General features: G+C 43.0%; 5 protein-coding genes across 8 annotated transcripts; 2 read left to right on the top strand and 3 right to left on the bottom strand.

Moving 5' to 3' along the window:
- Positions 1-1687: 1687 nt before the first annotated feature.
- On the bottom strand, positions 1688-8074 carry LOC127756629 (mediator of RNA polymerase II transcription subunit 15a-like). Of its 4 annotated transcripts, XM_052281980.1 has the most exons (3): positions 7285-8074; positions 4373-6169; positions 1688-3016 (listed from the first exon to the last, which is right to left on the bottom strand). In XM_052281980.1, the coding sequence occupies exons 2-3, from the start codon at positions 4861-4863 to the stop codon at positions 1903-1905; spliced, it is 1605 nt and encodes a 534-aa protein (XP_052137940.1). In that variant the 5' UTR covers positions 4864-6169; positions 7285-8074; the 3' UTR covers positions 1688-1902. The 4 variants fall into 4 exon arrangements, with proteins under 4 accessions (XP_052137940.1, XP_052137939.1, XP_052137942.1 ...); XM_052281979.1 differs by having other exon boundaries at positions 4373-8074; XM_052281982.1 differs by lacking the exons at positions 4373-6169; positions 7285-8074 and adding an exon at positions 3477-3980.
- Positions 8075-28908: 20834 nt separating this feature from the next.
- Positions 28909-32904, top strand: LOC127758137 (uncharacterized). Its single transcript, XM_052283761.1, has 5 exons — positions 28909-29031; positions 29222-29347; positions 30192-30241; positions 32123-32259; positions 32342-32904. Exons 2-5 carry the CDS (start codon positions 29245-29247, stop codon positions 32556-32558), a joined length of 507 nt encoding a protein of 168 aa, XP_052139721.1. The 5' UTR covers positions 28909-29031; positions 29222-29244; the 3' UTR covers positions 32559-32904.
- An 89-nt stretch (positions 32905-32993) lies between these two features.
- On the bottom strand, positions 32994-36039 carry LOC127758136 (lysine histidine transporter 2-like). Its single transcript, XM_052283760.1, has 5 exons — positions 35791-36039; positions 34801-35705; positions 33795-33886; positions 33600-33668; positions 32994-33470 (listed from the first exon to the last, which is right to left on the bottom strand). The coding sequence occupies exons 1-5, from the start codon at positions 35964-35966 to the stop codon at positions 33372-33374; spliced, it is 1341 nt and encodes a 446-aa protein (XP_052139720.1). The 5' UTR covers positions 35967-36039; the 3' UTR covers positions 32994-33371.
- Positions 36040-38688: 2649 nt separating this feature from the next.
- Positions 38689-40496, top strand: LOC127758138 (54S ribosomal protein L37, mitochondrial-like). Its single transcript, XM_052283762.1, has 2 exons — positions 38689-38826; positions 39905-40496. The coding sequence occupies exon 2, from the start codon at positions 39925-39927 to the stop codon at positions 40315-40317; it is 393 nt and encodes a 130-aa protein (XP_052139722.1). The 5' UTR covers positions 38689-38826; positions 39905-39924; the 3' UTR covers positions 40318-40496.
- A 1052-nt stretch (positions 40497-41548) lies between these two features.
- On the bottom strand, positions 41549-47368 carry LOC127758135 (stromal 70 kDa heat shock-related protein, chloroplastic-like). Its single transcript, XM_052283759.1, has 8 exons — positions 46745-47368; positions 45636-45888; positions 44858-44937; positions 43897-44039; positions 43709-43807; positions 43414-43603; positions 42771-43169; positions 41549-42314 (listed from the first exon to the last, which is right to left on the bottom strand). Exons 1-8 carry the CDS (start codon positions 47273-47275, stop codon positions 41913-41915), a joined length of 2097 nt encoding a protein of 698 aa, XP_052139719.1. The 5' UTR covers positions 47276-47368; the 3' UTR covers positions 41549-41912.
- Between the last annotated feature and the right edge of the window lie 24079 nt (positions 47369-71447).

The following is a 71447-nucleotide window of genomic DNA, read 5'->3' as shown; positions in this document are numbered from 1 at the left end:
GCCTCGGCTTCCTCAATGACAACGTGTCACAACATCAGCGACCACTTGTTTACAACGGCAACACGACGAGCTTGAACTTGGCATCCACGATGATCCATGCTTTCATCAAGTGTGGCGCCGCATGGTTGTAGCAAACTAGTGTCGATTCTGGCGTCGGTCTGTTATTGGAGAGGAGAAATAAGTAGTTCAGACTTTTTTTTTATGCTTCAGCCAATATGTTTTCGATGTTCCTTGGTATTGGATCAGAATCTTGCAGCGAGTTTTTTTTTTCATATTCTATGTCTTTGAAGAGTGAGATTCGTGGATGCAGGGGCGGATGCAACGTGGGTGCAGAGGGGACTCGAGTCCCCCCACACCCACAAGATCTATGGATACCCCCGGAGCACTCTCTTCAATTTTTTCACCATGAATAATAAACTAAAGGTTCATATATAGCTGGAGGTTGAAGAAACCGTGTAATTGACCCCCCTCCCCCCCCCCCCCCCCCCACATTTTTTGTTCTAGATCCGTCCCTGCGTGGATGTTTCAACAATTGAAACTTGACGTTTCAAACGCTACACCAAAATGTTTTACCATATGATTCAATTATGTTTCACCAAAATACACAATGATTATAGCACTTTGCCTTTGCTTAAGCATTGTATTTATGTACTCCATGTGGCTGCAAGGTCAGTAATCACAGTAATTAAATCCTAATCTACTGCTGCATGGACGGTGGAGCCCGGGCAACTGCCATGGTGGCCAGGTCCTGGCTCCACCAACATAACACAAGCTTCTTTTTTTTTTTCGATCGATCACACATGAAAATTAAAATGAAACACTTTACCTCTTGGAAATAGAAGAATTATGCATTTTTCATATTAGTTTTGTTAACGTAAATCTATGCAAGTTGATCCCTGTTGCCAGTTATTTCTGAAAGGATTCCATGGTTAAGGACAGTACTTCCGCATTTTTCTTTCTTGCAGGTTCATGGAGAAATCAGACTGAAACTTCTGCTTAAAAACTATATACTGAGAATACGCCGTACAGCCTGTTAACAAAAAATAATGTTGTCCGGAGGGACTAAAAATTATAGGTAAAAACTTTTATATACTCTATGTTTATAACGACTTAAAAGGTAATTCTAAAAATTTCAATGAAAAAGCTTCAAAATTAAGTTTTAAAAATTAAACTTTGGCAGTAGTAGTTGATTCTATATAGGGCAAACGATGAGGCCCACAAAATTTGTTTGAGATATGTGCGCTTCTAAATAGGCATAAGTTCACTTTTCAGTTTGCTAAACTTTGTCAGACGCAGCCGAAGAACATCTGTATGAGGAACTCCTTGTGTCAAGCAGAATGTGGCAAATAAAATGTCAGACCCGGATGCATTGCAGACTTCCATCTTGTTGCATCGAACTAAAACAGTTCAATTCCTGTGAAAAATTTTCAGACGAACATATATATACTACTTGCATAAGCCCGTTGCAACATTTCAGTTCATACTACTTGCCCGGAGTATGAAGTATGAAATGAACTATTGCACAATAATTGCATAAGCCTGCACGTGCAAGATTAACGACCAAAGTATTTGCCAATAAAAACTCTAAGTGGTTGTTTGGATCTTAAAAGATACGAATCAGTTTTCAGAAAACATGTTTTACTAGCAAATTCGCTCATTCCAATTACACAGTCCAAACAGATAAATATCACAATTCACAACCGTAGTAAGAAATATTTTTTAAGCAAAACCGGTTTAATCAAAAACAGATGATCCACACAGCCTCTTAATGCATAACAAAAATATAAATATTCTCTCACAACACTCACACTGGATTCTGCATCTGCCCTACAGCAAAACAGCAGATCAGCATTATTCTTCATATCACTTGTTCCTGCAAAACTTCATGGGTCTATCCATGGACTATGGACTTGCAAACTCATCGGTGCAACTCTCCCACTGGCCATACCCGGAGCTGAACGTTCCTCCACCATTGGTGACCGTTCGCACGGAGATGCCCCACTGCCGGGCCATGTCCCTGATCGACATTGGCACCGGGAGTTTACGCAGGGCACGCTGGAACACCTTGTCAACCATGCCTGAAATCACGCTGTACATTCCCTGGTGCTGTTCATCACCATCTTCGTACACCGGGGAGCTTCGAGGATAATCAGCTGGGACAAATAGCTTCGCCGGCTTGAGAGGAGACGTTCCGTATGCTGCAAATGGTAGCTCCATGTCTCGTGCAAGAGACACTGCATTGTAGCTGAATTTGATCACTGTCCCACCATGTTTGTGACCGGTGATACTGATCACGGTATCGAAAAGCTCTTCGTTGATGAGGTTGATCTCATACAACAGAGTGATGTGAACACTCTGTTCTTTCTGCCTCTTTGTCTCATCATCTTCATGATTAACCAAGTTGTCAATATGGCTTAGCTGATAAGCTGATGTTCTATCAGTAATGTTTTTCCATGGATGGAAAATGGTCATTTCTGCAGGTTGCTCTTGCCGATTATTCTGAATCCGTATGCCACCAGTGGATGGGTTTGGCTCACCAGTAGGCTTGAGGATTCGGGGTGACTCACGACTTGCATTTGTCTCTCTAATTTTACCATTCATCTCTCTAATGTTCCTCCTCGAATCAACTCCTCCAATACCTCCATCTTCTGAAACATTTCGATCGGCCAATCGTTCGGGAATCCCCGATGACCAACCTGCACCCCTGCAACGTTGATGTCCATGTACATTTGGTTCAACAGTTGGCTGTCCTTGGGTTCTTACTGAATTCACCAAATGCTGAAGAAGCTGATTGCAACACCAATGAAATGCTAGTGGAGGGATTGCTCCAGGCTGAGTGTTAAGAATCTGGTGGATCATAACCTTGATCAGGACTTGCAGCTCGACAGGTAGCCTTGTGGGAACAGCTATATTTGACGCAGTTATATCAATGCTGCTGGTATCTTTCAATACTCTGTCCACAAATTCCTTCCAATAGGCACGCTCTGCCACACGAAGTCCAGCCAATGCCGCATCTCTGGTTGAACACAAACGAAAAAAATGGTGGTTTAGAAATTCAGATCGAAGTAAAAGCTAAATACCTTAAAAAAAATGTTAAAGCTTCACAATGACATCAAGGTGTCATCTTATATATTTCCAGAATCTATCCACTTATCCCCTAAATGAGAGATTAATTAAAAGCTAAATCACAATGACATCCAGGTGCCATCTTATATATTTTCAGAATCTATCCTCTTATCCCCTAAATGAGAGATTAATTGAATCCTCAGAAAGCTAAATCACAATGGCATATACACCACCCTCATGAACAAGTAATTAATTGAATCCTCATGATTTTGTGACACACAACGCAAACCGCTCATGATCAATGCAATTTTCCAATTTAGAATACGGACAGGAGCAATTCAGAGAATAACAAGAAAGGAACAAAAGGACTAAGATCACACATCAAAGCAGAGAAAAAGCATAGTACGTACTTTCAGTTCTTTTAACCAGACAAAAAGCATGTTGACGCAACTGGTTGTTGAAATTTTGACTTGCGTAGATTTGATTTGAATCGCATAATACCGTTCTTTAAAATGAGGAAATAGTTAAAAAGAAACTATTCGGTTCTTTCCAAAAACAAAAGAACAAAACCGATCCCGTTCGAATAAATTTGATCAACCCGAATCTCATTATTCAGTACTACTTAATTTCATAACTGAATCCAACCAATATTACAGCACTCAAGCCGTCTTCCGAGCTCGACAAGGCACCGCCCGCATGGCGGACCGTACCAATTACCAAAGATATTTTTGGCCCGTGAAGAGAAGGTTGGAGAAGAGGGGGAAGACGAGAGGGAAGAAGAAGACGTCCTGTAGCCAGGCCGCCTCCTCGCTGCGTTCCCGGATGACGAGGGAAGAAGAAGAAGAAGAAGAATCCGGACACCGCCGCAGCGATGGCGGCGGCGGCGGTTGCAACTAGGGCATCTGGGCATCACAACGTGGGCAGATGGGCTTAATGGGCCTCACGATGACCTGGGCCAAAATGAGCAACCTTAGTCATTGTTGGAGTGGGGCCCACATGTCAGTGCGGGCTCAACGGCCGCTCGCATCGAATCAAATTCATAGTATAGCAGCATTCACATAGACCCTCTATCATCAAGAAAAAAGGAAGCAATGTAATTATCCCCAAGATCGCAGTCGACCTAAAATAGTAGAGCGATTACTCGGAAACCGGAAACCGATGTACCTCGGAAATCCCATCAATCACAAGAGCAAAACCAAACCTGGAAGAAGAAGAAGAAGAAGAAGAAGAAGAAGAAGAAAACTAACTCCAACACAGAAAATTCTGTAATCAGGGAATGTAGTAGTAGAAAAAAATATATACGCACGTCTCGTCCACCACCCAGCCGCCGATGATATCGCGGATGATATCCGTCTTCCCTGCCATCAATCCGCCGCCGCGACACCAAGCGTGTGCTCTATGCTGCGGTATGAACGTCGAGCGGCTAGGGCATTGTCGGGTATTTATGTGTTGAGGGAAAGAAACCTCAGTTGTTTTTTTTTTAATTTCTTTTTGGCTCACCCTAATGCGCAAGCGCAAGGCCAAGGATGGGGGAATTGTGTGGTTTTGCCTGGTTGGTGGCCAAACCCACCTACCATCCTCAGACACTACAGGATGTACAGCATTTGGAGGCATTTTGTCGACGGCCGACCGTCGCCCGCTGCGGCATTGCCCATCGATGCGCCGTAGCGCCGCCCGGTGACCTAGCTCGTGGGAGAGACTCGCCGCCGTCGAGCGCCCTGCGCCCCGCCCGCCTTCTGCCCATCGCGGTGCCACCATCGACATCTGCACTGAACACTGTGACGTCTGCAGGTTCATTCCTCTCCATTTACATCGTTTAAATTTACTTCAGTTTTTTGCGCACTTAAGGTGTTTGCAGTATTGCCTAAGCGAATTTCTGCATTTGTTCGTATATTTTGGCACTGGTTTGGGTGCAGATTATTTGTATATGAGCTACAGACAACCTACCATGTTAGTTTAGAATTATATGAACTCCCCAAATGCCACAGTTACGAAAGGTGATTCCCACTAAAATCCTGCTCCCTTCACTCTACTGGATCTGCATCTGCTGTTACTGTGCGTCAATTTGCTACTCAGCCCTGCCCCTTTCATGCAAATCCAATAGGTGAGCACATGAACTAAAAGTTGTGGCTGGAATTAATTTGTGATGTGTAGTGTGACTTTTCATGAGATGGTCAATATGGTTTGAGTTATGAGCTGTAGATTACAAAATGTTTTATTATTTGCGTCAAAAAAAAACAAAATGTTTTATTGGAGAATGTCCATGTATATGACTAAGTATACCATATTGAAGCAAGCATTATTGTTTGCAGGGATTGCAGATTTTTTTACCCTTAAGGTTAATCTTTAAAGATACTATTAATTTTTAGTCTAAGTTTGCTTTAGAGTGTGAATCACCATTCGATCTCTTTAAATTGAATTGAACTTGCTAGTTGTTCTGTTATGAATGATGAAGCTGCGTAGGAACTATATTGAGTTCCGGTGGTTGTAGGGAAAAAATGTAGTTTGCGAAGTGATGTGAAAATCATTTTGTTTCTTATACGATTGTACCTTTCAGCAATTTGCAATTTTTAAGTCAGCTTGTGGTATGGCTGCAAAACAGTGATTCATGCACGAATCAAAACATTTATTTAAAAAAATCGAGTACTATGTGAATGCACTGATATACTTAAAAAATTAGCGCGCCAAGAGGCGCTCATTATAGCCCATGTCTACTTTCTAATTGGTTTTCAAAATTCAGGTCTACAAAAGGTTGGCAAATGAAATATTCGATGGTGTTATTAACCGATGCAACAAGTTTAGCTAAATTAGCTCCTATGGCACTCCTGCTAAAAATAGTAACTAGTACCCTTCAAGAACAACCATCAAAAACTAACTGGATAGAACCATAACTAAATATTTTTACATGAATTCATTAAGATAAAAAAGCCTAAAAATACCATAGTTGTTTCCAGACTAGCTTCTCGCTATGGCACAGAGAAGAAACACAACAAAGAAAAAAAAAATCAGAACCAGTCTTTCACACACTTAAATGCCAGAGGTGATGATTTCTTGCACCTTGTAGGCGGCAGCAATTTCCATCGATCTTCGATATCTTGCATCCCTAGAAATGTCAGGAGACGAACAGAAATTAGCTGCACCTAGAGTGACTGATAGAAGGAGATCAAGAGCAAGAGACACAAGCATTGTAAGTCAGATCATCATGATGGGCTAGTCGCACAGCAGCAAAAGCTATAAGAGACATGGCAGTAAAACTATGACTATTTTTGGATTGAAACAACAGTCCCCAGTTCTGAAGGAAAACTGTTGTTTGCCAATTGTTAGTTCTTATTATAGGTGCATTCAAATGATAATGGAACAACCTTTTGATAGGCCCATCCATCCACCCCACAGAACAAAAAGGATGGGGGAGAGGGATACAGAGATACAAATGTCTTCAGAAAACATTACATTGTTTATATATTGTCAGATAATCGCAAAAAAGCATGGTCAGAGAACACTATTTTTTTTATACATATAGAGAAGTGGAAAGAAATATAACAAACTCATGATGTATTAACTTAAGAATGTGGTCACTATGAACAGTTGCAATCGATGGCAACTTCAGAGTTTCTTAAGTTAATACTCAGGACAGTCCCTTGAGTAGAACACTTGCCATTAGGGCACTAACCAATTATGATGCAAATGTCAATAAATTGTGCCAGTTTTATATATCATTTTCTTTTGTCAGGAGGAAAACTCTGTAAAGAAACTATTGTGCAGGATTGAGACCAAAGAAAAAAAGTATGGACCAGTGCAGGATCATTTTCATGATTATAACCATGGAATCCTTTCAGAAATAGCTGGCAACAGGGATCAAATTGCATAGATTTACGTTAACAAAACTAATATGAAAAATGCGTAATTCTGCCTTTTCAATTTTCATGTGTGATCGATCGCGAAAAAAGAAAAAAAAAAGCTTGTATTATGTTGGCAGAGCCAGGACCTAGCCACCACGGGCAGTTGCCCGGGCTCCACCGTCCATGCAGCAGTAGATTAGCACTACTAGAAAAAAGATTTTTCCAGGCGGCCCAAAACCATTTTCGCGGGCGGAGGAGAGGACCGCCGCTACCATCTCGACTGTGAAAACATACCATTTTCGCAGGCGGGCCATGGCCCGGCTGCGAAAATCATCTCAGGAAAATAAAAAAAACCATGGGGCGCCGCCGCTGGCCTCACCACGGGCGCCGACGGCAGCGGACGGAGGGGAGGAGAGGAAGCGGCCGGCGGAGGCGGCGAGGAGGGAAGCCGGCGGCGCGCGGATCTGGAGCCGTCGTCGTCGCTCGTCGTGGCCGGCGGCGGAGGGATGCGGCGGCGCGCGGACGTCGTCGTGGAGGGAGCCGGCGACGCGGACGTGGGAGAGGAGGGAGCCGGTGGCGCGTGGATCTGGAGCGGAGGGAGCCGTCGGCAGCGTCGCGGTCGTCGTTGTCGTCGAGAAGGGAGGCCGCCAGCGGCAAGGAGGGATGCGGCGGCGCGCGGACGTCGTCATGGAGGGCACCGGCGGCGCGGACGTGGGAGAGGAGGAAGCCGGCGGCGCGTGGATCTGGAGTGGAGGGAGCCGTCGGCGGCATCGCAGTCATCGTCGTCGTTGAGGAGGGAGGCCGCCGGCGGTGAGGAGGGATGCGGCGGCGCGCGGACGTCGTCCTGGAGGGAGCCAGCGGCGCGGACGTGGGAGAGGAGGGAGCCGGCAGCACGCGGATCTAGAGTGGAGGGAGCCGTCGGCGGCGTAGCGGGCGTCGTCGTCTTCGAGGAGGGAGGCGGCGGCGCGCGGACGTGGGAGAGGAGGGAGCCGGGCGATTCTTCTAAGTGTGGGGGAGAGAGAGAGAAGGGGAAGGGAAACGAGTGGTGGAGAGGAGAGGATAAGGATGGTGGAGGAGAGGATAAGGACGAGGATGACTAGATTTTTTTGGTAGGTACTATTTTTGCAGGCAGACCACATAAGGTGTGCCTGCAAAAATAGAGGTGCCGCTTAAGTGGTTCACTTGCGAAAATAGATTTTCGCAGGCGGACAGCGAACTTCATGCAGCACGCGGATCTAGAGTGGAGGGAGCCGTCGGCAGCGTAGCGGGCGTCGTCGTCTTCGAGGAGGGAGGCGGCGGCGCGCGGACGTGGGAGAGGAGGGAGCCGGGCGATTCTTCTAAGTGTGGGGGAGAGAGAGAGAAGGGGAAGGGAAACGAGTGGTGGAGAGGAGAGGATAAGGATGGTGGAGGAGAGGATAAGGACGAGGATGACTAGATTTTTTTGGTAGGTACTATTTTTGCAGGCAGACCACATAAGGTGTGCCTGCAAAAATAGAGGTGCCGCTTAAGTGGTTCACTTGCGAAAATAGATTTTCGCAGGCGGACAGCGAACTTCATGCCGATTTATATTTTTTTTAGACGGTCATTTGGCTCTAAGAGTCATGTCCGACTGCGAAAATAAGATCCCCACGTCGGGAAAAATGCATTTTCTAGTAGCGTAGGTTACTGTGATTACTGACCTTGCAGCCACATGCAATGGTAGGGAGTACATAAATACTCCAATGCTTAAGCAAAGGCAAAGTGCTATAATCATTGTGTATTTTGGTGAAACATAATTGAACCATATGGTAAAACATTTTAGTGTAGCGTTTGAAACATCCACGAATCTCACTCTTCAAGGACAGAATATGAAACAATACAAAAAACCTCACTGCAAGATTTTGATCCAATACAAAGGAACATCAAAAACATATTGGCTGAAACATAAAAAATCAGTCTAAAGTACTTATTTCTCCTCTCCAATGACTGACTGTCGCCGAACTCGACACTAGTTTGCTGCAATTATGCAGCGCCACACTTGATGAAAGCATGGATCATCGTGGAAGCCAAGTTCAAGCTCATCGCGTAGCTGTTGGGAACAAGTGACCGCTGATGTTATGCCACGTTGTCGTTGAGGAAGCCGAGGCTGACCGAGCTGCCCTTGAGTAAGCTAAGGAGATAGCCGTCGAGGACAAGAGCCCCGTCGCTCCTCGTGATGAGGTAGTGTTGTAGTGGAGAGAGATAAGGGAGAGATGGGATAAGATTGGAGTGTGTGGTGGAGAAATATATGGGTTGATGGTGTTTGGTGAGTAGATAAAGATTCGGTGAGACCCACCTAGTTAAAGCGTTTGGGATTTGGGCTTCTTGTCGAACGGACGATAGGAAGTTTAGGAACCATTTTTGTCAATTTTAGCACTCCCAGCTTGAATTCGACATAGTTTTTGGAAATTTGTTTTTTCACATATTTTTTATGTTTCTATTTAAGTATTTTAATTCCTTGTCAACCTGTACACTTAGCTCTTATATGGATTACTAATTAAAGTCTAGGGCTCCAAGGTTCAAATATCGATCCTTTTTTTTTTCCTTTTACTTCTATTCCTTCATTGTTGTTGTCCTGACGTTTCATGGTCTTATATTTTGGGAAGATTTGCCTGTGGCTCTAAATGACTGCCCTGTTGGAATGAGCTAACTGGGGCAGATTATCAATACATCATTATTGGTGCCATGCTTCAAAGTACAATGCTCCAGAAAAATAATTATTCATTAGCCTTGCTTGGTAACTTTTTGAAGCTATTTGTTAACTCTATAATGTAATATTTAATTCATTGTTATAAGTAAGTTATCTTATATTATCAGAATATGCTGCGTCATCTAAAAAGAATAGGCCCTAGCTTAGCTAGGGCATTGGAAAAATACTGCTCCTTGCATCATAAAATAGTTTAAACCTTATCCCAAATAAAGCAACCCAGTATTATAAAATGTGACTTTTACCACTAAATTAACCATATTATCCCTTTGTTATAGCCCCAATTTGTCCAGGCCTATACGGCTATACTCCATTCATCCCAAGGAGAGGCAACCATGCATTATTCTTTTACCTCTCTCCTTAATAGCCACTTATTATATTTTGGGACGGAGAGATTATAACCTTACATTATTTTTGAACATTTGTTTACTAACTAATTAATCCCAAAGTCCATACAAACAATATATGTGTGGACCCCCGTTTTTATAACAGGAATCATTCGTGTAAACAGTACCATTTCCCTGGATCAAGTAGTCTGGTACACACGAGTTCATAGCTGAAATACCCAAAAGCACATACACGAGAGTCCAGTGCTAATTATTACATCATAAGCCCGCAGGCATTCTCTTAAATCATCGAACCGAGCGGTCCGGAATACATCCAAAAACAGAAATAGATGAGGCAGCGGAATTCAGGCAGCGGCATGCCATTGCCACAGGCAACGACCGTAACTAAGACCTACTGAGCGCCATCGTCTTCTTCTCCCTCCTGGTAGTAGGCATAGGGATCCTCCGAAGCTTCATCTCCCGCTTCTGATTAATTTTATATTTGCAAGGGTGAGTACCAACCGTACTCAGCAAGTCACCATAGCAAGAAATGCACATGATAGGGGTATTCAAAGGATAGCTATGGTTCCTTTGCGCAAAGCCAGTTTTGTAATTCTTTTCGCAAGCCTAAGACCTAGCACAGACTAATCAAATTTTAGTACCAGTGTTCATATTAAACAATGACGGTTCTGTCCACCATCCATTGTGATCCCAAGGATAGCTTCCCGCCATTGAGTCGTCATGGTTTTCTGAGGACGTCCACCTTCCTTCCTCTTAGGAAGTGGCTCCATCAGCATAAAAATCATCATGCAATATCCCATCCCACACAGGTTAAGAATTTAGAGTCTAGCCAAGTGTAATACATGTCCCGGTGCTCAATAACCGCGAGCACGGCTATTCGAATAGATTTGGTTTACTCACACTGCAGTGGATGTACACTTTACCCGCACTCCGCAACTGCCCAACACATGAGCCTCGTCCCAACACATGAGACGCGTCACGGCAAAGCTTTTCGATAACCTCGCATTGGCAGTACCCGCTCCATGAACTTAAATCCTCATGCACTCTAGGTGTCCATGTTTCTAGCAGTGAGAGGAGTTCTGGCGCTCCCGGGAAAGAGAAGTCTCACACACATATTAAATTATAGTTCAAGTTAAGTTCTCTCTCTCACACACTCATGGCAGTCCTACCAATGGCGACACCGATGTAGGGCACGCCTCTCGGCCCTACCTCAACGGCTGTCCCATCGTAGCGCACCTGCCTCACTCAGGGGTGAACCATCTATGCAGGGATACTGCCTCCGCTCGGCTATCTAATCCGCTAGGTCTATACCCATTCGAGAAGTACGGTTGTACGGGGGTCGTTTCATGCTTAACTTCATGGCTCGGTCCTTGATTGACCGGGGACGGTACTAGCCTTTTCCAGATACCACCCAAATCCTCCGTCCGCCCCAGTCGAAAACAGTTGTTTAGTTTTATTTCTCCTTTCACAAATCATGTCATCAATATCATGGCAATGTGGCGCTCATGTCTCCACATGCCGCATCTCAATTACCTTCCCAAAGGTAATTGCCCAAGCATATAGCATTTGATAAATATGAGTATGCATAATTCTAGAATAGCATTCCTAAGCAATTGTCATAATTGACTAGGGACTCATATGTAAACATGGTTACGAAGGAATGAGGGGTAAACAATAATCAAGGCATGGCATAATCACAAGTAGGATGTTCATCATTGCATGCAATTTTATTTGTAAACAAAATAATTTCGCAATTGGGATCAACATGTTCAAAGAATAGTGATGACTTGCCTTGCTCAAGGTCTTGCGGGTCTTGGTCCTCGCTTGGATCCGCAACTCTCTCGGGCTCTACAAGTACGTGCGAAGAATCGATTTTGAATTCGGTTAGAATTCAAGTAAAATCCAAATAAATCCAAGTGGGAGTCGAGCGCGTAAGTCAATTCTTTTATATTAACTTTACTATTCGCGAACTAAGGCAAACCCAATTTCGATTCAAACTATTTTGCGGGTATAAATATTTTGTTGTCATAAGTTTTTAATTTAATCTAACCGAGCATTATATCCATATAATAGGTTAGAAATTTCTATCGCGAGCTAAATATCGGACGGAATCCTAGAAATATTGTACGATTTAATTTAGTCTATGACTAAATGATTAAATATAATACACGGGTAAAATCCCTAGTAGTTAAAACCAAATTTCTACCGTGAATCGATTACTTATAGGGATTACCCAAAAATAATCTATAATAATCTATAAGAATTCATCTATTTGTTTAGTTATTATCTACATTTAAACTACTACCGCGAATTGATTTCTTGTAGAAATTACCAAGAATAATCCATAATTTATATTAAATTTCGCAATTCTACGACTATAACTAATCTATAACTAAATTCTAATTATTTTAAATTTTCTAAACTTCCCTAATCTCCCTCTAATTTCCTATCTATTTCCCTTTTCTTTTTCCTTCCTTTCTTTTTCTTTTCTTTTTTTTCTTTCTCTCTCTCTTTTCTTTTCTTTTTCCTTCTCTCTCTTTTCTTTTCTTTTTCCTTCTCTCTCTCTTTTCTTTTCTTTTTCCTTCTCTCTCTCTTTTCTTTTCTTTTTCTCTGCCGGCCTCTCTTTTCCTCTCCCTCTCTCTCTCTCGGCTCTCTCCCACCCGAGCGGCGGCGGCGGTGGACGCGAGGGGGAAGGAGGGCGGCTCACCGGCGGCGGCAGCGGCGACGGTGGCGCACGGCGGCGCGGGAGCGGCGGCACGGCGGCACGGGAACGGCGGCGGGCCGGCACGGGAACGGCGGCGCGGCGGCACGGGAACGGCGGCGCGGCGACACGAGAGCGGCGGCGCAGTGGAGAGGGAAGAGGGGAGGAAGGGTGAGATGGGGTGGGGAAAATGGGGAGAGGGTGGAGTTTTATAGGGGAGAGGAGGGGAAAGAAAGAGAAGGGAAGGGGCGACGCGACGGCGGCGCGGCGGCGCGGGGCGCGAGGCGGCGACGGGACGCACGGCGACGGGACGTCGACGGCGGCGGCGACAGCGGCGGCGCGCGGCTCGGGGCGGGACGCGACGGGCGGTGACGCGACGGTAGCGCGGCGCGGCGGCGACGGGGCGAGACGACGGGCGAGCGGCGATGGGACGGGCGGGCGGCTCGGGGCGCGAGGCAGCACGGTACGGGGTGACGCGACGGCTGCGGCGACTCGCGATGTGACAGCGGTGGCGGCGGCGCGCGGCGACGGGACGGCGCGCGGCGCGGCGCGGGGCGCGGAGCAGCGACGGCGACGGCTCGGCAGCGACGACGTGACGGCGGGCGGCAGCAGCGGCGATGGGACGGCGCGACGGGATGGCGGCGAGCGACGCGGACGACGGGACGCACGCGCGGCGCGAGGCGGGACGCGACGGCGACGGCGCGGCAACGGCGATGGGATGGCGACGGCGATATGCGGTGATGGCGACGGCGCGCGGCGGCAGGCGACGATGGCGACGGCGAGCAGGGCGCGGGCAAGCAGGGCGCGGGCGAGCAGGGCGCGGGCAAGCGGGGCGCGGGCGAGTGGCGCGCGGGCGGGCGGCGTGTGCGGCAGGGGAAGGGGCGGGGCTAGGGGAACCATGTCGAGCACCTAGAGGCTAATGAACAGTGTAGTTTCCTATTTTCCCGATTTTAGCCCATTTTCTATTTAAATTTGATTCCATAATTCCTAATTTTTGTATATAGGAAGTTTAATCAATATTTGTGTTATTTTAACTAATGAATCCACCCTAGATTAATATTACTCATATTTTATTTTTATATAATTTATTTGAGTTTTAGTTAGGGTTAATTCTTATCCCATCGTATTTAAATTTAATTGATCCAAATATGGTCGCGATAATATTTTATTTATTTCTATCCACACCTAATCTTTATTTTAATTTATATTTATTTTACCAACTTGTTTTTATGGTTTATTCCTAACTAACTATTCTTTACTCACGGTTAATAAACTTCGAGATCAAATCCAAATAAAATAGGCGAATAGGATCGGCATGATGCAATTAATTTAAAAAGTTTTTGAAAATCCGTATTTTTAGAGTTTAGATTTTTGTCGGTCGAATTTTCAGGGTGTTACAATATGTTTCTAATAGGCTTTAATAATCCTTAATTTGTGAGAACAGTGGTGGACTAGATGACGACAAGATAGGTGGCTCGTAATAAAGAGTAAGAAAAAAAAGTAACTATTTCATCATAGCACTTAACCACCTAAACTTTTTTTTCTCATTTTACACCTCGAACCCCCCTAGCAGTATTTTTTATTAGTCAATTTTGCTCTGGAAATTTGGTAGAACATAGATGCGTTCACAATTTAGGTTTCAACAATTTTTGTAAAAAAAGAATTCTCACTGTTTACTTAGGTTGAAAGTGATTCAAACATCAAAATTAAGTTCAAGCAAACATCGATGAAAAAAATTTGAAAATACTTTTGAACTTCGTTAATGGTGCCATCTATGGCTCCTAACAAATTTTATCTTAAAATACCGCTGGTACATTTTAGCTTAAAATACAACTTGTATGACGGGTAAGAAAATGTACATGTTATTAAGGAGCAAAGTGAAACATTTTTAACGGTTTAGGGGTAAGATAAGGCAAAAAAAAAAACTTTAGTGGGCTAAGTGAACCATTAAATTAGTTCAGGTACCTTTCTCTAAGAAGAATAATAAATTAGGATAATTGTTTATTTGACTCTATTCTGAAACATAACTACCAATCTAACCTCACATTTTCATGTTTGCATTTGACCCTATTTTTCAAAATTGAAGTTATCATTCGACCGTGTTTCCATTACACGTTAAGGTTTTCTATATAAAAAAACAAAAAAAAAGCATGTATTTATTAGCCAAAAGTACCAAAATGCCCATGAGTATACAACAATCCTATCTCCAACTTTCTTCTCATCCCCTTTCATATCGGGAGGCTGGTGTAGCGGACGGGCGGGGAACGAGGGAGCGACGTCACCTGCATGTGGAGGGAGAAGGGGGCGGCGGCACACGTGGAGAGAGTAGGAGCGACAACGATGTGTGTGAAGGGAGAAGTAGCAATGAACAGGTCAGAAGGAGGGAGCGGTGCCGTCGGCGCACGGAGCGAGAAGGGGTGGCGGTGAGCGGAGAGAGTGGTGTGGAGGCAGTGTGTGTGCGGAGGTAGCAGGGGTGGCGGCACGCAGAGGGAGCAGCGAAAGCGACGACGCATACGGAGGGAGCAAGGATGGAGGCACGTTGAGGGAGAAGCAGCAACTGACATGTCGAGAGATAAAGGAAGCGACGGTGTGGAGGTAGAAGGGGCGGCGCTCGTGCGAAGGGAGCAGCGGTGGTGACACTGCGCACAGAGGGAGCAAATTAAGGTGGTGGCGTGCGGAGGAAGCAGATGCACATATCATACGTGTATATGTGTGTGTGAGTGTATTTTATGTATACGCATACTTTTGATGTATAAAAAATGTAAAGACATATGCAAAGTTTGTATACTTATAAATTCAAAGTTTATATCCATATGTATACAAAATTTAGACAGATGGGCTGAACTGATCGCGCGAGCTGGGCTGAAATAAGAAAACCCAAGACGGAAAGTGGAGGCGCACGGTCCGGCGTCACCTGGGCCGAAATGGAAAACGCGGGGTGGTCGCGCGGCGGCCCACACGCGCGGCTAGCTGCAAATTAGTCATCTATCTCGCCCACCACGACCACCAGCTCTGCAACCACAGCTATCGTCTGCCCTAGAGAGAGTTGAGACCACACTACCTACCTAGTAGGTTGACTCCGCCGCCTCGACTATTGCCGCGTGCCAGCAACGCTGCGGCCATTTGCACGCTAGCTCGACCTCTTGCTCTGTCGTCGTTCTCGCTTCCGATGGCGGCGGCGGCGGATCGTTTGCTGGATCATATCAGGCGAGGCACGCCGTGCGCAGCTGGGTACTCAACAATATGTGAGTAGTATTCTCTAATAATTCCTCAACCAATTATATGAATTACTTTTGCTGCTTCTGCAGCTTTTTTTTTTTGCTCTTCTTGTGATGGATTTTGTTGTTAATTACATAATTGGTTAGTTTCCGGTTTCTTGATTAATTTCTTCGAATTGTTCCATGCTAGCTCCACGCCCTATACTAGAAGATTCTCCTACTACTTAGAGCGGAGTATCTGTTTTTGCGTTGCCTACAAATCGATCGATTTGCCTTGATTTTGGGTTAATTTTCGTTACTTTTTCTTGATTGAGGATTTACATCTACTACTTTTGAAAGGATTTTATCACTAAACGGCTAAGATTAGATATATTTTGCTCGCCAAGAGGCCAAGAGGGTAAGAGCTATAGCCAACAAGCTTGTGCTCGTTGATTTAGAGCTGCCAGTCAGCAAGAGCTAATTGAGAGCCACGATATATCAAAAGCTCAAGATCGAGCGAAGCTTTTGAAACTTGGAACACAAGATGAAGATCACATACGTCAGCTGGTAACGTCACCCAAAATGATTAACGCGTCGTCAGCCTCATTGCCGCAAACAAACTAGCAGAAATTAATCAAGCTTGATTGTGCTCGTGGACGGCCAGATCGCAGTGAAGCATGCAGGAAACACTTCGATCGGACGGTGCATGTTGCGGCATAGCAAACTCGCGCGATCGATCGGTGGGATGAGAAGAACGCGTAGTAGGTTACCAAACACTACGGTTTTCTAGTTTTATACACAATGATTCTCTATCGGCTGCATCGTCTAAATTAGTACTAGCTATTTTCTTCTTCCTCTCCTTCCTATGCATAATTAAAAAAAAAACTGTTATGCCTATGAATATTACTGGCATGTGATCAGTAGTTGGGCTTTTCATAAAAGTTTAGCAAGTTCAGAGATTTATTATTACTAATGCGAGTCTCCGACTATTTAAGTAGTACTATACTACTATGTATGTTAGATAAAATTTGTGATGCTATGTGTAGAACGCACGCTAAAAGAATATAAAAGCAGAACTAGATTATGTGGTTTGACTTGGAAAAAGAGCCAGAATCGGTTTTTGGCTTGGCTCTTGGAGAAAGCCAGATCATGTTAGATAGATCTCCCTCCTCTTGAGCCCAACGGCACAAGGGGACCTTGACCCGCGTCCTGATCGGGGGCGCCCAACCCATTGGCTGGTGGGCCCCCGTCACCCTGCGCCATATAAATAGAGGGTGGAGGCCGGGACGGCACATGATACGAGGTTCGCTGCCGCCGCCAACTCCACCCACAAAACCCTAACCAATCGAGGGGGCGCAGCCAGTGACGGGAAGCATCACCGCCACGCCACGCCTCGTCGTCGCGCCTACGACCGCCGCTGCCACAACCGCCATCACTGTCAAGCCCACTGTTGCCGCCGTCCACGACAAGCGAGCGATGACAACGACGATGGCCGGCACTTCCTCCTCCTCCATCTCTACCCGTCAGTCTCTAAACCCTCTCTTTCCATCTCTATATTTGTTCAAACACCCAAGAGGACTACCCGACTAGATCAAAAGCTCGATGATCCTAAAGTGAACTCTAACGCTGGTATCAGAGCCAAACCCTAGCGATTAGATCGGTTCGGGGAAAGAAATCCAAAGAAAAAGAAATAAAAGAAACCAAAAAACCTAACCCTAAATCCTTACCTCGTCGCTGGCCGTCGTTGACGCCGGCAAAGGGTCGCTGGTGCGCGCACGGCCGTCGAGGGGCTCCCATCTCGTTCGGCCGTCTCTCTCTCTCACTTCACTCGGTGGAGGGGTGGAGGACTAGAGATAGTGAGGGGGGAAGAGAAAAGATGGCGGCGGGGCGAGGCGCTGCCCGGACGCCGGCGGTGCAAGGCGCGGCGACACGAAGGTCGCCGAAGGCGGCGACCTTCGCGTCGCGCGGTCGTGCGTGCGAGAGAGAGAAGAGAGGGCCGGCGGTTGGGGGTCGGGTTTATTTTACCGCCCGATCTCTCCGCCCGGCCATCCGATCGAAACCCTAGCGATTGGACGGCCGGCGTCAGCCAGGCCGAATTGAGCCCAAGAGGGAGGCGCGCGGCGGCGGCTTTCCAGGCCCAGGCCCAGGTTGCGGCCTGGGGGGAGGGGGGCGCCCGCGCGCGCCCGGCGATGGGCCGACTTCTTTGATGGGCCAAAATGAAGAAAAGGAACGGTAGCGGATTTCTTTTTATTTTGTCTATTTTCATGCAAATTTCAATAGATTTTTTAATCGATTTTGCATGCCTTACCTCTGTTTATATTTTAAACCAAAGCTGTAATTTTTACGGAGTGTAAATAACATAATTTGCTAATGTTCATATGAATTTTATATAGATCTTCCGCTGCAAATAGATGAAATTGATAAAAATTAGTGTTTCTAAATTTAAATTTCGAACCAACGGGAGAATTTAATTTTAGGAACATTAATTCTGTACTATGATGTTGTAATTTTCTGACCAACGTTGTTAATTGCAATGTTATAGTTATGGCCTTATGTGTTATCTCTATTTTTGCCCAACGGTGATGTAGATTTAATGCATAACATTTTAATGTTAATTTTGTTCTCACCATACATGATTATTTCAGGTGGCTACTCCTATGGGTTGCATTAAAGATATTCCGACCTTGAAGGGAGATTACTACGCAGAATGGAAAAAAAAACTCGACCTTGCTTTTATCTTGGGAAAGGTGGACTGGGTGTTGACCACCCCATATCCGATAGAACCTGCTGCACTTGTCAGAGGTGAAAAAGAGTCAGATGCTGACTGGCAAAAGAGAGAGAGGGACAATGCTCCCCTCATAATGTCGTATGACATTGAGCATGCGAAATGGTCCTTAGCCAACAAGAAATGTTTGGCTGCGGTAAAGAACACGATTGAGCCAACTATATTGGGCTTAATCCCAAAGTGTGACACCGTCTCTGAGTACCTCAAAATAATAAAGAGCCAGTTTACTGGTTCTTCAAAGATTTATGCTACACAGCTGATAAAGCAGCTTGTGACAGAGAGGTGCCATGGAGGTGGTGTAAGAGACCACATTCTTAGGATGAGCAACATGGCTTCCAAGTTGAAGCCAATGGATTTGGGCATCTCAGATTACTTTCTGATCTATCTGGTTATGGCCTCATTGCCAAAGCACTTTGACAACTTTGTTGTCAACTACAAAATAAGTCCAGAGAAATGGAATTTTGAAAAGCTCATCGCTAATTGTGTGCAAGAGGAGGAAAGAATCAAAAGAGTCCAATGGTGGCTCTATTAACTTTGTTAAAGATAACAAGGAAAAGAACTACAAGACACCCTCCTCAAAAGCATAACAACCTCAGCATCTGCCTCAGCAACAACAGTTCACAGTTGAAAAGGATCAGTGTCTCCACTGCAAGAAAAGGAACTACAATAAAGATTGTCCTGACTTCCTGAAAATGATCATGGCAAAGAAAGGTGAGAATATTATTACATTTGTAAATGAATCTCATTATGTTGGTTATTCTAGATCAAAGGGTTATCGTTTCTACTGTCTAAACAGTTATACAAAGTTTGTAGAAACGATACACGCCGTCTTCTTGGAAGACAAAATGATTAGGGGGAGCTCAGTAGTTCGAGAAATTGATCTTGAGAAGAGGCGGGTGTCTGTACCCGCTTCGTCGACTTAGGAGCCTTTCTTCTCTCTACCTGCTGATGTTGTGCCTGCAATGCATGACGTTGCGGTACCAGCACCTGTTGTTACCCCTCCTGTGGCAACAATGAATGAAAATGAGGAACCTGTTCTACAGGACTCAACAGAAATTATTGCCACACTAGAGGAGGAGCTGCAATAGCCTCAAACAGATAATGTGCCAGAACGGGAGGCTCAACAAGAGTCTCAGGTACAGAATGTGCCAAATGAGGAGGCCCCTAGAAGGTCTGAAAGAGACAGAAGATCGGCTATCCGTGATAACTATGAAGTTTATAATATAGAAGAGTCACATATTGAGGATGATCCTACCTCATATGAAGAGGCCATGAGAAGCGCACGCTCATCTGAATGGTTGGAAGACATGAAAGATGAAATGAAATCAATGAAACTAAACGATGTCTGGGATTTAGAAGAGATTCCTAAAGGAGCCAAAACATTAGGCTGTAAATGGGTCTACAAAACCAAATATGACTCCAGAGGGAATATTGAAAAGTTTAAAGCGCGACTTGTGGCAAAAGGCTTCACGCAAAGAGAAGGGATTGATTACAATGAGACATTTTCTCCAGTCTCTTGTAAAGATTCCTTCAGGATAATAATGGCACTGGTGGCACATTATGATTTGGAATTACATTAGATGGATGTAAAAACGGTATTTCTAAATGGAGATTTGGAGGAAAAAGTATACATGGCACAACTGAAAGGTTTTGTCGTGAAAGGAAACGATAATATGGGGTGTCGTCTAAAGAGATCCATTTATGGATTAAAGTAAGCTTCGAGACAGTGGTACTTGAAGTTTGATGGGACAAAAAAGAAATTTGGGTTTCAAGAGAATATTGAGGACAATTGTATTTATACAAAGTTTAAGAATGGGAAATTCATTTTCCTAATTCTGTATGTAGATGACATTCTACTGGCTAGTAGTGATGTCATTCTACTGGCTAGTAGTGATGTCAGTCTACTGCAGGAAACAAAGAAATTCTTGTCCTCAAACTTTGACATGAAAGACCTCGGTGAGGCTTCATATGTTTTGGGCATAGAGATTCACCAAGATAGAACAAAGTATGCATTGGGACTTTTCAAAAGGCATATATAGAAAAGGTGTTGAAGAAATTCAACATGTACAGATGCAGTGCTACACCTACTCCTATAGTCAAAGGCGAAAAGTATGGGGCATGACAATGTCCCAGTAATTAGTATGAGTTCAACTAAATGAAAACAAAGCCATATGCGTCAGCCGTGGGAAGCCTACAGTATGCGCAAGTGTGCACACGCTCTGACTTGGCATTTGTCACTGGGTTACTTGGCAGATTTCAGAGTAATCTAGGCCCAGAGCACTGGAAATTAGTAAAGAAAGTCTTGCGTTATTTGCAAGGTACAAAAGGCCTCATGTTGTCCTACAGATCAGAATCGCTCCAGATAGTGGGGTATTCAAATTCTGATTTTGCAAAAGATAATGCAAAGTCAACATCGGGATACGTGTTCACCCTTGCAGGAGGAGCTATTTCATGGAAAAGCTCAAAACAGACTATCACTGCAGGGTCTACTATGTATGCCGAGTTTATAGCATGCTATGAGGCCACGGGGCAGGTGAACTGGCTAAAAAAGTTCATACCCAGTTTAAAGGTGGTTGACAGTATTGAGAAACCACTAAAGTTATACTGCGATAATGAACCCGCAGTAATGTACGCTCACAACAATCAGTCAAGTGGTGCTGCCAAACACATTGACATAAAGTACTATGTTGTGAAGGACAAAGTCCGGGATCAAACAATCAGTCTCGAGCTCATTAGAACAGAAAGGATGCTCGCGGATCCGCTCACGAAAGGCCTACCACCCAACGTGCTCAAGGAACATGTAGCCGGCATGGGTTTAAGGGAAGCCTTATGAATCCTGGACTACAGGGCCCAAAAGTTAAAGTATATGTTTCTGAATAGAGATGTGTATAGTAGCTGTCAAATCCAATGGCGATTAACCGTGACGATGAAACATGCTCTATGTGCAAATCTGTGATGGAATAGAAAAAAGCTAAAAGAAATAGTGAGATGAAGGGGGAGAATATTAGATAGATCTCCCTCCCCTTGAGCCCAACGACACAAGGGGACCTTGACCCGCGCCCTAATCGGGGGCGCCCAGCCCATTGACTGGTGGGCCCCCGTCACCTTGTGCCATATAAATAGAGGGTAGAGGCCGGGGCGGCATATGATATGAGGTTCGGTTCCGCCGCAAACTCCACCCACAAAACCCTAACCGATCGAGGGGGCGTAGCCAGTGATGGGAAGCATCACCGCTGCACCATGCCTCGTCATCGCCGCCTACGACCGCCGCTGCCACGACCGCCATCGCCGTCAAGCCCACCGTCGCCACCGTCCACGACAAGCACGCGACGACAACGACGATGGCCGGCACTTCCTCCTCCTCCACCTCTACTGGTCGGTCTCTAAACCCTCTCTTTCCATCTCTATATTTGTTCAAACACCCAAGAGGACTACCCGACTAGATCTAAAGCTAGATGATCCTAAAGTGAACTCTAACAGATCAAACATTCATGCAGAATTGAACTGCTCTTTTTTTGCGGGGAAATTGAACTGCTCTTGACTGAACTGTTGAAGTCGTGTGATTTCATGCGGTACAAAGTGCGAGTGAGGTATGATTCTCATTAATTGTAGCGTTCAATTTATACAAGGGGATACGGTCAGAACCACAGGAGCACGAACCATCGCGCCAGTTGTCAAGAAGTGCCGAAGGAGAGAAGGGGCATGGCCACCTTGTTCCCTTCTCTGCCGGTTGTGGTAATGGGAGGCATGGCAACCGCAATGCCTATTCCATCGGATGGATGAGATCATATATATATTTCTTAACAATTTCGTTGTCAAGTACTTTATAAACAAAAATAATGCTTTCCTCGGGGTGTCTAATGTGGACACAGAAATCGAATTGCTGTCACCCATTCATGCATTTCCCCATTCAGTATTTCATACGCAAGTAAAATTTTCAACATGGATTCACGTGCCTTCTTTCCGTTTCATCTTTTGGTGAATTTCTGTTTTTCAGACTTCGGATTTCTCAGTGGGTCAGTATACATAGCCGCAGTTTAAGATAGATGGTGATGGTGAAGTTGTATGTGCATGTCTTTACCCATCAGAGTTCAAATCTAATGTCTACGAATATTACGCACATGCAAGTCGACTTTCAGCATGGTTATAATAAGATCAGAGATATGCTGATGATTTCTGTTTATGTCTTTTTAAGCATGTGTTAGGGGCACATTCGCCTAAGTATGTGACTATGTGTAGTGATGTAGTTTGCGTGTGCATTTGTTGTGTAATAAGAAAATAAAATAAAATTGAAATGAGCAGTTTAGAATAAGAGGTAGTTTATTGAAAAATCATATATCTATACTAAAAGTCCATTAAACTTTCTACAAACGCTCGTAAGTCATCACGTGGCATCCTATAAACGCTTCTAAGCCATCACATTGCACTTTAAAAAATAACTGTCGATTTTCATTCAATTCGGTGGACCCATTATTTACAACTATTATAATTTTATTAAAAAAAAATCATCTCCTAAACCCGGCCCCACCGAGCATTATGTACTTACTCCCTCCCTTCCTTCGATTCCCTGTTTCTATTTTCCATTAATTCTTTATCCTATTTTCATACTTTATTTGTTAAAAAATCAAGTAACTACGACATCTAAATCTTATAATTGTTTTTTTATCCATGGATGTCTTTAGATTGTTTATGACCAAATTCACGGTTGAAGACCAAATTTCACTATAATTAAAAGTTGAAAAGAAATACGTTAGTTTGGGCTATATTTTCTGACTTTTGCATGCATTTCAAACCATTACAAGAATATGAAAATAATAATAATAATAATAATAATAATAATAATAATAATAATAATATAGATTTTATCATCCAACGTAACTTCATGATAATTAAATTAGATCTACAGTTCTAAAAGTAAAATGAACCGCCTATGTTCCTTCCATGGGGTTGGGAGCTAATCTCCCTAGCACGCAAAATGAAACAACTCATTAGCACATGATTAATTTAATATTATCTTTTTTTAAAAAAATAGATTAATATATTTTCTAAAGCAACTTTTGTATATATATATTTTTTTTTTAAAAACCATACCGTTTAACAGTTTGAAAAGCGCGCAGCTGGAAGAAAGAAGGGATGACTTCGCAACTGTTGATGTGAAAAACACACACTGGCCTGGAAGATCTGCTTAACTTCAGTGCAGGTCTAAAATCTTGCTTTTAGGTTCGTGAGCGTGCCAGTTGATTTGATCCTGTAATCAACAAGAAAGAAAGACAAGAAAACCACGGTTAAATCCATATACGATAGCCGATCGACTAGTTGCCGATGGCATATCATTTATCTTCGAGCCGATGTCATATTGGAATCGATCGCAGTTGTATATAAATAAAGTAAAACTAAATCTACTCGATTGGCTATAGATATTAACGACATATAATCAATCATTCGATGTATATTTAAACTAAGTGATTAGGATAGATCAGTCGCCATGCCAAGACAGTATAAATCACTTAAGTCGAAATATACATTAAAGTACTGATTATATAGACATTTATAGCATAGCCGATCAGATAGATCTAGTATGTATCGGCTAATACTCCGATACCACTCTATATTAAGATATTAAAACAAGCAGAATATATCGAACAAAAAGCCTAATATACCTTAATGCTATAAGATCTTAGCATAAAGGGCAGATCTAGCATGTCAATCAAGCATATGAGATACAAAGTAGCTAAATCAGATAAGATCGACTGAAACCCCGATGCTATCTCTCTCGATGATCATAAAACAAGCCAGATATTACAATTATAGGTATTACTTAATAGATCGAACTCAACCGATGCAGCATTAAGCATAAAGATAAGTATAAGATCTAGGCAAGATGATGAAAACATCTAAGAGATGGTAGATACACGATATAATCTAACTTAATAACGAAACATAACCCTATCGGTCACTTCCTAACAATGAGAAACAACCGATAACAAGTTATATAACGCAACTAATAGAGATTGCAACGTGCATATGATAACTCGACGAATTACATAAACAGGATTAGAGTGTCATAAAGATGGAAGCACTAATCCCGAGAACGCAATCCACCATGACAAGTGACAAGTTTACCTCTAGTTGAAGATCGAATCGATGCAGCTCAACCCGAAAGCAAGAACTCATCGAAATAGAACGAAAGTAAAAAGGGTGGCGATGCGCCGAGATTGTATTGAACTGTTGTTGTTTGATTACATGGGTCCGGGTCATATTTATACCTGAGATACAAAATATGTCCTTGCCGGACACGACTCTTATCTCTAACAAACTCTAAGATACCATAAGTTTTTACGGTAGACTTTTGCCCAAACATATCTCTAAGGAATTTACGTAAGATATCCTAATTAATAGATACAATTGCCTTTCTAAGAGCTTTATCTCCATCGTGGCAATCCTTGTTAAGCACGTTGATTGATTCTAGAAACATCCTTGAAGCCATCACCGTCGGAATCGGTTGCACCACCTCTATCGGCTGTTTTCTGTCCGATCCATCTCAGCCGATGCAAACTCCAGCCGATGCCTTCGCAGCCGATGCATACTCTGTTCTTCGAATCCATCTCTTTGCCGAATCTGCTTCGATTTCAATGTCGAACCTGGTTTATATCTTACCTATGCACGCACTACATTCTTTATATTATTTTACTTTTAAGGGCCCACATTCACTATAATTCAACTACGAATAAAATATGTAACTTTTGGTTATATTTTCTGACCTTTGTGTCCAATTCAAAAAATAATAAAATTATGGGAAAAAAGAGTGATATAGATTTTATCACCGTATATAACTTAACAGTAATTAAACTATATATATGATGAAAAAACTAAATGAACCTAATTCTGGGTACTGTTCCCAAAAAATACTCCTCTCAATCCGACATTATAATAAGTCAAAATAATATTATTAAATTTGTAGTGTATACATATAAATATATTTATGAAAAGAAAAAAAAAGATACATCTTAATCAATCAATAAAGCATTTAATCTATTTTCATACAATAAAGCGATAGTAATTAAAACACATTAAACTTGTAAAATAAATATTCTTATTATACTCTCTCCTCCTCTCCCCTCTCATTCAATTCTTTCTTCTTCTAAATTTTAACTAATTAAAAAATTAATACATAAACAAACAACAATTAGAAAACTAAATGACTATCTCTTAAGTTATATCTGGTTTTCAAGTTCGTTTGAACTATTGTTTTATTTATAAATAAATAAATAATTCAAGATCCATATTACCCATATTTCTCTGTAAATAGTACATCATTTGTAGACACCTACGTGTGTCAACCAAACAAAAAAATAGAAAAATAAAAAATTGATAATAATTACTATATCATCTTAAATCTCGTACATTATCTATAGAGCACTAACAGTATCACATATGTCACATATTACATCTTAAATTTAAAAATAAAATATTAGAAATTATTGGAAAAAAAACAGTTGACCACATGTTTCGAGTTAAATATGTTGATCCATTATTTTCAACCATTACATCTACTTTTAATGAAAATCTTAAGCCGCTAGGTGTTACATCTTAATAATTAGAAAAAAATTATTTGAAAATTTTAGGAACAAAACAATAGATCATCAGTTTTCACTTAAATCATTTATAAAAAAAGAACCACCCCCCCCCCCCCCCCCCCCCCCCCCAAACACACACAGAGAAAACTTCGCCCTCCTCCTCACATGCGCACAAACACAACACTACTAGTCCCCTTCGGCTCGCACTTTCCCCTCTACCCTTCCTCGATATTTTTATAGCTCTCAAACTAAAAGGAGAAATAATCAATAATATTAAAACATACACAATTTTTTATCCACACATCTGGTTTCTAATCTAATTGCTCTATTCATAATTAAACCAACAATTTAAAGATCCATAACGCCTATATTTTGAACTTAAAATAAGAGTTGTATAAAATTAAACAAGAAATATAAAAGGAACATTGCTTCCTACTTTTCACTAAAATTGGAACAACTATTGCATGTTACATGGCCATAACATCTTTTAAGTGCTTAGATATTACAGGCTTTCATGACATTATGAGTTCCTCCGCATATTATTGCATATATAAGCCACACAAAGTTAGCTTTACAGTTGGTTAAGAAGTTATTTTTTAATTATTAAACTAGAATGTTCTAACTCATATTGACTAGGTATTTTCTTTTTTAAAATAAACGATACTATAGATCACGCATATATCAGGGAAGGGTGGTCTACTTAGAAATTTATATGTAAATATATATAACAAATTGTGTCAATTGAACCAACTAGGAGGACTAGCTTGGTGGTACAAATAAAACATATTCATTAACAATAATGTTATTTAGGATTTGCTAAAAAAAAAGAAAGCCCCTAAACATTTTATTAAACAAGACAGAACACTACATGTTTCTATACAAATTAAATCTAACTCTTTTCTACATATTGTTAGATAATTGTTTATAGGAATGTATTAAATATTATATATTTTAAAAGCTAACAAATAGATTGGACAAATTATAAAAGCAACATTGATGAGGATAAGTTATTGATAAACAGTATTTTTGAAATGGCAAGTGTCATCTGGTTAATATTCTATCATTTTAAGTTTTTTTCAAACATAATATCTAATACATGCCCGCGCATCGCGTGGGCTACCTTCCTAGTTATATACTAAAAGTCCATTAAACTTCCTACAAACGTTCTCAAGCCTCCACGTGGCACATCTACAAACGCTCCTAGACCACCACGTGGCAATGCCTAATCTCACCGTCAATTTTCACTCAAATCGGTGGACCCGATAATTTAGACCATTAGATTAGATTAGATGTATTTTATTTAAAAAGTTGTGAGAAAAAACATATCAACCATTGGTTTTCATTTGTTTTCAACCATCCGATACATTTTAGATCATATCCCTACTTTCAGCTAATGGACAACTCATCTTTAATTGTGCTAGAGAAAAAAAGTACTCTCTCTGTCCCATAAAAAAAACCAACCTAGTACTGGATATGACATATCCAAGTAAAACGAATCTATACATGCCTATGTCCAGATTTGCTATACTATACTATGTCATATCTAGTTCTAGATTCTTTTTTACAGAGGGAGTAAATTACAGTCCATACTATATATTCTTAAATATTCTTAAAAGTTTTCATATTATGTCATCATTTAACCATTCTTTTCTTTTACACAATAACTAACTTTACATTTCAATTTGGACCACCCTATTATATCCATCTCCAAGTCCGATGACTCAGCAATCACTCCGCACACTATCTCTCCGCACACTATCTCTCTCTCTCTCCATTTTCTTTTTCGCTCCGTTTGATAACTGCTAGGTATAGCAAGAAGGAGCACGGATATAGCGTCTTCGCTTTTTGTTAGGTCAACTCCTGCCTCCCAGTCCCTTCACGCCCAACATCCCCGACCTCAATGCAACCATAACAATAATGTGCATAACGATAGTGGAGGAGAAAAAGAAATGTCGGTGATGACGGTAAAGGCAAAGAGGAGGAACGATGGTGGCTCAGGAGAAAGAGCGGTGATGACGGTGCATGGAGTATCAGTTAGTGGTTGCTAGTGGTCTGAGAAATTTGTTGTCTACACAATCGCTAACTGTGTTTGTTAATTTTTGATGATATGTGGGTCACCAGTCATCATAAAGAAATACTATTAACTAGTTTTAAAATAGTAAAAATATTAAGCTAAAGTTGGAGTAGACTATAGATGGCCATAAGGCCGAGGCCCGACAGCCCGACCATTTGGCCTGGTCCAAGCATGGAACGACACGATTGTTGTCGGGCTCGTGCCAGCCCGGCCCAATAATTGGGCCGTGCTTGGGCCAATGCCTTGGCATGGTGGGGCTGCCTAGCACGGCATGGTCAAAGAAAAATAGTCGGGGGACCCTAAATCGACTTAATTCTGCCTTATAAGGCACTGCCCAAAGAGAAGGACATAAATAGACTTATTCCAATCATATATGACACAATCTAAAGAGATGAGAGACGGAAAAAGACTTATTTTATGGAAAAGCACGATGGACTATCGTGCCTTTGGATCGGCTGGCATAGCCCGAGTATTATTGTGCCTAGACTGGGCCGTGGGTGCAGCCCGTGGGCAAGCACGGCACAGCCGGCCCGACTGACCTCGGGTCGTGCCTGGGCCCTGGCGTCTCGTGTCGCGTAAAAGAAAAGAGAAATCTGCCGTCTCTCTCTCTCTCTCGTTGTCTCCTCCTCCGCTCCTTTGCGCCGCCGCCAACACACAGGGCAGGGCGCGCCGATCTCCATCTGGCGAGCAGAGAAGGGGAGGGGAGGGGAGGGGATCCTGGTGAGCCCTCTTTCCGATTCATCTCTCACCGGGACCTGGAATTTGCTTGCGTTCGTTAACCCTACTAGCTTCTCTTCTAGATCTGGAAGAAGCTCTTCTCCTCCTCCTTATTAATTTGAGAGCCTTAAACCTCTCTTAATACAACTAGCTAGTAACATTTTGTTTGTTTGTTTGTTTGTTCACCGAATAGTTTGGGGGTTCAACTGAACCACCATGTCCCAAGTTGGATCCGCCCCTGCTTTCAGGACTGGGTCACCTAAGAAGCATGAACTGAAGTCCAAACAGAAGCTTGAGAAGAAGCTCAGCTTCTACACAAGTAGGTGTGCCTTTCCATTATTTTTTGGCTGTACTCCCTTATTCCAGGAAAAATCAACATTTGCAATCTTTGGCTAGTAATTGAACTAACAATGTATATGTTTAATGTCATGCATGTGGTATTTCGTATACAACGGTACCTTTGTAATTGCTGATAATATGTTGTAAGATAATTTAATTTCCAAAATACAATGTTGGAGAACATGTAAAAAAACTGATAGGCCTTATATTTTGGATGGAGGGAGTGTATAAGGCAAATGTTGATTAATGTATAGAGATTGATTCAAAAGACCAGAGGATGGTGGTATTGGCTTGTTATGTTTTACTTCACTGCTATTCTGAAATGCTTGTTATTCATTTTTGTAAAGAAGGACAACTAATTATTAGTTTATTCCAAGAAAATTAATATGTCTGTAAAAGGGGCAATGCTTTTTTTTTTTCTTGAATAGTGAAAGCTTGGAAATATCTTATCCATGAATAAAAATACTTCTTCGTTCATGTTCCATGCTTGTTGTTTTTAGTGTTTTGTGATAATAAAACCTCTTTTGTTTTCTATAAATAGTTGTAGCCTTTTTAGTATACCTTTTATTTTGTAGATTACTTGTGTTTACAGAACATGTATATTGTAAAGTAGATAGTAGCTTAGTTTGTGGTACTACACTCGAAAGTCGAAACATTGATGGATTACGATTTATGATTGGGCTTACTGCTAGCTGGACTCTGTTTCATTTTCCTACCTTTTTCTTGTCTACCTTGAGTCGTTGACTATATTTTGCGGAATAGCATGTTTTTTTGTTTACTGTGGTTTATAGTATAATTGATCTATTTTTGTTTTTGTTTTTCAGAAGTGAAAGATGCAGTAACCTCCCTAAATGCTACAAAGACTATCTGCAAGGTGCTTATAGACCCTCTCGTTTATTATTATAGTGTTCTTTAATTCTCTTCAGCATTGCAAATTTGTGTGTTCCTCGTACACAAACATTGAATACTATCTTGCCCAAAAAATGGATTTTTGACAATTCGAACTACCTAGTATCATGTCCTGTCGTTTCTGTTTCTATTGACTTAATACACCAGTTTTGCATGCTAGATCTCAATTCGTAATCCCATATTTTTTAGGTTACACTCAGAACTGAAATATCTATGCTTCATGACTGATTACTGTGCACAGTTCCCCAATTAACCTCTGTGTGGCATTTGTAGGTTGTAGCCAAGAAAGAAATAGGACCTCCCTGATACTAATAGTAAATAATTTCTGCAAGACTGGGTTTTTAAATAGTGTGGGTGCACTCTTCAGCTAGTCTCTTGCTAGGTGGAATTTACCTCTTAAGGAATGTGCTCTGCACATCCAACCCATCCAGTACTGAGCAGAACCAGGCACTTTCTGGCAAAACTTATTTGAACAAAAAGTTCCTCTAATAGCACGAGACGAAAAATTGCTTGTCTAGGTTCCAGTTCACTATAGCGGGTATGGCTATTGCAAGAAAGCAAGCACTGGTTACTACTCACTGGTTTTTGTCATGTTTGTAACCCTGGTATAATGTAATGCATCACTAGCACAAGCCACAAAAAGTTTAGCAAAGAAATCAGGAGCTATTCTCTGTTTTTAACATGGCCTTGATGACCATAACCTTTGCATCCTTCTCAACACAGCCAACACCTAGCTAAGGGGAATCAATTACACTATGCAATAATATTAAGCATATTGTCCTCCTTATGGCCTTATTTGTTCACTAATTGAACCAAAAAATATTATGGAGCGTTCATCTAATAAACCTGCTGAACAAATCCAAACTAGGGGTGTTGGTGTCCACCATACGTGAACTAGACCAGCTGTTTCTTGTTCACATGACAGCTGTAAAGTATAAACAGAAACAAGCCATGCCCTGGCAAAAAATATCTACATGCCTCTAGCTTGAATCAGACTTCAGCAGATTCTATGGGTGTATGGCTTTTCACCTTTGGTTGCAATTGAATATTTTCCGTAGCTTCTGTTGTTGCAGCTTGTTTTTACTGTTATTGTTTTGCTCCATGAGTGGCGTGGGCGTATAACGCAACCAATGCTTAGATATTTCAAGGATAAATTCCAAATTGTATGTATTGGTCAAGTATATATTTGTAAGTCTGATTTTCTCAATCGCTAGCTATGTTTAGTCTCTTGTCCTGTGTATTTGTGGTATGCTAAAAATTATCTGCATAAGAAAGTATTATATTGTCATCCAAATGCTTGTCTACATGTGAAGACTAGCAAAATAACCACACCATATCCATAAGCAGATATGAGAATGGATTTTGTACTTGGGACCTGCTTGGAACCCTAATATGCTTTTTGTACTTGCACTGATGATCCACTGTCTCCTGTATTCCCTCCTACTGTGATGGGATGACTAGGATCCTAGGAAACCCATACGTGCCTAACTCCATATGGAAAAACAAATGCCAAGACCAGTTGGCTCTTGACTCATGAATTTCCCAACATATAGTTACAATCTTGTGGTTTCATATATTCTAGACACAAACTGCGAACATTAATTCTGTTCATTTCATATGTTAATGCATCTATATTTTAGAGTAAATATACTTGTAGATGCTGAAATGAGGCCTTTAGTCTCTCCGTACTGTCCTTGGCCTTTAATCTCTCCACACTGTCCTTCCCTACAACTGATTCTTTTTATTGCAGCTGGGCTACTCCATTTGTAGTTTTCTGGAAGTTACACTTGCTTTACTTTGCACTATCAGTGTTATGGGTTGTGATTATTTAAATTTCTTTGTGCAGAAATCTAAACAGAGGAGCCGCCAGAAGAAACTGAAAGCATATGATCTCTCAATGCTCTCTGAGTTCCTTCCTGAAACAGATGCCTCAAATCTGCACACCGAAGCAAAACTGAACTGCAAATCGAAGCAAGCTTTAGTGTAATTGCCTCATCTGCCCCTCCACTTGCGTTCTTTGCTTTTTCCACTTATGGTTTTTGACTGGCTTTGTCTCTCCTTTCAGGCAACGGGAGGCTGCCCAACTGAATGCTGTGCTGACCAATCCGCAGTTCCAGCTCGACCCGTTTGCGGCGATCCATCAGCACCTGTTGTCAACACAGCCACCCTCTGCGAGAAAGGAGAGCAATTCCGCCAAGCAGGGGAAGGACCCTAAGGACAAGAAAAGAAAGAAGAACAAGAAGAAGAATGCTTCATCGGCCTCCGAGGCAATGGATATCTGATATGGCAAAGTACCCTACCAAAGGAATGGGGCGCAATTATCGTCAACCTCAGTTTGAAATCGTGTGATCTCTTAAACCTTGTCAAATTCTGTTTCAGCATCGGCACTCTCCTCCCAGAGGTGTGAGGTTGGGTCAAATTTTGTTTCAGCGTCGGCTCTCCTCAGTTTTTTTTTTTTGACGGAAAAACAGTTGGAGAGGCTCCTACTGCAATATATTACTTGTGTACAAGAGACTTTACCTCCTCCCAGCGAACTGCTTGTAGCGTGGCTGAAGTTTCTTTGTGCTGATTTGTACATATGATGTTTATGATGTTTTTGTTAATTGTTCATGTACCTGGTTCTCGCCATCTGCCATGCTTTCCCGTGGTACAGCAACATCCTTTTTTTTCTTACTCGATATTCTTACTCGATAACTTTTTTTAGTGAGACTCGCGCAAGAGTCGAATTGAAAGTAATTGATTTCAAGTTCAAATCGTGTAAAAACTAGGACGAAGTTTGAACCAATCATAAACCCTTAAAACTAATGCCACACCACGTGATAATAGAGCACAAACATCATCTAAAATTGGGATAAACTCGACACGAATTAAATTAACGCTAGAGTACTAGATCGACAAACAAAGGCCAAATAAATAATATGCCTTCATTTGATCGACTACTATATCAATCCACACAGATGTCTCATAGGGACACACGAATTTCTCTTTCATCTAATTAATTAAATAGAACTCTGTGCATTATCTAAAACAATCCCCTAATTAATTAAGAACACACTTAGTTGAACGGTAAAACACCTTTTCTCTCAATTAATCACTCAAGAGAAGAACTTGTAACTCTGGGCATTCACGATGATCGAGCGGAGACCTCCGATTGGTGCGAACACCGACAGAAGAACGCCGATGATGATGCAGAACTGAGGCACCAAAAATATATAAAGAATTAAAATTAACAAGATATATAATTAACAATCAGATGAGGATAATTATCAAGTTAGTTAATTGACCATGCACATGCTAAATAATTAATGGATAATACTACTTACCCAGTTGATGCACCAGGACAAGCCAAACCTCTTTGGCTTCATGATCGACAGCCACATAATGCATGGCAACTGAAAAAACAATTGTTCATATTTCAGTTAGAAAAAACGGAGATTAATACGCACGAGAGATTTTAAATTATATACATTTTTAATGAAGGTTCTAATAATAAAGAAATTAATGGTAGAGATTATTACGAAGTAGGTCGTTGGAGCAAACGCAAAGCCACCAAAGAAGCCTAGCAATCCACCAAAGAAAGGGACCGCGATGGCAACGAACATGGTGAACACTGCGAAATTCAATACTCCAAAATTAGTACAAATTAAGATTTATTAGATCTAATTAACAACATATGATAGACTAATTGACAACTACTCGCTCGGTCCTAAATTATAGGACACTCTATTTTTAAGAAAAATCAAACTTGGTAGTTTTATTAATAATTATACTAACTATATCTATACTAAATATTATGCATGTTATATCAGTAAATTTTATGCATGTTATATCAGTAAATTTAAAATAGATTTATATTTCAAAATAGATTTATATTTTAAAGTACTTTTATGTGATGCTAATTTTATATTTGTTTGGATCATAAAATGAAAAAAATACTAGTTAAAGTATGTTATTAAAGACCGTGTAAAAAAATATAGGCCTTATAATTGAGGACAGAGAGAGTAATTATTAATTAAATTAGTTAATAATTTCTAAAATATTTATCTTAAAAATATGAAAACCGTATGTGTAAATTAGTTTTAAAAAAGTACTTCAATAAAATCATATATTTATTAATATTTCTATGTATTATAATAGAAAATACTTTTGGAGGGGATAATTTACTTTTTACCATCCTCTCAAAATGTCAGTCCTCAAATGCCACTCTCCCAAAATTTCATTTCCAAATACCACCCGGGCCCACATGTCAGCCTCACACATCATCCAGTCCCACATTACTTTTATTTGAATGGGAAAAGAGGCTGACATGTGGACCCAGGTGGTATTTGGGAATGAAATTTTAAGAGAGTAGTATTTGAGAACTGATATTTTGAGAGGATGGCAAAAAGTAAATTCTTCCGTTTTGGGGACCGTGCCCTTATAAAAAGGTAAGCATTATCAATTGGAGGGGGTAATTAATTAATTAATTGGATCACTAATCAAGTGTGTGTGTGTGTGTGTGTTAGTGCATGCTAGCACACTTACAGACGTAGAGTGATCGGGCGATGAGGCGGAGAGGCATGCCGGGTTTGAAGCGGAGCTTCTTGACGAGGAAGGTCTCGAGCATGTCGAACACCGGCATGGCGTAGATCTGGTAGCTGCCGACGACGTGCACGACGACGAACATGTTGGCGGCGGCGATGAGCCACGCGGGCCGCTCCAGCGTGATGAGCACGTTGTCGTCGACGGCGTTGCCGAACACGTAGTAACCCGCGAACGCCACGGGGAGGTAGCATACGGCCACCACGCCGTACGCCAGCACGACGCCGCGCCACATCGGCCCCTTGGACGGCCGCTCCGCCGTCGACGGGATCGTCGCCTGGATCTCCAGCACCACGTTGTGCCCCGCGTACGCGAACGCCACGTCCCCCAGCGCGCTCAGGAAGTTGAACGTCCTCCCCGCCGGCGTCGCCGCCGTCAGCGAGTAGTCCACGCCTCCGGCGGCGGCGCCATTGTTGTGGTTGTGGTGGTGGAGCGAGGCGGCCCAGGCGATGGTGGAGTAGCTGAGCGACATGACGGCGGCGGCGAGGGAGACACCGCTGATGGAGTTGAAGTTGGGGAGCTGGGAGAGGACGAGGTGGAGGCAGCCGAAGATGACGATGAAGTAGGAGGTCCGGATCGGCGGCGCGGAGGGCGGCGCGACGAGGTCGTGGAACTTCTTGAGCGACTTGCCGCCGGTGACCATGTAGACGATGCAGACGCCGACCTCGACGACGAGCTGCTGCGGCACCACGATCCACAGCCCCAGCTTGTCCCCGAACGCGTGCTGCCCGAGCTCGTGGTACCGGTCGAACCGCCGCCCCGGCACGCACTCGTGCATCTCCACCATCTGCCACAGCGTGTACAGCGTGATCACCCACGACATGATCATCGCCGCCACCCCCGGACCCCTACAAAAAAAAAAACAAAATCGAACACTCATCCATGGACGATGAAATGAAATGGAGAAGGAGAAATGATGAATGAATTATGTACCAGCCGAGCTCGGACATGGCGAAGGGGAGGCTGAGGACGCCGGCGCCGACCATGGCGGTGACGTTGTGGAAAGCGGAGTACCACCACTTGGCGTTGCGGGAGGAGGTGATGGGGAGCCAGTCGTCGATGGCCTTCTCCTCCGCCCTCGATGTGTTCATGGCTGACGGCGGCGCCATCTCTCACGGCCGGTGGCTCGCCGGAGACAAGGGAGACGTATTTACGTACGAAGATCGATAGCTAGGCAGCTCGACGCAGAATGGGATCAGTGCCACTGCCGCCGCACTGTAGTCTATAAATAGCCAGTGAGGCGCCGTAACAAACTACCGGCCATCGCCGGCGAGATTCCCGGTGCGCCAGGGAATAGCGGCGGTGGTTGGTTGACCACGGTTGTTTTTCCCTCTTTTTTTGTCTTTCTTTTAAAAAAAGGATAAACCTCGGGGGCTGCCAGTGCGCGCGCACGCGCCACAACGGTAAGCTAGCTGCGCGCACTAATCCTAGCGCTTAGCGATACTCCTGTATATGCTTAGGTCGTCTAATCCCTTCTCTAATCTTATCATTTAGCCTTTTAATAAAAAATGAATAATTATTGGGTTAAAAGTTTTGGATTTTCATATGAAGGTTTCAAATTTTGACTTGAAAATTTTTGAATTTGATTTCAAAGTTTTTGAATTCTGAGTTGAAAGTTTTGAATTTTAAAATTAAAGTTTTAAAATTTGAGTTGAAATTTTTGAATCGCAGCGGTGGTTGACCACGGTTGGGCTTTTTTTTAGAAAGAGAGGATAGACCTCTCCCATTTCATTAACGAAATGAGAAGAATACAAAGTCTTTAACAGTCTTACAGCAAAAGGGAACAAGATTCAGCAGAGAAAAAAAAACAGAAACTGCAGCCACTAGAAGGCATAAATCTTCATCCTATCCCCTGTATCCGCATCACATATGGATTCTATCCAAATCTTGTGTTGTAGAAGTCAGTGACCACCGTCTTTAACAAAGCCGCCTCCCGCTGAAGCCTGTCTTGTGTGTCCCCCGATTTCTGCAAAATGGACCAAAGATTGATCCAGGAGCAAACAGCATATATCAGCTCTAAAGGATCTTGTGTTCTTTTATTTTTTGAAACATGCAGCATTTCTGAACTTCCATATAGTCCAAACAATAGCTGCCTGCAATTCTCACCACCACAAAGTTTCTATCTTTTTTTTTTTTTGAAAATCCTAAAGCCACCTCCCAAACAAGTGATGTATATTATGGATTGGTTTCAAATCAAACACACAACTCACTATGTTTTAAATGAGTCTTGAAATTGGGCATTTTAAAAAGATGCTCCACAGTTTCATTTTCAAAAACATTTTGCCTCCTTCCCTTTTCATCCCCTTTTCAGCAAGTTATCTTTGGTTAAAATGCAATTTTTCAACATCAGCCACAGGAAAACCTTCTCTCTAGGAGAAATTTTAAATTTAAAATATTCTTGAATTGAAAGCCAGTGTTTTGAATCATCATTGCTTTATAGAAATATTTAACAGTGAAAATGCCATTTTTAGTCAGTTTCCAAACCACTTTATCCTCCTCCCCAGTCAGTTCAATTGACTGACAAAGTTGATTAAGTTTAACCCATTCCAAATGTTTCCTATCCACAAGAGACCTCCTGAATCTTAGACTCCCTAACCATTCTCCTATTAGTTTGGTCACCAGCACATTTTTTGCAAAGAGAAACATTATACAAATTAGGGAATGGAGGAGAATGGAAGAGTGCCGCCGCACTATAAATAGCCAGCTGGGCTGGGAGAACGCGGCGCCGTAACCAACTCCCAGCCATCGCCGGCGAGATTCCCGGAGGACCAAGGGAATCGAGGTAGTGGTTGATCACAGTTGGGTCTTTTCTTTTCTTTTCTTTTTTTTTTGAGAAAGAGAGGATAAACCTCTCCCATTTCTCTACCTCTATCTATTCCCCATATAGTGTAGCAAGTGGTTTCACTCATCACTCGTTCTTTCATTCATCACTCAACAGCTCGCAACAATCGAGATCAATCCCACCTCTCTCAATCGTGCACCGCATCCCCACTCACTCCTGCGCCTCTCCCCAATTCCGCTCCTGCACGTGCTAACGCCAGAAACCGTTCCGCCATGCTTATCAGCGCTCCCCTCCCTATTAGCCGCTGTGCCTTACGTCCTCTGCCCCGCAAGAGCTGTCAAGGGCGCCGGCTCGCCATAGTTTTTATCGTTGCCCTCATCTCTCCTCTGCCGCCGCGCGTCGCCTTCAATCCTCCCCGACTCCATTGCCCCCGGACCCTAATCAACGCCAACCACGCACGGCGTGGCGGTCAATTATCGCCTCCACACCGTCTCGGCCCCCTACACCTATTGCGAGCTCCGTCGTCGTCGCTAGCACACCAACTGTTCTACCCCTCCAAAGGTCACCTCACCCCTTCCCCCTTTTCTCTCCCCCCATCCCTAATATCTCCACCTCTCTAGTCATCAGTCGCCCCGCCACACACAACCGATCGATATTTGCTCCGTCACACACAGCCAATATAAACCTGACAGTATATGGATAGGATAAACACTTGATGTGTGGTTTTGTATCTCTTTATCTGCGCACATACATAACTAGTAATTTTCATATGTAACTGTATTATCTGATTAATTGTTGTCAATTCATCAGACAAAGTTTGCATCGAGGACACTGGACTTTGATCCCATAGCTTCAAACAAAAATACCTTTTTGTAGTTTCAATCCGGAAAATCCAGCCTAAATAGACTCAATTCAGCCTTATATAAGTCAAAGAAAAATAGTTGGGGACCCAAAATAGACTTAGTGCAGCCTTATAAGGCACTGTCCAAATAGAAGGGGCCTTGACTGGGCCTAGGTCCGGTCGTGCCTGGGCGCTGCCGGGCCGGAAGGCCCATTTGGGCAGTATATCGCGTAAAAGAGAGAAATCTCCCGTCTCGTTGGCTCCTCCTCCGCTCCTTGCGCCGCCGCCAAGACGAGTCGCGGCTGCCGATCTCCATCTGGCGAGGAGAGTAGGGGAGGGGATCCTGGTGAGCCTCTTTCTGATTCATCTCTCTCCCCCACCCCACTGGGACCTTGAATTCGCTTGCGTTCGTTAACCCTACTAGCTTCTCTTCTAGATCTGGAAGAAGCTCTTCTCCTCCTCCTTGTTAATTTGAGAGCCTTAAACCTCTCTTAATACAACTAGCTAGTAACAGTTTGTTTGTTTTTTTGTTTGTTCACCCAAAAGTTTGACTGAACCCCCATGTCCCAAGTTGGATCCGCCCCTGATTCCATGTGGATTTTTTTCTTTCTTTACAACTGAACTGAATTTTGTGATGCGTAGAGTGCTTCGTTAGCTGGACATTTATCTTCACTGCCCTGTGAACATCTTTAACTTCTTATTTATAGTGCATGGTACATGGAGATCCCTTGTTAATTACTCTTTTTTGTGGTTCTAGCACAAGTGCTATGTGAGCCAAAATTATGGAACGTGCCATCTTTTGTGAAGCATTGTGCTCTCCACTATCTACATCAAAGTGAAAGGAAGAGAGGCGAACATGTTTTGTATGAACAAAATTGTATAGGAGCATGCCAACCTTCTTAGTTACTACACCCCTCTCTGTTCACCAGGTTGCATATTGTGATGCTCGTAGGGAAAATATTATTGGTGATGACAGTTCGTTCATAAATGTATGATCATTTTAGGTTCCAACTCTCAGCTTGCATGGGTTAGTCTTGGTTGTTCTTGCACTAGGTATACTGTTGTTTACTACATTTTTACCTAATCTAATTGAAAGTGAAATGCCTCCATCGCCTTTTTATGGGCGAGGCTATTAGCTGATGGGTGTATATCCTGATTTCCATTGCAGTCATGTATTCAGTAGAGAAACATGCGCAAGTTAATAAGCTGTTGTGGGCATCTTAGGATTAAACCTGTGTCTGTTTCTGAGCTCAACCCCCTGTTACATTATGACACCAGGTGCAGCAACAAGCAGAAATAATATTGACCCAAATAGGCTAACCTTGAGCCACGATTTGTACATCTATATGTGTTTGCAAATATATTATTTGCTTGCAGAAACTTGAAACTTTTTCAACAGCACTGATATTTACCGATATATGCAGTTAAAAGCTTCCATCCAGGAATGGCAATGGCATTGAGAAGAGTACTGAAACATGGTGTAATCCCAAGAGATGCAGCTCAAGTAGTTGGCATAAGAGGATTTGCAATTGCAAGCAAGGCAAAGAAGGGCGGAAAGGGTGCGGCCGATGCTGCTAAAACCCCTGTGCTCAGCAAAGAACTTAAGAGTACAACAGTGTTTGGGGCAAATATCCTCAAGGAGGGGTCTGATCCGAAACTCCAGCCAGATTCTGAATACCCTGAGTGGCTGTGGCACCTGCTCGACAAGCGCCCTATGCTGAGTGAGCTGCGGAGGAAAGACGCCAAGACGCTCCCCTATGAAGACCTGAAACGGTTCGTCAAGCTGGTGAACCGAGCTCGGATCAAGGAGCAGAATGCCCTCACTGCAAAGAACTGATCTGGATGCTCTCTGGAGGTTCCATCATCTGTTTTTCACTACATGATTTACTGTTGAAATATGCTAAGCTGTGCACTGTAATAATGTAGTGACCTGGAACATTAGAATATTTAAGAGATGCTTCCTAATTTTTGTTTTCTGGCAAAATGCTTTAGCAAATTACTTCCTCCGTTTCACAATGTAAGTCATTCTAGCATTTCCCACATTCACTTTGATGTTAATGAATATAGACATATATCTATCTAGATTCATTAACATTGTGAAACGGAGGAAGTATCATCTTCTGTGTTCATTAACATCAAAGTGAATGTGGGAAATACTAGAATGACTTACATTGTGAAACGGAGAAAGTATCGTCTTCTGTGTTCATTAACATCAAAGTGAATGTGGGAAATGCTAGAATGACTTATATTGTGAAACGGAGAAAGTATCGTCTTCTGTGTTCCTTCGGCAGCACCAGGGGATCCAAAGGCTGATACTCGATGCAGAGCTGTGGAACTGACGAAGTTTAGATAGCATAATATATTGTTAGATCATTAGTTGTGCGTTTCCTGTATCTGTTTTCTCATCATTCACGTTCATTCCAATGTTTTTAACTGTTTGGTATCCGTGACCATGTTTGTTATTTCTGCATAAACGCAATCGTGCAATCATTAATTAAATTCTTCATTAAACCGGGATCTTCAGGCATAGTTGTTTTTCTTGTCAAAACTACTGAAAAATCAAACCCAAAAACACCTCTACAGACGAACTGGACGAAATGTGCTTATGTGACATTAACTTGAGTTATCCTTTTGAAAGTTGCGATGAAAACGCTGCGAAAATTTCTGTACCATACCAATACCGTTTTCATAAAAATAATATTTCCAACCATTTTTGTTTCTAGTCACATACTCCCTCAATTTAGAATTGATCAGTTATATTAGATGTTTACACCAACACCAAAAAGGAAAAAAAATGATCTGCAGTCCATTTGATCAGTGCATCAAAGAACAAAAAGATGTTGGGAGAGGTACCAAATATGCTAATCATTTCTGAAAAAAGAATCCCCAAAAAAATATATATGATGATCACTTGTAAATAAAGGGAGTATAACATTTAGTTTTTTTTTTCAATTTCTATCAGTCGGTCGTCACTGCATAGTTAAATTCCCAACAGCGTAAAAATAATAAAAAATGATATCATTTCCAACCTTTCTCATTCTATTTGAAATGCAGGAAGTCACACAAAATAAAAAAGGACAATATGTTCCACGCGCTAATTTTAGTTTCTAGCAGGTAAAATGCACAGGGAACTAATGATATTTTTATTTTCAAGGAACAAGGTCATATCAATCAGCTACTTCTTCGATCAAAACCTTTGCCTCTTTTTTTGAAGGCTACTTTTTATAATCCTTCATTCAACATCACAGGAAAATGTTGGCAAAACCCTACGCTATCAAATTGCAAACTAAAGAGCCTATTGAACATGGGATCCATAGTAAACAAAAAGAACAATTTGTTCACTCCCTTCTTCCTATACCATCACCCATCAGACCCTCACAGCCATCCACCACAGATCATCCTTCCATCAATAATCTTCAATCGCTAGAACTATCAATTGCTGTCGGTGAAATCCGCATCAATAACATCTCCATCATTCGGTCCCTTACCGCCTGAGCTTGTCGGTCCAGCATCGGCACCAGGAGTAGGTCCAGCAGTACCAGCATTAGGCTGCTGGTTGTACATGGCCTGGCCGATCTGCATAACTTCCTCGTTTAAAGCAGCCATGGCATCCTTCATGCTCTGTGTTGATCCACCCGCAATGGCCTCTTTGAGCTCGTTGAGCTTTGCATCCACCTTCTCTTTCACAGGTGCAGGTACCTTGTCACCTAGCTCCTTCAGTTGCTTCTCAGTCTGGTAGACCACAGAGTCTGCCTGGTTTTTGGTATCAATGGCATCTCTTTTCTCTTTGTCCTCCTGAGCAAACTTGTCAGCCTCTTCCACCATTCTCTCAACCTACAAACACAAAATGTTGTTTCAGATTGAATGTTATGCTTCAATGTAGGCATTTGTATCTTCGCTTACAGGAGCATAGTGTTGTTTCCCTAGAGGAACTGATACCTAAACTCTATACCACGAAAAATTCAATTACTCTTCCATCAACATAGATTATATGCAAACAAATAGTCAATACATGCGATCTGGTAAAGATATGAAAAACTCTACCATAATAGAAGAAATTTGGTAAATAAATTTCACACCAGTAGCAAATAACGGGATTGGGAATCAAAGAAAGAAGCTGCACAACATATGGTGGCAAAGAAAATCTACAACTAGATAACCATGCAGAAAACTATCATACATTAAGAAGAAACTTGCCAACTTTGTACCTAGTTGCAATATAGCAAGCTGGCAACCAACTTTTGATGAATGTAATCACACAATGCTTAAACAAATAAGGTGGGAACATACCTCATCCTTTGGCAGTGTACTAGCGCCGGTGATGGTGATATCCTGTTTCTTCCCAGTACCCTTATCAATAGCAGCAACAGAGAGAATACCATTGGCATCAATATCAAACTTGACTTCAATTTGTGGAACACCACGTGGTGCAGGAGGGATTCCATCCAAGCGGAAGCTTCCAAGAGACTTGTTGTCCCGGACAAACTCTCTCTCTCCCTGAAGAACATTTATCTCAACACTTGTCTGTCCATCTGCAGCTGTGGAGAATACCTCTGATTTTGAGGTGGGCAGTGTTGTGTTTCTGGGAATAATCTTGGTCATCACTCCACCCAACGTCTCCAGACCAAGAGACAATGGAGTAACATCAAGAAGAACGACATCTTTCACATCTCCAGCCAAAACTCCACCCTGGTGTTACAAGAGAAACACAAAATATATTGATTGAGATTTCAGATTTGGAACAAGATAAATGCAGTCTTGGCAGTGTTAAAACACGCTTTGGGCAGTTAGTTTTAAATACATATAAATTGATTTGTGATCCACTATAATGCAGGAAACATGCACTTAAGATCAGTGAAGTAATTAGAAGGTTTATGGATGATTTTCTGCAAAGAACAACAAATTAAAGCACTTGTGAGGACAAGAAAGTGACCTGTACAGCTGCCCCAAGAGAAACAACCTCATCAGGGTTGACTGTGACATTGGGATCCTTGCCAGTGATCTTCTTCACAAGCTCTTGCACGGAAGGGATACGAGTGGATCCACCAACAAGAATCACTTCGTCCAGGTTATCAACAGACAGTTTGGCATCTCTCAAGGCATTAGTGACAGGAGTTTTAAGCCTATCAATAAGAAACATATTAGTCAAGCCTTAAAAAAATTTGAGAAAATGCAAATCATTTTCCTAAGCAACAGGCTTATATATCAGCAGAATGTCCATATTTTACCTATCAATGAGGTCCGAACATAGCTCCTCAAATTTGGCTCTGGAGAGAGTTGTCTCGATGTGTTTAGGCCCATCAGCAGTAGCAGTTATGAAAGGCAAGCTGCAATTCAAGACATTCAATTATTTAAGAAGAAAAATCACCAAATGAGCAATAGAATACTCTGTGAGAACAATTGGAAAGAAGCTCACCTAATGTTTGTCTGAGTCAGCGTAGACAGTTCCATCTTCGCTTTCTCTGCTGCCTCAGTGAGTCGCTGCAGGGCTTGTTTGTCTTTCAGAAGATCAATGCCTTCATCTTTCTTAAAGTTGCTAGCAAGCCAATCCACAACTTTCTACATAATTCAAGGATAACATTCAAATTAAAAAAAAACAATAAATATAGCATACTGTCAGTAAAAGAATCAGTTCAACTGATAGGTATGTTGTCAATGGAGCTACACTACAATGCCAATAGACCTTTGATATGCTAAGGGTGTGTTTGAGGAGAAGGGGATTGAGGAGATTGGGAAGATTGGAAAGATACACAAAACGAGGTGAGCCATTAGCGTATGATTAGTTGAGTATTAACTATTTTAAATTTTAAAAATGGATTAATATGATTTTTTTAAAGCAACTTTCTTATGGAATTTTTTTGCAAAAAACGCACCGTTTAGTAGTTTGGGAAGCGTGCGCGCGGAAAACGAGATGTTTTCTCTCTCAATCTCCCAAATCACCCGGGAACGAATGAAGCCTAAGTTGACTTTCAAAAGTTCAAATTACATATTTTTAGGTCATGGGAATTACATAAAGAATATATGGAAGGCTTGAAGAGGTCAGATTCCAGCACAAAACACACAGAGCTCATACTTACAGGAGTTTCATGAGTCATGGCTCCAAAGTAAAATACCCAACAGAAATAAAACTGCAATAACATAATTATATAGAACGAGCAACCTATTGAGAAATTTTGGTTGACTGATATTGTGAGTTTACCAAAGAAAGAATAATGTAATACACATAAGAGGCACCACATCATATAATATTTGTCAAAAATGCATAGTGCAACGTTCCATAGAGGACAGTTCGAACAGTTGTGATGTATTTTCACGGAATTCCAAAATGGAGATTCGGCAGTAGTTAATCTCTTAAAAATAAAAATGGAATTACATACCTTATCGAAGTCATCGCCACCAAGGTGTGTGTCACCAGATGTGGAAAGCACCTCAAACACACCATCTCCAACCTCCAATACTGCAGGATAATGTTTCTTTAGTAGAGATCACTATTCAAAACAACATTAAAATTTGGGAAAAACAGGATGAAACACAATTCAATTACATCATGGCATGTTTGAGGACTCATCCTATTTTTTTCATCACAACATGAACCATATACTTCACAATTGAGGGACTCCTGAAGTAAGTTTCATTCTTCCAAAGTCATTTTCGCAGAAAAATCTGCTTTGAGTATCTCTCTTCCAAAGTCCCTTTTAACTAAATATTGATCTATTTTAAAAAACTCGAGGCAGCCTCTATATGTATGATGATAGAACAAGGAGCTACTCAACTCAAATATTTAGTAACAATATGTTTAATTCAGGAGGGACCATATAAAGTAGAACTCATGCTTGTGGCTAAATAGTTCTGAACCTTCATAAAAGACACTTACAACGATTAACAATATATTAAGTTCTGGAGGAACCATATAAAGAACTCATGTTTCTGGCTAAACAGTTGTGAACCTTGGTAAAAGATTTCACAGATATGAAACAGCAACAGCATTTCACATTCCATTTGATCAAATCAATTCATCATCTATTTTCCAGTACGATCCATCTAGGAAAAAAGGTCTGTCATAGAAGTATGATAAGATTCAGGTCCACGAGATCCCTATGCTACAGTAATAGTGCAAGAAAAGTAAACAGTTTGGTGTTCTAGCACATAACATACCAGAGACATCAAAGGTACCGCCTCCCAAGTCAAACACAAGAATCGTTTCGTTGTTTTTCTTCTCAAAACCATAAGCAAGGGATGCAGCAGTCGGTTCATTTATAATGCGGAGAACTTCCAATCCTGCAATACGTCCAGCATCTTTTGTTGCTGTCCTCTGTGAGTCATTGAAGTATGCAGGAACAGTAACCACTGCTTTGGTAATTTTGTCATTCAAAAACTTAGATGCATCATCCACCAACTTCCTCAAGACCTGTTGCATTGACCCGAAAAGTGAAATTTAGTAATCCATTTACTATGTAAATAAAATGTAAGCTACATTATGCCATTATGGACCCTGAGCATTCAGGTGTTGTTTAACTTAGGTCCTGTCTCTGTGACAAACCATGTATATAAACCATGTATTTATTATGTCCCTACACATGCATAGGTGAGTGAGGATATGTTAAACCTGACTCAAATTAGCAATTGGTGATGCCAGAAAACTTTATCTTAATCAACAGTGGATAAGTGCTAAGTATGGTAACACAAAGCCATTTCAAGTTTAGAATGGTGCACTATAAGAAAAAGATTTACTAGTTGATTCCTTCCCATCACTCAGACTGCCTCACTGCCGATAGAAGTTCAAGATGAGTACATGACCATCTTAAGCTGATTAGGCATTACACACATTTGAGCATAATTACAGAACTTAGGTTTCCAAGCTAACAACATACTAACAGGTAAATCAATACTCCCTCCATCCCAAAAAAAAAAAATCCAGGTAGGATTGGTTTTTGTACAAAACTAACAAAAATACAGGAAAACATATAAACCATTATAACTTGAGCTCGCCCATATAACTAAAAATAGCAACATCTATTCGGAGGCGATACCTCCAAGTCCAATTTCGTATTTTGAATTCGCCTAAACAATCACATTTATATGATTAATCATTATATTCAAATTCATTGTTTAATCATTCCAATTGCCCCCAATTGAGTGAAACTGAAACACACCTTTGGGTACAAAATGAGTGACAGATTGAATGTATGGCCAACAAACAAAAAGTCTCACTGACATAGAAATCGAAGTTGAGAGCTAAAAAAAAAAGAAGCAGAAGAAATCACCTGCGCGGAAATCTCCTCGGCGGCGAACTGCTTGCCGATGGCGGGGCAGTCGAGCTTGACGTTGCCGTTGTCGTCGCGGACGACGTGGTAGGAGACCTGCTTGGCCTCGTCGTCGACCTCGGCCATCTTGCGGCCGATGAAGCGCTTGACGGAGAAGAAGGTGTTCTCCGGGTTGACGACGGCCTGCCGCTTGGCGATCTGCCCGACCAGCCGCTCCCCGCCCTTGGTGTACGCCACCACAGAGGGCGTTGTCCGCTGGCCCTCGGCGTTGGTGATGACCGTCGGCTTCCCGCCCTCCATCGCCGCCACCGCGGAGTTGGTCGTCCCGAGGTCGATCCCCACCACCTTCTCGCACGCCACCCGCATCGCCACCCCCCGCGCCCGCCCCGCCCGCGGCACCCGCATCTGCACCGACGCCGCCGCGGGCTTCCGCCCCACGAACAGCTGCCCGCTCCTCCGGGCCGCGAGGGGCGAGGTGGAGGGGGCGGCGCCGCACGCCATGGCGCCGAGCTGGGAGGTGAAGGAGGCCATGGCGAGGCGAGGAAACCCTAACCCGGCGAGGGAGAAGGATTCAGGCGGAGGAGCCGAGGAGGAGGTGAGGAGGAGGGGATAAGGCGAGGGGAGGAGGAGAGGGGGTTTATATTGGGGGGAGGTAGGTGTGGGTGGCTGACGGGTGGGGCCCACGGGGTGGTTCGAGGATGGCGTGCGGGGAACGGGGGGTGGCGGCGGCGGCGGCGGCGACGGGGAGGAACGTGGAACGCGCGGTGGGGGCTGGGTTTTCGTGGCCGTCTGACTATGACTGGATTGTGTGAGTCTATTTGTTGCCTTGTTTTTAATTTTGCACGGAATTTGGGGGTGACAAAGGTGCTTTTTGAATGGATTTCGTGTGGATTTGGTGGGATGGGGGTGATCGGTTTGGTTTGTGGGAGGTTAATTGGTTCGTGCAAGTCAAATAAAAAAAAGAATAAATAAAAGGAATATCCCTACACTTTACAGGTTATATATGATGATCTGATATGTCTTCTATTGGAAGAAGTCGATGCCGCATTCAAGCGTCTTGGTGCTTCTTAATTCTCATTTGTTCAATTTATATGTGACGTGTGAGTTCAATATAAATTCCTGGCACCAAGATAGCTCTAGAGGTGGGTCTAGGAAATAAAAACAGTGTACATCACCTGGTAGCAGTTTTATATTTAATACTAGCAACTTGCAGTAGTTACCATGCTTACCAAAAATAAAGATTTTTGTTTTCTCACTTGTAGTAATTGTAGCAAAAGTGGAGGAATGCAAGTAGATAATTTCACTACCCACATGAAAATCCCCTTTAATTCATTTGTCACATGGTGGTGTTGTTGACGGGCTATACCGCAGACGAGATTTTTACACTATATATATAAGGATCGTTGGAACCAGGTATACGCAAGATCGGGTCAAGTAGACAAGGATGAAGATTTATACTGGTTCGAGCTCTTAAGTAGAGTAATAACCCTACTATAGTTTATATGGATTTATAGATGGATTTATAGATGGGATGACACAAAGATTACAATGGAGAATGGGATAATTAGACTAATCCGCCGACCAAAAGTTGTCGAGAATGATACAACGAGATCTATTCAGCGAATATGGCTCTGGCTTTCTCTAGAATTCTTCTCAATGTGTCTTTGGCTATTTATAACTTGATGCCCCTTTCTAAACACGGGAGCCTTGTATATATAGCGTAGATCATCTTTCTCTCCAAGTAGAACTCAAAGTGATAAAATAGTGATAAAATAGGATACGAGCCCAAGGAGATCTTACCTTCTCCGATTAAAACTCGAACACCTTCTATTCCGAGAAGATAATTTCATTCCTTATCCATCGTATTTCCTTAATCAATTGGCACTTTCTGGTATACAATCGGGTATACGGTATTGTCATATTTCACAAATCTGTGTATAAGAGGTATGTCTTATCCTCAACGCTAACAAGTATAAATTTTAAAAGGAAAAAAATGAAGGAAAATTTTACACATAAATTTTATAAATACAATATTTAATTTATATATACAAACTTTGCTTCAAAAATCATATTAATCTTTTTTCTTCAAATTTATAATAGCTAATATTTAATTAATCACATCCTAATTCATTGTCAAGTTTTACGTATGGACCAAAAGCTCACGTGAACTTAGATACCGAAAAGAAAAATTGATACAAAAAGAAAAAAGAAACAACATACACCCCAAAATATAGTGGACCAAAAATAACAATTCTATCAAAATTCACACACACAAACTTGACCAAAAAAAAGATGTACTAGCGTGATCGCGGGCGCGGCTGATCGCTGATTAGTGTTTTCTTTACATGGATGCCCGGATTCCCCCAAACCTCTCTATTGAGGAGACCAAGGATATCATGACCTGACAAATGACCGTAGGTATGTTATAGCGATGGAACGAGGGAGGCCAACTGTTGACGCGAAAAATCAACACGCAGTGGCCTGGGAGATCTGCTTAGCTCCAGTGCAGGTCCAAAAGAATTGCCTTCGGGTTCTGAGCATGCCTGATGGTTTGATCCTGCAACCAACAAGATAGAAAACAACAAATAGTTAAACCCATCGACGATAGCCAATCGGCAAGATTGCCGATAACATATCGTCCGAGGCCACGCCAATGTAACTTGAGTTAGATCGGCAGGGGCAGATAAAAACTTGGAGATTGTTCGGTGTACCCGATCAGCTGTAGATGTTAGCGATACATAATCCGTCCGATAGGACATGCTTGGATCGAGTGATTAGGATAGATCGGTGGCCACACCGAGACAGTATAAATCACTATGTATCCAAATGTGCCCAAAAGTAGGGATTATGCATGCTAACAGCATAGCCGATAGAGCAAACCTAACATGTATCGGCTAGTACTCCGATACCACCCTATACCAAGATACCAACGTGGATGAAATATATGAAACTAAGGCCAAACTAGAAAGCATGATGGACTAGCTTAATATACTTCAAAAGGATGGGATCTTGATATAAGGGGCGGATTTAGACAATCTAGAGCCAAATGAGGAAGTAAAACAACTAAATCAGGTAAGATCGGCTGAAACTCCGATACTATCTCTATTAGCAGTCAAAGAAAAGATTAGATAAAACGTTTCAGGACAGTGCTTAACAGATCGAACCTAACCGATGTAGCATTAAGCGTGAAGAGAAATGAAAGATCTAATAAAACCGATGAGAGCTTGTTCGAGATGGTAGATACACCGCATAATCTAGCTTAATATCAAAGCCTATGCCTATCGGCCGCTTTCGATGATAGAGGTTAGCCGATGAAGCTCAGATGATGAGATCGATCTATATCATGTGATATATATGATAACTCAGCGACTTGCGTCGACAAGATTAGAGTGTTATGAAGATGTAAGCACTAATCCTGAGAACGCAAGCCGCCATGACAAGATTTACCTCTTCGTCGAAGATCGAACCTGATGCAGCCCAACTCAAAAGCAAAAAAGTCATCAAAAATAAGGGTAAAAAGGGTGGCGATGCGCCGAAGTGTATTGAACTGTCGTCCCTTGATTACATGGGGTCGGGCCATATTTATACCCGAAGTACATGACAGGTCCTTGCTGGACACGACTCTTATCTCTAACATAATTCAAAATACAAATGAGTCCTTCAGGTGGACCATTACCAAAATATCTCTAAGGAAAACTAGAAAATGTCCTAATTAATAGATACAATTACCCTTTTCAGGACTCCTATCCTTGTGTGGCAATAACGATGGAGGTCTTCATCCAACCCGACGACGGTTATGGGGCCACCTTTCTTGAGATTGGTGGCGCCGGCTTTGACTTTGTTTGATCCGGTGTTTAGCCGATATGTGGTAGCCGATACCACTGTAGCCAATTTGTGTGGTAGCCGATGCTGTTCGTAGCCGACGTGTACTCAGATTTCCCAAACGGGCTTTTTCCAAATCGGCTTGGTCTCCAATTTTGAATCCAACCCATGGTACTACCAAATTTGGTCGTCAACACCAACGCCTCAATCGCCTCGACGGTCGAGGCATGTTGGCAATTAGACGAACAAAAAGAAAGAAGTGCGCTGGGGAAGAGCACACCGATGGGGAAGAAGGATTAGAATATAGCAGGAAGATTTAGATTAATTTCTCTTGTTGATCCGAACCATCCTGATTACAGCTTCTATAAGACTTAGACTAACAAACTCATTTAACAACTTTGTCTCTAAAAATATGAATAGAAAACGAAACCCTAATCAGCTACGACTTTGCGCACATGAACTTCCTCCCATGCGACCATTCCTCGGTGTCCAATTCCTTCACAGCGTTTGTGAAACAAAATTCCCCACATGACACAAGAGGAGGAGGCACACATATGCGTTCGAGGCTCCTGATCCTGCCGACGTCGTGTCACGCCCAGAAATTTAGCCCTAAATTTCCAGACTATTTTGTGTATTAAATCTCTGTCCAGGACCAGCCAGGGTACACAAAATGACAAGTAATATACAGTTCAAAACGTAAATAAAGCATAAAATACTTACAGAAGAGGCACTTAGTCCTCACACCGAAAAGAAAGCAGCAGTAGCGGAAAAAGGCGATCCTAGCGGGGTTTTAGCTCCACTCCACATGCAAAACTTAACTGGGGTCTGAGCCTTGGTCCTATAACTTCGTCTTCAGCTCAGAAGCTCTACACTTCTGAAAAGGTGGAACAATAGCAAGGCTGAGTACAATCACCGTACTTAGCAAACCACACCAACGATGCAGACGTGCAAGGGGATACAAGGATGGCTTGTGGCTATTTGCATAAAGGCGGTTGTAAAACATTTTATTGAGCAAAACAGTAAAAACTATTGAGTGATTAATGTAACATTAAATCTCCACTGATCAACACTACACCACGTTGAACAGGCCCAACCAACCCACCTGAACTACAATGCATTGGGTCAATTTATTAAGAGTGAGACTAATCATGGTAAATCTGGTCGATCGCCCATAACCGCGGGCACGGCTATTCGAATAGTTTTACTTTGGCCAGAGGTGCACAACTGTACCCACAAGACACAATCCACCGGCATGTCACCGCATCATCATGCGCCCATGATGAACACGTCACCATATCGAGTGATTGTGACAAGACCCTTCATATAACCCCCTCTGACCAATCGCACCACACCTCAGGTTTCACCCCCACTCCTCGCAAGGCAGCGGGCAGTCCCCTCTCGTGCCATGGTGAATCTGGAAGCCGATCAACCAAACACCCCGGCCAACCCAACTCCATCACGCCCACCCTTGCCTGGGAACGTCAGCTAGAGGAAAGCTATACTTCAAGTTAGGCAATTACCCATTCCCGCTTGTGGCAAGCATTGTATGTCTTCCAGTACATTCCGCGAACCGGTCCTTAATTGCCATGGGTGTGATCAGCAAAACCATGCACCCACAGCCCACTAATAAGTCACATTTTAGATGGTTAATTATGGCTAATGAACATGGCCAGATGTCTCGAGCACGTAGCTCGTTCTGATATTAACAAGGTCTAATACTACAATTATCCCATCAACTGAGCTAGTGGTAATTAAGCATGGCTAAGCATATAGTTCTAGCTAGGTCACATAAGTAACATGAGCTAGTCGATTTATTACCCAATGTTGACAAATGACAGATATCAAGTAAACATAGCACAAGCAAGCAGATAGGTAAACCCTATTTCCATGTAATTAGCAAAACATGCATATTTATTTGCAAACGATAAAACATTTATAAATTAGGATCAACATGCTCAAGGGGAATGTGTGACTTGCCTTGCTTCTTCACTTGGATCTTCTGAACTCTTATCCTCGTGACCGCGAACTTCCGAAACGACGGATTCTACATGCTGACACGCAAAACGAGGAAAAACTCTAATAAACCAAGCAAACAATACATAAAAAGTAAACAAACATGTAGAGCTCAATTTTAGATGAATTTTGCAAGTTGAATGGCTCAATTCGGAGTTCATATGAATTAGATATGAATTGTAGAAGTTTTGAGCCATTTTAATGAATTTCTAGAATTATTATTGATTTATTTCACAATTATTATTTAATTGCTCAAAGGGAAAGGGCCACTGCTGACGTCATCAAAGGGCGGTGCCGACGGGCGAGACCCACGAGTTAGTGGCGCAAGAGGAGCGGCCCACGGTAGACTCGGTCCACCGCGGCATAGGCGCGGGCGCACCACGTGGACGGCCACGTGGCAGCCAAGGCGGCAAGGCAAGGCGAGGCGGCGCCGACATGGCGGAGCCACGGGCAGCCCCGGCGAACGCCACGTGGACGGCCCGGATCACCCCAAAGGGGATCTGGCGGCCACGCGAGGGGAGGCCGGCTCGCCGGCCGGGCCGAGCGAACGGCGACACGGCGGCGGCGGCGCACAGGCACCGGCCACCGACGGTGAGTGGCGGCGCGACAAGCGATGGAAGGGAGCGGGGAGGAAAGGAGGGATGCTCACCAAGCAGTCGACGGCGGGGAGAGGCGGCCGACGGAGGGAGGCGAGGAGGCGGCGGCGTCCCTCGGGCGAGGACGACGACAACGATTTGGCGGCGTGCGGCACAGGAGGAGGGGAGGCTGAGGGTCGGCGAGACCTGAGGAAGAGATTGGATGGGTTAGGGAGGAAAACAGGCGACCGAAGCGGCGGGAAAACAACGCCGGCGATGGAACTCGGGGCGGAAGCGGAACTCACCGGAATGCGAGGTGGTTGGGATTCCGGCGGGTCTTCGGTGAAGAGGAGTGGACGCCGAGGAGCGGTGGAGCGCGGTGGTGCTGAGGGTGGCGGCAGCACGACCGGGCGAGGCCTGTCTCGCCGGCGGGGAGTGGCCGGAGGCGGTGGAAAGGGCAACGGCTCGGCTTGCACGGTGGGATGGTAGTTGTGGTGGCGATTTGAGGGAGAGGAGCAGCTGCCGGGGTGGAGCTAGGCACGGAGATGCCGACGACGGCAGTGGCGCGGTTTGGCAGCGACGGGAGCGGCGGCAAGAGGCGGAAAAAGCGGCGGCGGCTCGGGCTGCGTGTGGACACGGCGTCACGGCGGTGGTTCGGGGAAATAAAGTGGATGCCGAGGTGCTATGTGGTGCGGCGAAGCTAACGGCGGTGGCGGATTGGCGCGGTGGCGACTCTAGCGGCGGTGGTGACCGGCTGGAGCTCGACGGCAAGCGGCGGCGCACGGCTTGACGTGGGGAGAGCGGGAGGGGGGGGGGGGGGGCGAGGAGCTCGGGAAGGAGGGGGAAACAGAAGAGGAGGACTTGGGAGCATTTTTATAGCGCGAGGGAGCAACGGGGAGGCCGGGGAGTGGCGAATTTGGGGCGGCAGCGGCTGGCGACGTGGAGCTCAACGTGGGCGAAGTGGGGACTTGATTTGGCGCCAAAAATTGGGGAAAAGTAGGGGATTTGGTGGAGGAGATGGAGGGGAACCGATTTCGCTCGGTTTGGGCGTGAGGGCACGAGTGGGAGGGTGCTGGATTCGGCGGCAACGTGGGCAGCAAAAGGGCGGCATGGCGGTGGTTTCGGCTCAGGGAGCCGGAGGTAGGAGGAGGCCCTGACAGGTGGGGCCTCGGGTCCACCTGTCGGCGAGGGAAGGAGAGAGGTGGCTGGGCAGGGGGGCTTAAGCGGACTTAGTGGGAGAAGGGAGCCGAACTGGGCCGGTCCAAGAGAAGGAAGGGGGCGCGCGGGCTGCGGGAGGGGAAGGAGAAGGGGAAGGCTTGGGTCGAGCCCAAGAGGGAGGAGAGGGATTTTTAATTGGTTTTCTTTTTATTTAATTGATTAATTGAACTTTGTGACTTTAAAATTACTTCTTGAGCTCTAAAAATTCGCGAAAAAATCCGGAGAGTATTTTAGGGCACAAAGAATATTACAAAATATTCTTGGCCAATGATTTTTAAAGGAAACTTTTAATTCTCCCATTATTTCACTTGATAAAATTGATTTAACTTTTATTTAATTTCTAGAAAATACATTATTAAATGATTTTTAATCTTGAACAAAAATCGGGGTGTTACACGCCGTACCTTCTCCTCTCCTTGCCCGTGAGCAGGTCAATGATGCAGTTTATGTCGAGCGCCCGCACGTCCCGCGCTGCGTTGCAGCACGGGTCGTACACGTCGTTGTGCGGCGGTAGGACGCGGTACCCGTGGTCCAGCTTCACCCACCGCCAGCACGCACGCAGGATGTTCCCCTTCTGGGCGTGGGTGCTTTTCCTGATCCTTGGACTAGGAGGGGATCTTTTGGTGTCGGCTGCACCCCAGCTTCAGTGCTCGCCTGTTGCGCACTAGCTGCGCAACAGGTTAGGAGGAAGAGGAGGAGGAGAACTCCTGCTGCTGATGCTGCTGCGACTCTCCCGGATGCCATTGTTGTAGCAGAATAGTAGCGCGGTAGCACTACAAGGAGAGATCAGGTCTGCGGGACTCCAGGATTTGTTACCCTTTTAAAGCGAGATCAGAGATTAGCACCCTACATGTGATGGCTAGTCTAATTAAATGTTGGATATGGATGCACAAAATCTTTCCATTCATTAATTAAGTCTAGTAAGAGATAGATATATACATTTTAAGTTAATTAATTAATTAATTAAAGTTCAGGTTAACCAGCAAGCTAGATATTGTTGGTATTTCTAAATGACATCACTAGAAATATAATTCTTAGCAATGATGCATAAATACTTCTAGTATATTATGGTTACAGAGTTCATCCGCAAGCGCATAAATATACCATTGTAGCATTTCACCCGAGAGTATTCTAAGGGTATCGTATTTGTTTAATCCCGTGGAAAGATTATAATAGAGAGAACCGTACTAATAATTTATATATTACTTGTAATAACCAGAGTCTAACTAGGGGTTAATATAATTCAGAGGGTAGAGTGACACTAAGCAGAAGCATTTATACTCTCATTCATAATTATCTAAGCTAAGCAGAAAGAATATAGAAAGATCTATTCCTATACCTCTAGTATACATACATATTATACATACACCCTAGTTATATCATAACTTAACCAATACCCTCTTTCTGATGCTCTCCTGGTGCTTCGAGAAGCCACCCCTGATTGCCGAGTTCCTTACGACAATCCGTCATGACCATCCAACCGGGGCTAAATACGGAGGAGTACCCTCCCCAGGAAATTAACTTAGGACTATATACACGCGCGGAGGAATACCCGTACTGAGCTATCACCATCAGTGTGTTGATGAAAAACATGAGGCCTGGGAGATCTGCTTAACTCCAATGCAGGTCCAAAACTCGCCTTCGGGTATGTTAGCGTGCCAGTTGATTTGATCATGCAATCAACAAGAAATAAAGACAAAGAAACCGTGGTTAAATCCATAAACGATAGCCGATCGGCTAGGTGCCGATGACATATCATTTATCTTTGCGTCGATGTCATATATGTATCGATCGGCAGTCATAAATAAATAAGAAGGAACTAAATCTACTCAATCGGCTGTAGATATTAACAATATATAATCCTTATATCGATATATACTTAAATCAAGTGATTGGGATAAATCGGTCGCCATGCCGAGACAGTATAAATCACTTAGATCGAAATATATATTAATAATGAGACTATATATGTTCATAGCATAGCCGATCAGATAGATCTAGCATGTATCGGCTAATACTCCGATACCACTCTATATTAAGATATTAAAGCAAGTAGAATATATCAAACAAAAGCCTAATATACTTAAATGCAACAAGATCTCAACATAAAGGGCAGATTTAACATGTCAATAAAGCATATAAAACAAATATAGTTAAATCAGGTAAGATCGGCTGAAACCCCGATTCTACCCTAATCGGCGACCAAGAAGCAGGCTAGAGATTGAGATTCTAATCACGACTCATAAGATCAAACTCAACTGATGCAGCTATAAGTATGAAAAGAAGGACAATATCTAGACAATCAAGCCGTTGGAAGTTTCATAGAGTGGTGGATACCTTATATAATCTAAGTCAACGTTGATATCTAATCTAATCGGCTGCCCTCTACCGACAGATGTTAGCCGATTATAGATTAGATAGCGATATTGCCAGAGATTATGTAAGATATATGATAACTCGACGAATTACATAAACAAGATTAGAGTGTCATAAAGATGGAAGCACTAATCCCGAGAACGCAAGCTGTCATAACAAGTTTTACCTCTTGTTGAAGATCGAAACCGATGCAGCTCAACCCGAAAGCAAGAACTCGTCGAAATAAAACTAAAGCAAAAAGGGTGGCGATGCGCCGAGATTGTATTGAACGTGTGTTAAATTGATTACATGGGGCTCGGGGTCTATTTATACCCGAGAATTACACAACATGTCCATAATGGACACGACTCTTATCTCTAACAAACTCTAAGATATCATAAGTCTTTGCGACAGACTTTTTCCTAAACATATCTCTAAGGAAATTACGTAAAATATCCTAACTAATAGATACAATTGCCTTCTCAGGACTCTATCCATGCGTGGCAATCATCTTGAAGCATATCAACTCGACCTGATGTCGTACACCAAGTCGTACTGTCGGAATCGGTCATATCACCTGACCCAGTCTAACTCGGAGTTTGCCGATCTCAATCGTAGCCGATCCAAACTCCATCCAATTCTTACTCTGTTTCCGCAACGATCCTCATCTTTGATTCCGCTTCGATCCAACCTTTCTCTCCGATACTGATATTACCAAATTTAGTCGTTAACACATGCCCCCCAAGTCCGGAATATTTGGTAATGTTTCGGATTTGCCATATATCGACTCCGAGCAAGATTCGCACTCTGCCGTTTCCCGACCGTTATTCCAGTGCTTTAAATACTAACCGTTGCTCCCGAAAAATCTTCACTCCATCACTTCCGTTTTCACCGCCGAAGCAAACTTTCTCTCGGTGATTCCTCCGACGCACAAGGCGATCCCCAGGCGATTCCATCTCCGGCCAGATCTCCGCCCGCGGCGATGTCATCCTCCGCCAGCCCGTTTGCCACGCCGTCAGACAAGTATGCTGAGGTAAGTTCTCATCGGCTAGATCTCCTTTTCTCGCATCAGATTGATTTCCGCTCCCCTCATCTTGTTTTCTTCTTCTCTATTCTTGTTCGCATCTGTAGCATCTGTCCAATCTGATTGCGATTCCAAGTCTATCGCATGAGGAACATTATTTCCTCGGTCCGATCGGCAATCTAGACCCTACTGACTTCATCATCGGCGAAACCAATAGAATCCCCTTCAGATTAGCCAACCCTAATCTAGGTCACTGGAGGAACACCTTCAAGTTTTGGCCGTCTCTCGAGAAAACCACCCCTGAGAAGAGTTGGACTACATGGTACAAGCGTGTATCGGCTAGCAAGCAAACACATTGGGATGAAATTGGAATCGGTCAAGCACTTGCCCTCACCATAGCAAATTCAGCCAAAGATGAACCCTTAATGGCCGCCGCCACCTACTTCTGGTCCAATACTATCAACGCCTTTCTGTTCAACCAAGGGCCGATGACACCAACTCTGATAGATATTACTATGATCACTGGTCTAGATGTATCCTCATCGGCTAATCCCATGAACCTGAACACCAAAAACCAATACGATTTCAGGACCAAAAGCATATGTGGTTGGTCTGGATATGTGGCAGCATATATGGGCCAAGGATCTATTACTCCTCGAGAGCATGTGGCCTTTTTACTTATGTGGCTAGAAAAGTTTCTTTTCTGCGGATCCAGCTGTGGCCCTACAACCAACTAACAGTTTGCAGCCGAAGCTCTTGTGTCAAAAAGAGAATTTCCTCTAGGTAAAATCCTCCTCGGCTACTTATACCAAATGCTGAACAATGCATCTGCCAAAATAGCCATCGGCTCGGTGGTTGGAGCAGGTGGACCATGGTGGCTGCTACAATCTTGGCTCAACTTAATGGTCGTGAAAGTTGTCAATCGGCCATCAGTGATAGAAGCCGAATTCCCAAGGCTGGAGCCGATTGTAGAAGATGGTGAAGAACGCACTCATCGTGGATGCATGTCATATGGAGAATATGCATCCACACCAACCGATGCCGGGGCAAAACTATCAGCTGAACTGCTCAAGGTTGGTTTTGCAGTTTTTATGAGGGCTTTCAGAAAGATGCCCCGGTCTGGTTTCCCTATGAAGACTTAGCAGACATTGAGCTCCCGTTGGACTTTAGATTTGAAGATATCAATCATGAAAGATACCAAAAGTCCAGGGAAGTTTTCTCAACTGCAATCAGCCCATGCATCCTACCTATCGGCATTCATCAAGGAAGAAACATCCAAGTCTCTTATGAATTCTATCACCCAATGAGCTCAGCCAGACAACTTGGAATGGGCCAACTCCCAATCGGCTTATTTTTCGCCGATAAGATCCAGTGCTGAGGAGAAATTTCATCAACCTTGATGATGGATCGGCTGCTTAATCTCCAAGGACCTCCTTTGGGCAGCATTGAAAATATCGAGCTGGCGGGATTCAAGAGCAAAAACTTTGACAGATGGTGGGGTGAATGGAAGCTGCATCTATTCCACCAACCGGCCTCGATGTACATGACAGATCTCTTCCCTGATGTTATACCTCAGGTAAACCTTGTCATTATTAATCTGAACAATTGTCAGCCAATTCATAACTTGACTAATCTTTTATTTATGTTTTGCATACAACCGAATCTTCCCCTCCACATCAAAGCAACAGTGGCAGAGACACTGAATATGCCCCAGGTCTGATTCCCATTGGAGGTGGGCCATCTCCTCCCGTCATCGGCTATCATACCCCCAAGACTTCAACTCTTCTCCAAGGCCTAATCAGAGAACCAGCCGATGCAGGAAAGAAGAGAAGAACCAGGTCATCGACTGTGGACACATTGGCTCCAGCCCCAAAGTAGAAGGCCAAACTCAAGAAGCCTAAACCAACCGATGACCTGCCTGCCCTAGATCCATCCATTGAACAAGCTCTGGATGAAGAAGAAATCGGCGAGGATGTTGACCAAGCCGCAGATGAAGTAAGCGATACTGAAAGAACCCATCGGCTTCACCTAAGCAAACTCCTCCAACTCCTTCTGCTCCAGTCCATTTTTCAAAGGTAAGAAGCTTTCTTTTTGCAATCCCCTCACTTATAGCCGATTACTCACAGATTTTAAGGTTGCAGAAGAAGAAAATTGCTATGAAGAAGAAGTCGGCAGCACCAATTCCCAAACCGGCTCCAACAGTAAGATATTCTTAATTCTTTTAATAGTCGATCTCAACCGATTTTCCTTAATACTTATCTTTTTGCAGCCTCCTCCTCCTTCTTCTCCTGTTCAGCAACCATCAAGCGATCACACTCCATCGGCTGTAGGGAGTTATCATGTTGAAGAAGAAGTACAACCAGCTGCTCCTGCCATCCCAGTAAGTCTTGTCTATAAAAAACTTGAATCGACCAAATAACTCATGTTGAGACTCAATCTTTAAAATTCCTTCTTGCAGGCCTTAGCCCATCTGTTCTCTTTCGATATTAAAGATTATCTTGATGAAGAAACAGAAGAAGACACTACTAGCAAGTCTTTAGCTCCCTTGTCCGATAATGTGAAGAAAACCCTTGAAGACATCTCTCATCAGCTAGAGGCATCATCATTAGACAGCTTAGTGGTAAACTATGGGCCAATTAGGACTCGGTTACACGAGGTTCAAGCCCTAATCCCAGATGAACTAGCCGATGTCCTCACTCCGGCTGTCTACCTTGAGCAGCATCGGGAGAAAGCCAAACTAAGACTAGCCAAATGTCGGGAGCGCAAGGATATTGAAGCCACAATCCAAGCCAATCGGCAGCTTGTGCACGAAGAGAAGTCCAAGCTTGATCAACTATCTGAGGGCCCGATCAAATCCAACATTGATCGGCTCGAGGCTCACAAGATTGAGCTCTTGGCACAACTTGAAGAATGCAACGCCGAGCTGGATATGGAACACAAAAAGCTGGCCGATCTTCCAAAATCTGTCGAAGAACAGAAGGCAAGACTAAAATCGGCTATCAAGAATGTTCCTGATCTCACCAAGTCTTTAAAAGTCATTCCTAGAACCGACACTCAAGATGCCCAAGCCATTGAAGAAGTAGAACAAATCAGGCAAAGGGCTATTTCGGCTATCCAGCAATATTTGTCTCGATGACTTTCTATGTAATAGACCTTAGAAATTTTTGTAATCGGCTAAGATACTCTGGTACTTTATTGTCTTGACAATCCTTTGTGCCGATTAATATAACTTCTAAATTTGCTCAAAGATTTTCATTTTTCGTATATATGTGCCCCCCTAATTTTACAATGTCAAAAGCATTGATAAAATTATAAAAACAACTAAGGGCGATATAACCATATCGGCCATCTGTACATCGGCAAACCACAACCGATTACAATATAAAAAACAACTAAGGGCGATATAACAATATCGGCCATCTCAAGGCGATGCAAATACATCGGCTATCATGTATCGGCAAGCATCAGCCGATCATGCGTTAACCCAAACACTTGGGTAATATTTCTTCAAGTACTTGCCATTTAGTGCTCTTCCATAAACTTCTCCATCGAGTCCTTGCAACATGTAAGCTCCCTTAGACACAACTTTATAGATTTGGAACGGTCCTTCCCATTTCGGCGACCACTTGCCAAATTTGCTATCCCGAGTCCCAATCGGCAAAATCAACTTCCATACAAGTTCACCTTCCGAAAAATCTTTGGGCACCACTTTCCTGTTGTAATGCCGAGCAGCTCGCTCTTTATCCTTGGTAACCTTTGCAAGGGCTTGCAACCATGATTGAACCAGATCTTCTCTCTTATCGGCCATAAGGTTATAATACTCATCGGCTGTTAAATTATTTTGCAACTCTGTTCTCCTTGAGCCGATTCTAACTTCACATGGCAAAACAGCCTCATGTCCATAAACAAGCTTATAAGGAGGAGCTTGGATCAATCCATGACAAGCCATCCGATAAGACCACAATGCTTCGGCCAACCGAGTATGCCATTGCCGAGGATAATCAGAAATCTTTCTCTTAATCAATTTGATCAAGCTCTTGTTAGATGCCTCGGCTTGCCCATTAGCTTGTGCATAATACAGTGAAGAATTCAACAATTTGATACCCATGCTATCGGCAAACTGAACAAACTCATCGGACACGAAAATTGAACACTGATCAGTTGTAATGGTTTGAGGAATACCAAATCGATAGATTATATGCTCTTGAACAAACTGTATAGCATCCCCAGAATCAACTTTCTTCAAAGGAATCGCCTCCACCCACTTGGTAAAATAATCAGTTGCCACCAATATAAACTTATGTCCTTTACTCGATGGTGGATTAATCATGCCGATCATATCAATTCCCCAACCTCTAAATGGCCATGGCTTAATGATAGGATTCATAGCCGACGCCAGTGCTGTCACGCCCAGAAATTCACTAGTAATTTCCGAACTAATTTGTGCATAAAATCCTCATCCAGGAATCAGCCGAGGTACATAAACTGACAATTTAATATACAGATTCATCATAATAATAACGTTACATACTTACAAAAGAAAAGAGAAAATAGCAGCGGAATTACGGTCTAGCGAAGCTCTGGCTCCACTTCCACAGGCAGCTCAACTGGGGTATAAGCCAAACGTCTTGTCCTTCACAACTTGTCTTCAACTGAGGTTTCATTGATTATTGCAAGGTGAGCATATGACATACTCAGCAAGCCACACAGCAAATATGCAAGTGCACAAGGATACCAAAGAATGGCATAATATAGGGCTCATTTGCAAAAGCAGCATTTAGCAAACATTTGAGAATTGTAAAACAGTAGAGTAATTAATCATCAATATTAATCAACACTGAACAGCACACCCATGCTGCACAGGCCCAATCATCCTGAACAACCATACCCGGCTGTACAGATCTATCTCCAAACCAGGAATGTACCATTCCAAACCAGGAGCTAAATTAATTACCATCAATTACCACATTATTATTAATGAGTAGTGTGAGACTAATCACGAAAGAGATTGTTAGACCTGCCCATAACCGCGGTCACGGCTATTCGAATAGTTTTACTCTGGCCAGAGGTGTACCACTGTACCCACAAGACACAACTCCACAATATGTCACCATATCATCATGTGCCCATGCTGAACATGTCACCATTTGTGTAGTTGTGACAAGACCCCTCGCATAGCTCAACTCAAAGCAGCGCACCTTTCCTGGATCGTAGTCACCCCCTCAAAAACCAGAGGCATGGACTCCCCAGCGACCCCCGTGGGATTATCTCCGCCACTTCTCAGTCTGGAACACCACAATGAGCCTTGCTATACAAAGTGTCCAGCCGTTACCTAGGCTGGCTTGTGGTTGGCACGGTCAATGTTTCACAACCGAAACTCGTGAACCAGTCCTTAATTGTCATGAGCACGACCATCAAAACCATGTGCTCACGACCAACCATTATCAAGTTTTAGTTGGCAAATTAATTAATTAACCAATCACGATTAACCATCGTGAGCTAACATTATCATGTCCATCATTAAGTAATAGTGAAACATTAGTTATCCCAACCGTGTGCTAATGTTTCTAAGCATGGCTAAGAAATTATACTAATACATCTAGCTGAACCAATATATAAAGCTCAACTAGTCAAATTATAAGCCCAAGGTATCAATGGATAGAGTAATCAATGCAAAGTGGCCATAACAAAGGAATAGTTTCACACCACCCGGTGACATTCAAAAATAAATGCACAGTTCAAATAAATAAAGAATTTAAATATAGGATCAACATGCTCAAAGGAATTGTGTTTGGGATCTGTGTGACTTGCCTTGCAATAAAGGGTCTTCAATTAATCTTCTTGAATACTTCCGACGCACTCACGATCCTTCGAAACGACGGAAACGACAAGCTAACATGCAAAACGAGGAAAAAGACTAATAAAAACCAAATAAACAATACATATAAAGTAAACAAACATGTAGATCATAATTTTAGATGAATTATGAGACTTGAACGGCTTCATTCTGACTTCATATGAATTAATTACCAATTTTACAAGATTAAATTTTAATATATAGATCTTTATTTTATACAACTTTTGCAACTTGAACCACATTAAACCGAGTTACAATGAATTAGTTATGAATTTTTAAACATTAACCGGATTATAGCATTTATATGGGTTTTAATTGAATTATGGCGCAATAAAGAATTATTTTGAAAAGAAAAAGAGATTTATTGCATCATCAAGGATGGTCCACGGTAAACCGGGTCCATAGAAGCGGTCCATGGAACCAACGGCCAAGATCTAATTGACCTAAAATTGACCGAATCGGACGGCCGAGATCGATCCGGTCTACCACGGCAAAGGCTAATAAGGCACTAACATCAGCGATGATGTCATCGCCGGCGGCGACTCGGCACACCACGCTCACCGGCGAACGACAGCGCAGCGGCGCAAACGGAGGGCACCAACGCGTAGAGCTCGGCTCGGCGAACTCACCATTGGCTTGGACAATGGCAAACGACGACGGATGACGACGGCGGCGAGGTCGAGGCGGCGGCGATCTTCGGGTCGTCAATGGCGGCGGTGCTCTGGCGGGAAACGGCGGCAACGGAGGGCTGGCTAAGGTTCTTCTCCTCCTCGCGAACCCGATGGTGGCAACGGCGATCGAAGGCGGCGACTACAACGGCGGCGCTGCGCGGCTGGACCGACGGCGACGGTGGAGAGCTTCGGGTCGACGGTGTCGGCGGCGCTCCGGTGATCTGCGGTGGAAAAGGAGAACGGGACGAGGACGACGACGACCTCGCGATGCTAATGAAGGAGACGGCGACCGACGGCGATGACCGAAGCGACGGCAGTGCCCGACTGGACACCCGCCGACGGCAGCGACGCAAAGAACCACGCGGAAGCGGTGCTAGAGAAGGCGACAGGCTAGGGCGAAGGTGGCGGCGAGAAGAGGAGGTCCCGGGGGTCCTTTTATAGGGATCTAGGGGCGTCGATGGAGGCCCATGGCCAGCGGCAAGGAGATGGAAGGTCTAGGGTTAGAGGAGAGAGATCGATCCGAATCGAACTCAAATCCGTCGATTTCCAAACAAAATTAGCCGGAGTTTCCAATAGAGAAAAGGAAGAGGAGATCCCGAGGATCATTTCCCCTCTATCAATTTGATCGGAGAGGAAAGGGGCGGCCGGATTTTGGAAGGAGGCGGCGGCTTGCGGCGCGGCTAGGCTCGGCCAGAGGTTGAAGACGACTGACAGGTGGGTCCCACCTATCAACGGCACAGAGAGAGAGGAGGGAGGAGCGGCGGACTGGGCCGGATGGGCCGAGCATGCGCAGGTCGGGAAGAGAGAGAGACTTGGGCTGACTTTCGGCCCAAAGCCAAAAGAAGGATTAAAAACATTTTTCTATTTAAATTATTTATGAAATGATATTCCATTTATTAAAAATACTTCCTTTGCTCAATAAATCCCAGAAAAATCTAGGAACTATAGAAACAAGAGAAGTATTTAATAAAATTTTATCTAGCCCACTTTTATATTGATATTTAGAGAATTAAAATTAGATCTTCTCTTTTAGGCTTTTAAGATCATTTATAATAATTCCTTTTAAACAACAATTTATAATTTAATGATTTTTAAACAAGCAAAACATTTAACATAATTATAATTAGATCATTAATTGATTAATTTATTGATTAACTAATTACTGAAATATTCTTTGTAGTATTAACATTAGGAATTGAGCTCTGAAAAATCTGAGAAAATTTCAGAGAGTATAATTAATCATGGAGAATTTAATAAAAATTAAATCCAGCCATGTGTTATATTTAGGAAATTTTATTTCCCACATTTATCTTCACTTGTAAATTAATGAATATTTAATATAATTTCTATTATTAATTTATTAAATAATTTATAAATCTTGAAACGAAAATTTAGGCTGTGACAGGTGCCCCCTGAATTGCTCCAAATTTCTGACAATCCTGACACCCTTTGTAATACTTGAAACAATCCTCCAGCATTGTCGGCCAAAAATACCCTGCACGTCGAAGCAACCACTTCATCTTATGAGCCGCCTGATGAGTGCCACAAATTCCTTCATGAACTTCGCCGATTGCAACCTTAGCCTGATCGACACTCAAACACTTAAGCAACACCCCATCAATCGTTCGATAATAGAGTTCATCATCCAATAAAGTATACTTCAACGCCTTATATCTCAATTTCCGAGAAGCTGATAGAGATGGATTCTGTAAATATCGATGTACATCATATCTCCAATCATCGGCTGTAATTGTAGCAACTTCAACCTTAACATCTTTAATCATCGGCTTATACCCTGATGCCCCTCGGGCCAAATCATTAGCTTCAATATTTTGCTCTCGAGATACATGCTTCAAAGTAACCAGCCGAAATTCCTTCATTAGTTCTTGGCACTTCTCATTATAAACTATTAATGTATCATTCTTGCACTCATATTCTCCTGCCAATTGACTCATTACTAGCAAAGAATCCCCCATAATTTCAATAGCATCGGCTTCGACTTCCTTGAGTAACTGCAACCCTTTAAGAACTGCCTCATACTCAGCTTGATTGTTGGTTGCATAAGGTTTGATAGTATAGGCAAACTCAAAACTTGCCCCCCGAGGGGAAATTATAACCAAGCCGATGCCACAACCATGAGTGCATACTGACCCATCAAAGAATAAAGTCCATGGCACAATCTCAACTGAGCCGATTGAATCATCACAATGTTCTACAATAAAATCGGCTATAGCTTGACCTTTGACCGCCTTCGGCGACTCATACCGAAGATCAAACTCAGTTAAGGAAAATATCCACTTTCCAACCCTTCCTTTCAAAATTGGAGCCAATAACATGTATTTAACAACATCGGCTTTGCATATAACAGTGCATTCGTTAGACAATAGATAATGCCTTAACCTTGTACACGAAAAATATAAACACAAGCACAACTTCTCCACAGGGAAATATCTAGTCTCTGCATCCAAGAGCTGACGACTCAAGTAGATTACAACTCTTTTTTTCCCTTCAAGCTCCTGAATCAAGACCGAGCTGATTGACTTCTCACCGGCCGAAAGATATAACCTAAAAGGTATCCCCTTCTGTGGAGGAATCAAAACTGGAGGAGAGCTAAGATATTCCTTAATATTGTCCAACGCTTTCTGTTGTTCTGCCCCCCAAGTAAATTGTTGATCGGCTTTCAACCTTAACAATGGTGTGAAAGGCTCTAACCTTCCAGACAAATTAGAAATAAACCTTCTAACAAAATTTATCTTGCCGATCATCTCTTGCAATTCTGTCTTGTTCTCCGGAGGCTGAATCTTCTTGATTGCATTAACACTCCTTTGAGTCACCTCGATCCCCCTCTCATGAACAAGAAATCCCAAGAACTGGCCAACTGATACGCCAAAAGCACACTTTGTCGGGTTCATCTTCAGGCCATATTTCCTAGTTCTCTCAAAAACCTTCCTCAAATCGGCTATGTGGTCTTCTATCTCTTTAGACTTAACAACCACATCATCAATGTAGACCTCAACCAACCAGCCGATCAGATCATGGTATATATAATTCTTGGCTCTTTGATATGTAGACTGTCAGGCCCGGAATTTCTATCCAAAATTCCAAACGCTTACATGTGTGTTAAATCCTCATCCAGGAATCAGCCGAGGCATACAATAACAAATTGATAATAGAGTACTATCAAACATCTAATTAATATTCACAAATTAAATAATTATTACAGAGGTGGATAGTTCCTCTCAAAAGAATAAAATTCTACGCAGCGGAAATAAAAAGAAAAGACGGAACAGCTATGGCGACTCCACTCCAAAAGCAACTTGACCCGAACAAAACCTAATCCTCCTGATCATCACCTTCACTGAAGTAATCCTCCTCTTATGAATGAATATTGCAAGAATGAGCATATGACATACTCAACAAGCCACACAGCAAATATGCAAGTGTACAGGATAACAAAGGATGGCATAATAAAGCTCATTTGTATAAACAGCATTTAATAAACATTTGAGAGAATAGTAAAATAGTTAAATAATTAAGCAATATTAAATAAACACTATACAACACACCCGTGTTGCATAGGCCCAACCTCATCTGAACAACCAACCCCGGTTGTACAAATCAAACCTCCATACCAGGAATATACCATTCCAAACCAGGTCAATTTAATTATCGCAGTATTATCATTAATAAAGAGTAATGTGAGACTAATCACCAAAAACATTGTTAAACTCACCCATAACCGCGGGCACGGCTATTCGAATAGTTTTACTTTGGCCAGAGATGTACCACTGTACCCACAAGGCACGATTCCGCACATGTTGCCATGTCCCGAAGTACCACCACGGCACTACAAAGGGGGAAATCGTGACAATACCCTTCGCACAACACAACTCACCACAGTGCACCATTCCTGGACCATAATCACCCCCTCAAAAACCAGAGGCATGGACTCCCCAGCGACCCCACGGACTTCTCGCCGCTTCTCAGTCTGGCACCCCATAATGAACCATGCTATACAAAAGGTAAAGCCGTTGCCCACGCTGGCTTGTGGTTGGCACGGTAAATGTTTCACAATAGTAGCTCGCGAACCGGTCCTTAATTGTCATGAGCACGACCATCAAAACTATGTGCTCACAACCCACCTTTACTCAAGTTTTAATTATCAATTAATTATCATAACACGATTAACCATCGTGAGCTACCATTAAATTTAACCATAATTAATAATGTAGTATGATTCATCCCATTAATGAGCTTATCTTTCTAAGCATGGCTAAGCGATTACATATATAGCATTTAGCTGAACCAAACCAATATATAAGGTTCTAGCTAATCAATTTATTACCCATAGGAAAATAAAGTCATCTTCGGCCATTGATTAATTGGGAATGACTCACCACCCAATGACATTCAAAAATAATGCATAAGTTGAAATAAAACATTAGCTTTAAAAGGGTTCAACATGCTCAAAGGGTTGTTTGGGATCTGTGTGACTTGCCTTGAGCTTCTTCAAACGCTTCTGAACCTTCCTCAATGTAAACGCTCTCCTCCGGAATGTCGGAAACTAAAGCAAATAAACAAAATCAACAAAACAGTACAAAAACAAGCATAAACAGTACATGTGGATACTATTAACATGTAGATCTTGATTTTAGTTGAATTTAGCTACATGAACCACTCGAATCCGAATTACGATGATTTAGTTATGAATTTCCGAAGTTTAATCAGATTTTCATCTAATACAGAAAATTATTACGATTTAAATAAATGATTTATGATGTCACGATGACATCATCGCCAGCCTAGCACTTGGACGACACGGCCACCGGTGATAGAGAGCTCGTTTGGGCTATCCGAGGACACCTACGCGAAGAGGACGACGACACGAACTCACCGGTGCAAAGAACAACGACGGACGACGACGTATGGTGGCCGGCGACGAGCTCCGACGACGGCACGGCTCGGCCCGACGTCAACGGCGGCGCTTCAGCGGCTTGTGATGGCGGCGAAGGGGCGGCCGACCTCCGCGCGCACCCGACGGTGGCGACGGGAAGCGGCGGCGACTGCTACAGCGGCGGCGCGGCGCGACTGGAAAGGAGTCGGCGACGGCGGCGGGGCTACGGGCAACGATAGAGCTCGGGACTTGAGGGGAAACGTAGAAGACGACTAGGGGATGCTTTATATAGGCTTGGATTAGAGAGATCAGACTCTAACCGAGAGGAATCGTAGCCGAAAAAAATCTAGGGTTAGTTTGGAGAGATAAACTCAAAATGAATTCGATTCGGTTTATCCGGGCAAAATTGATCTCCGAAACTTTAGGGGAAAGGGAGAGGATAAGGAGGAGATGATTTCCCCTCAAACAATTGGACTCGGAGATGGCCGGTTGTTGCGGAATCGACGGGGAGGCGGCGGCGCTCGGGCTCGGCTCGGCTGGCCGGAGGTAGAAGAAGACCCCGACATGTGGGCCCCACATGTCGGCGGCTTGAGAGGAGGGGCGGGGCGGCGGCTCGGCCTGGGCCGGTTTGGGCCGCAAGTCGCGTGCGGCTGAGAGGGGAGTTGGGCCGGAAACGGCCCAACGGCCTAAGGGAGGGTTTTAAAGACTTTAATTTAAAATAATTTGTGAAATGATGTTTCATTTATTAAAAATACTTTCTTTGCTCAAATAATTCCTAGAAAAATCTAGAAAATATATAAACAAGCAAAGTATTTAATGAAATTTTATCTAGCTCAATTTTATGTCGAAATTTTTCCTAGATTATTAGAGTTTAACTTGTCGGCTTTTAAAATAATTTCTAAAAAATGCATTAGAGAATGAATTATGAAATTAGGTGATTTTCAGGGCGTGACATAGCCCTAGCACTTTTCAAGCCAAAAGTCATCACAACCCATTCAAACAAGCCGATTGCATCGGGACACCTAAAAGCTGTCTTATGGATATCTTCTTCGGCCATAAAGATTTGATTATACCCTGCATTACCGTCCATAAAGCTTAAAATCTTGTGTCCTGAAGCGGTATCAACCAGCTGATCGGCTACTGGCATTGGATATTCATCCTTTGGGGTAGCCTTATTCAAGTTTCGACAATCAATGCACACCCTGACCTTGCCGTTCTTCTTGATAACATGAACTATACTAGAAACCCACTCGGCATATCGGCAATGACAAATAAAACCAGCATCATATAAACGTTTAATCTCAGCCTTGACAGGTTCAAGCATATCGGCTTTGCATCTTCTCGGAGGTTGTTGATGCGGTTTAACCCCTGGTTTGATAGGTAGCCGATGTTCAACAATCGATCGGCTGAGTCCTGGCATCTCATAATACTCCCAAGCAAAGCAATCTCTGAATTCCTTCAATAGCTCTATCAACTTGGTTCTAAACTCTGGAGATAAATTTTTACTAATAAATGTCGGCCTTGGTCGATCACCTGGACCTATGTCAATTTCTTCCAAATCATCGGTCGACATGAAACCCTGTCCTTACTTGTCATCGAGATCATCTACTGTATCCTTGTTGTAGACATTTGAACCCTCCACGACGCCCTCAAAATAATAGCTTAGGTTCTCCATCTTCAATTGGATGTATATCAGAATCGGACACTTTTAGAAAATCTCCATTCCAAACTTTTCCAGATAAGCAATCGAGACCATCCATCTCCCAAAGAGCTAAATCGGCACTGGCAACATTGACTGACCTGTCGACTGGCACGATTTCAATCTTGTCGCCTTGCCACTGAATCAAACACTGATGCATGGTTGAAGGAATACAACAATTGGCATGAATCCAATCCCTTCCAAGCAACAAGCTGTAGGAACCCTTCCCATCGATGACAAAGAACGTTGTAGGGATAGTTTTGTTGCCGACTGTCAGTTCCACATTCAAAACTCCTTTGGTTTCTGATGGATTGCCACCAAAGTCCTTGAGCACCATGTTTGTCTTGATGAGATCTTCAGCGTTTCTGCCCAACTTCCTGAATGTAGCATAGGGCATTAAATTTAGTGCAGCCCCACCATCAACCATCATCTTGGACATCGGCTTCCCATTGACATAGCCATTTATATACAATGGTTTAAGATGCCGATTCTCGGTTCCCTCCGGCCTTTCAAAGACTGCTTGCTCTAGTGATAAAATCAACTTAGCCGATTCCTCTTCAACTTCATCGACATCG

This window comes from Oryza glaberrima, chromosome 12 (assembly GCF_000147395.1).
Source record: "Oryza glaberrima chromosome 12, OglaRS2, whole genome shotgun sequence".
In the NCBI taxonomy this organism is placed as follows: Eukaryota; Viridiplantae; Streptophyta; class Magnoliopsida; order Poales; family Poaceae; genus Oryza; species Oryza glaberrima.
Note: the sequence above shows the minus strand (reverse complement) of the source record. Positions and strands in the feature narration are given on the sequence as shown.

What these genes read in the sequence shown, in the direction of transcription:
- LOC127756629 (XM_052281979.1), bottom strand. Translation starts at nt 4,863, where the DNA reads ATGAACCTGCAGACGTCACAGTGTTCAGTGCAGATGTCGATGGTGGCA. An exon ending in GGCTGGGTGGTGGACGAGAC is followed by an intron (nt 3,017 to 4,372) that starts GTGCGTATATAT and finishes GTGTTCAACCAG; the next exon opens with AGATGCGGCATTGGCTGGAC.
- LOC127758137 (XM_052283761.1), top strand. Translation starts at nt 29,245, where the DNA reads ATGTCCCAAGTTGGATCCGCCCCTGCTTTCAGGACTGGGTCACCTAAG. An exon ending in GAAGCTCAGCTTCTACACAA is followed by an intron (nt 29,348 to 30,191) that starts GTAGGTGTGCCT and finishes TTTGTTTTTCAG; the next exon opens with AAGTGAAAGATGCAGTAACC. An exon ending in CTACAAAGACTATCTGCAAG is followed by an intron (nt 30,242 to 32,122) that starts GTGCTTATAGAC and finishes TTCTTTGTGCAG; the next exon opens with AAATCTAAACAGAGGAGCCG.
- LOC127758136 (XM_052283760.1), bottom strand. Translation starts at nt 35,966, where the DNA reads ATGGCGCCGCCGTCAGCCATGAACACATCGAGGGCGGAGGAGAAGGCC. An exon ending in TTGCTCCAACGACCTACTTC is followed by an intron (nt 33,669 to 33,794) that starts GTAATAATCTCT and finishes TTGTTTTTTCAG; the next exon opens with TTGCCATGCATTATGTGGCT. An exon ending in TGTCCTGGTGCATCAACTGG is followed by an intron (nt 33,471 to 33,599) that starts GTAAGTAGTATT and finishes TTGGTGCCTCAG; the next exon opens with TTCTGCATCATCATCGGCGT.
- LOC127758138 (XM_052283762.1), top strand. Translation starts at nt 39,925, where the DNA reads ATGGCAATGGCATTGAGAAGAGTACTGAAACATGGTGTAATCCCAAGA.
- LOC127758135 (XM_052283759.1), bottom strand. Translation starts at nt 47,275, where the DNA reads ATGGCCTCCTTCACCTCCCAGCTCGGCGCCATGGCGTGCGGCGCCGCC. An exon ending in CCGAGGAGATTTCCGCGCAG is followed by an intron (nt 45,889 to 46,744) that starts GTGATTTCTTCT and finishes TCAATGCAACAG; the next exon opens with GTCTTGAGGAAGTTGGTGGA. An exon ending in TGTTCGGACCTCATTGATAG is followed by an intron (nt 43,604 to 43,708) that starts GTAAAATATGGA and finishes TCTTATTGATAG; the next exon opens with GCTTAAAACTCCTGTCACTA.